The 72,089-nt window shown below is 43.6% G+C and overlaps 2 protein-coding genes across 15 annotated transcripts in view; both read right to left on the reverse strand.

The window, feature by feature from the left end:
- Window positions 1-5,422: 5,422 nt before the first annotated feature.
- dip2ba (DIP2 acetate--CoA ligase B (putative)a) lies at window positions 5,423-60,274 on the reverse strand. Of its 10 annotated transcripts, none has more exons than XM_078798224.1 (40): window positions 60,021-60,271; window positions 30,588-30,659; window positions 29,884-30,042; window positions 29,656-29,781; window positions 28,565-28,783; window positions 28,343-28,471; window positions 27,993-28,004; window positions 27,541-27,660; window positions 27,277-27,474; window positions 27,105-27,196; window positions 26,921-27,031; window positions 26,264-26,387; window positions 25,998-26,107; window positions 25,820-25,922; window positions 25,679-25,743; window positions 25,503-25,596; window positions 25,290-25,409; window positions 25,107-25,221; window positions 23,392-23,531; window positions 23,168-23,304; window positions 22,862-22,942; window positions 22,642-22,769; window positions 21,626-21,740; window positions 21,336-21,537; window positions 21,134-21,246; window positions 20,952-20,975; window positions 16,914-16,994; window positions 16,676-16,799; window positions 16,449-16,570; window positions 15,586-15,697; window positions 15,373-15,482; window positions 13,333-13,463; window positions 13,088-13,256; window positions 12,788-12,958; window positions 12,586-12,647; window positions 12,453-12,510; window positions 12,282-12,356; window positions 12,015-12,189; window positions 10,877-11,000; window positions 5,423-8,790 (listed from the first exon to the last, which is right to left on the reverse strand). In XM_078798224.1, exons 1-40 carry the CDS (start codon window positions 60,103-60,105, stop codon window positions 8,538-8,540), a joined length of 4,761 nt encoding a protein of 1,586 aa, XP_078654350.1. In that variant the 5' UTR covers window positions 60,106-60,271; the 3' UTR covers window positions 5,423-8,537. The 10 variants fall into 10 exon arrangements, with proteins under 10 accessions (XP_078654350.1, XP_078654351.1, XP_078654352.1 ...); XM_078798225.1 differs by having other exon boundaries at window positions 5,424-8,790; window positions 29,884-30,039; XM_078798226.1 differs by lacking the exon at window positions 27,993-28,004 and having other exon boundaries at window positions 5,424-8,790.
- Window positions 60,275-67,926: 7,652 nt separating this feature from the next.
- atf7a (activating transcription factor 7a) overlaps window positions 67,927-72,089 on the reverse strand; it is a 28,233-nt gene continuing 24,070 nt past the window's right edge. For 4 of the 5 annotated variants that reach the window (XM_058085778.2, XM_078798233.1, XM_058085777.2 and 1 more), the window contains 3 exons: window positions 71,609-71,797; window positions 70,620-70,725; window positions 67,927-70,172 (listed from right to left, as the gene is read on the reverse strand). In XM_058085778.2, the coding sequence (XP_057941761.2) occupies window positions 69,937-70,172; window positions 70,620-70,725; window positions 71,609-71,797 (531 nt within the window). In that variant the 3' untranslated portion in view covers window positions 67,927-69,936. The remainder of the gene's footprint in view (window positions 70,173-70,619; window positions 70,726-71,608; window positions 71,798-72,089) is intronic. The other variant, XM_058085776.2, reaches the window with a different exon arrangement.

Here is a 72,089-nt window from a genome sequence, read left to right on the forward strand (position 1 = left end):
ACACGTCCGATTGGGATGATGAATAACGCTGATGCTCGTGTTAAACCCTTCTCTCCCATGAACTGTAAATGCTGTGAAGATGAACCAGTCGGTGCCGATGCCGACAAGGGGTTTTTCCCGCCAGTCTTGGCCAAAGCAGCACTTACACCCCAGCCAATTGACTACATTAAATTTGCTGGAGCGGGACACTGCCGTTCTACCCCACACTGCCACGCCGGCCCGTCTTCCTGTGAGCAGCCCTACCATTGGGAGGCCAACCAGCCAAATATCAGGGGGACTAGAGTTGCTACCCACGTCCCGACCCACTTGTACGCCGGTAGCTGCAAGGACAGTAGCGATGACGAGCTTTATGAGCCGCGAGAGAGAATACCCACTATGCGACCGGGCCACTTCGACGGCGCCGGATCTTGGAGGGACTTCCTGCACAAGTTTGAGAGCTGTGCCCTGGCCAACCACTGGTCCACCAACACCAAAGCGGTTCAGCTGAGATTCAGCCTGACAAGACCAGCTGGTGCTATTGTCCACAAGAATCCCCGGTCGGCCAGGTGGAGCTACAACCAGATTGTTGATGAGGTGGAAGCCGCCTATGGGCCACGATCGCAACACGCAGCTGCTGTGGGCATTGAACTGCGACAGAGGCGCAGAGGGCCCGGCAAAGCGCTTCACAGCCTCCGAGACGACATCTACGAGAAGGTGTCCATCGTGTATGCTGACCGCACAGAGTCGGAACAGGAGGCCATTGGAGTGGAGATCTTCATCAATGCTTTAACAGATGCTGCGCTGGTGCAGCGACTTCTGGAGGAGAGGCCGGGCTCCCTGGCGGGAGCTTTCAAAATAGCCCGTCGCTACGAGTCAACACGAGAGGCCGCCAGAGCCGTAGCCCAGTCGGCACATGCAAGTCCACACGTCCGGCCTGACGGGTTAAACAGAACAGCCATCGTGCGCGAGGACGACAGCCCGACGTCAGGTGAGGCGCCACAACCGCTACATACTGGTAGTACAAGATTATTTCAGTAAGTGGGTGGAGGCCTACCCTCTCCCCGATGAGCAAGCAGTGACTGTCGCCGAGCGTATCACGACGGAATGGGTGTGTAGGTATGGGGCTCCTCACAGCCTGCATAGTGACCAGGGGGCCAACTTCGAGTCAGCGGTATTCCAGAAGATGTGTGAACTGCTGGGGATTGACAAGACGCGCACAACATCGTTTCATCCCCAGGCAGATGATAGAGCGTTTTAATGCTACCCTGCAGAAGACATTGGCCACCACTGCGGAGCGCTCTCATTGGGACTGGGACCTAATGATTCTCTATGCAGTCATGGCATACAGAGCCACCCGCCACAGTTCCACAGGCCTCACCCCAAACATGATGCTCTTTGGGAGAGAAATAACAGAACCAATTGATTTGGTTGTCGGATTACCCCCAGATGGTGAGGATGTTGACACCCCTCCAGAGTATGTGGCGCAACTCAGGGAGCGCTTGGAACTTGCTCACCAGCTGGCTCGGGAAGCGCTTGGGAGATCTGTCGAACGAGCTAAAGTACGACAAGAACGTATGCCAAACCCAGTACAGAATCGCTGATGCAGTTTGGTATCTGGTGAAGGGGACCAAAAGAGTGAGGAACAAAGTGCGCAAGTTCTTACCCTCATATGAGGGCCCATACTTCGTGGTGGGCGTGCTAGACGACATGGTCTACCGGATCAAGAAATGTCCGAGGTCCGCAGCCAAAGTAGTGCATCACGACAAGTTGAAGCCTTATTATTCACGGACACCGCTTGACAACACCTGGGCCCACAAGGACGCCGACAGCTGGTCGCCGGTGGAGGTATCATCCGCCTTGCCGGACTCCAACGCCACGGCTCCTGGCCACGGCCCCCTCGACCTGTGGGACACGCCGTCGGACTGTGGGGAGCCATCAGCAGGAGGAGCTGCCCTGGGCTCCGACCCGGAAACATTGTCACCGGCGGGGGTGGACAGCGGCCGACCCCCAGTCCGTACGGAAGAGACGGAGACTCAGCCTCCCCTTGATCATCAAGCCGGACAGTCTTATACAACCCCCACACCGCCACGAAGGGGCCAACGGGCTCGCAGGTCACCCAGACGGCTTGGGGACTGGGTTCGCCGGTCCACCTGAAGGATGTAGCCTGGGGAGGGGTGTAGGCGGATCGCTGCCCCCCCCCCCCCCCCAGAGCAAAAGAGTTCAAAAGAATGATGTTCACACTTGTGTGAAGAAAAAAAAAAAAAAAAAAAAAAAAAGTGAGGCATTTAAAGTGCATTGGAATTGTTGGTTTCTTCCTTTGTAGATGCTCTACCACACATATGTCAGAGTCAAGGCCCGCGGGCCACATCAGGCCCGCGAGAGGGTTTTACCTGGCCCGCGTGATGATATTAACCTATTATTAGATTCGACCCGCATATAAACTGTACTACATTTCCCACAATGCAACAGGGACGCGCGAGCGGAGCATAGTGGGAGGCGGCTTAATTTATTCAGCAGTCATTCAGCATCAGTCATTAGCATAACAGCAAAAGTTAATTTACAGATACCCATCAACAATGGCAAAACGGAAGGTGGACGGTGAAAACAGGGGCTTTCAAACAAGGTGGGAGTTGGAGTACATGTTCACGGAGGTAGCTGGAAAACCTGTTTGTCTTCTATGTGGAGAAAGTGTGGCGGTGATGAAAGAATATAATATGAGACGGCATCATGAAACAAAACACACAGACAAAAACAAGATTCTGGACATGGAACAAAGGCTACAGAAGGTCGAGGAATTAAAACGAGGCCTCAAATCTCGACAGAGTCTGTTCAGAAAAGCCCGGTCGAAAAAAAACTCATAACATAAATTTTATGTTATGAGTTTTTTATATAAAGGACATTTGTATTTTGTGCCTGCTGAAATTAAAAATGACTGACAGAGTCATAAGAAAATATTGCTTTATTTATCCAATCATATTGTAATATATTTGTTATGTTTTCAGTAGGTTAAATCTTGGTTTTAATGAAGATTGGACAGTCCGGCCCTCGGCTTGTGGCCAAATGTTTTATTTGGCCCTCCGTCCATTTGACTTTGACACCCCTGCTCTACCATGTATGTTAAAGAGATTTGGTTCTTCACTCCCATTATTGATAAGCTATGGTTATTCTAGCTTATGGAGCTTGTCACGTATACATCTGTGGGAAATCGTTAAAGTGTCCTGGAGCGATGTTAAGGGCCTAATCATCATCCAGAGTGGGGGTAGTGTTGCAGGCATGTGTTTGGCCAGCTATGTGGGGCGGGTTGAGCATGACCTGTGAACCAGGAAGGGCGGGGGATCGGGGTGTGCTGTGCTCTGGTGGTGGGAGAGTCGGAAATAAAGTTGACTGGAAGCAGCCGGCAGCCGTGTTGTTTTTCTCTGCCTAAGTCAGGCCGCCCCTTACCACGGTTTGGGGCTGAACACGCTGACAGGTAACAACCGGTTACCGGGACATAATTCACCCCGGAACTATCGATAGGGAAGGTGTTGCCACCCGGAGGGGTAGGCGCGAGGGACGGGTGTTTTCCGCTGTGTGTGCTGCACTCTGGTGGTGGAAGTGTGAAAAATAAAGTTGACTGGAAGCAGCCGTTCGCCGTGTTCTTTTTTGGTATTGAAATCCTTAAGCAAAGATTGATTTAAGCTGCTTTTGTATCGATATAAGCAGACCAAATTGGCTGGCGGGAGATGAAAAGGGCATCCTAGTAACCGGATTATCATAATAACCGTGTATCGTACTAACGGAGCTAATTAGATCATAAAAGACTAGAAATCTGCCGGGAAATGAAAATAGTATCGTAATAAGTAGTAATTAGTTTTAACCGATATCGATATAACGAGACTTTACTGTACTTGTCCAGATCATGAATTTGCCTCACCACCATCACTCTTGCCTCTTCTGGTGACCCATTTTGTTTTATGAAGACCTTGCAATTTCGGACCCATGTTTGCTGGCTTTTCCATTGTTTCTTTAGTTGGTGTGCTTTTCTTGTGATGTCTGCGTTCCGTTTTGTCAAGTGCTCGTTAATGTAGATATCAGTACCTTTAAGTTTGCGTTCTTGTTTTAGCAGTTCTGTTTTTTCCTTTTTGTTGGCGAATCTGATTATTACTGCGAGTGGTCTTCCCTGTGTAGGCAGAGGGTGACAAGCTTCGATATTTTTCATTTCCAGTTCAATTCCCAAGTTGTGTAGCTGGGTCATCACCTGCTGCTCAACTGAGCTCATTTCAGAATCGCTCGGTTCGCCGGTCTCTCTTTCCTCAGGCACAAGAGCCCGAGCATACGAGCACGGACGAATCTTGATACCTGTGATTATGATGTCATTTGATCTTGTATATTGCTCCAGATCGTCCACTCGTTATTCTAGCCCCAAGATCCTTCGCTCCCTTTTGGCGTCTCTATCACTCATTCTTTTCATCTCTTCCTCCATTGCCCCGAACCTCCGTAGTAGCTGCTCCTGTTGTGTTAGCACCATGCTCACATTGGCACTCAGGGAGTCCAGTGTGCTCCTGATCTCTTCCGGAGCAGGTCCCTTTTTCGGTGGCATTTTCTCTCTCTTTTGTTTTTTAATTAGTTGTAGAAAAAGTGTGTTCAGAAGTTAAGTAGTGGGATGGGAAGATGGAGAGAGTACTTCAAAGAGTTGATGACAGAGGGAGCTGCTTTGAGTCTTTGTAGATGTGGAGAAAGCCTATGACGGGTGCCTACAGAGGAACTGTGGTATTGTATGAGGAAGTCTGGAGTGACAGAGAAGTATGTTCAAGTGGTGTAGGATATGTATGAGGAATGTAAGATGTGCTGGAGGTGTGACAGAAGAGTTCAAGGTGGAGGTGGAACATCAGGGATCAGCTCTGAGCCCAGTCTAGTTTGCTATGGCGATGGACAGGCTGACAGATAAGCTTAGAAGAGTGGAGGTTTGCCCTGGAAAGGAGAGGAATGAAGATTAGCCGTATATATGTGTGTGAATGCGAGGGACCCAAGTGGAAGAGTGAGGTTACAGGGAGAAGAGATACAGAAGGTGGAGAATTTGAAGTACTTGGGGTCAACAGTCCAGAACAATGGAGATTGTGAAAAGGAGGTGAAGAAGCGTGTGCAGGCAGGATGGAACGGGTGGAGAAAAGTGTCAGGCGTGATGTTTGATAGAAGAGTTTCAGCTAAAATGAAAGGAAACGTATACAAAACTGTGGTGAGACCAGCCATGTTGTTTGGTCTAGAGACAGTGGCACTGAGGAAAAGACAGGAAGCAGAACTTGAAGTAGCAGAGATGGGGATGCTGAGGTTCTCATTGGGAGTGACCAGGATGGATAGGATCAGGAAGGGGTACATCGGAGGGACATTACATGTTAGAGGCCTTGGAGATGAAGTCAGTTATCAGTCAGACTGAGATGGTTGGGACATGTCCAGAGGAGAGATAGTGAATATATTGGTAGAAGGATGCTGCCAGGTAGGAGGCGTAGAGGAAGACCAACGAGGAGGTTTATGGATGTAGGGAAGGAGGACATGAGACAGATGCGGAAGACAGGGTTGGATGGAAGCGATTGATTATGAATGAGTTCTGTTACAGACAATACGTATTTGCTGGATACGAGAATAAAATGAGTACATTTGGTCATTATCTGTATTCGTGTTTAAGGAAAATGCTCATTATGTATTCACTCTTCATGCTCTGTGATTGGCCAGACTCAAGCGGCGATCACAGAGGAGGTACGCTGCTTACCCAAATAAATCAATACTTAAGATTTACAAACAAATGAAATTAATTATTAATTAATCAATTCTTACACTTGATTGTCTCAGCTTTGCACCGTAATGTTGACTTTTTTAAGGGCTGAACGGAAGCGTAGAAGGAATGTTGGTACATGGTGGGCCACCAATATTCGTTGGACTGCAGACTGCAGACACTGTAGACGATGACATGAATTTCTGACAAAGCATCTGATTTTATTTGACATGAACCACATCCAATGACAGTGTGACAGAATTTGTTTGTCAAGACAAGTTAGGAGAAATCGCACCATTGAAGGGAACTGCTGCAGCTCGGTGATGCATAGTGAAGAGACAAGTCACTGAGGTATATAATATTGTGGGCCCTTGGGTTCGTGTCAACAGGATCCAAACTTACATACAGGTTAACATATTGTGCTTGGAATAACTTTGGAAAGCTCAAGCACTCACATGAGATGTTCTTGCATTGTCCATGTTGGGACGCCTCTGGAGATCTTTTCCCAGCCCACAGGTGAAGACAAACCCATCTAGAACAGGGTGGTGAACAACCTATGAGAATCCACCTTCCCCCATTTGGATAGCACCAATCTCTACTGAAAAAGGTAGGAAGGCCAACAATAAATTATAAAAGTTTATTCAAAACTTGCCATCAAATTGAGTCGGCTGCAACAGAGGAATATCACAAAGTGACTCAAGTGCTTCACTTTTTCAAGGAGTTGATCTTACTTGCCTGCCTACGTGTCGCTTTTTGACACTGCATGGATTCCAAGTAGCAAGCTTTCCCAGGATGTAAAAGCAGCTTGCTTGCAGGAATTGTGGCATTTCAAACAAACATTACACTAAGAAAATAGCAATGGAAACCCTACTAAATATCTCGGGTTCCATATTTGGATGGAACAGGTTAAAGTTACAGTGGGGGTGACTTTAAAAAAAGAAATATTAAAAAAACAACAAACGATTTAATATGCCAATAAAAACCCACCGTTTTACTTAAAAAAGCCAATAATCAAATGATGCACACCCACTTCAGACAGACCCATGGAGGGGCACTCACACTGAACAATATGAAGGAAAGTGCTGGTGTTCCTGCCAGAATCCTCCACATGGTTTTTGTTTTTAACAATGTCAAACCATCATTTAAAACTAATGATAAAAATGCTGTGAATGATGAAACATCAGCCAAGTCTCATGTGCACAATAACTAGTGATGACAGTATTTGAGCTGTAAAATAACCAATAAACACCAACATTACCTTCATTTGCCTCCTACCTTTTACTAAGTAGATTTTTATTTTGAAATATTCTTCTATGACTAGCTGGAAACTGTCACTCTGTTGTTTTCCATCCATCCATCTTTTGTACCGCTTATCCTCACAAGGGTGGGCGTCTGCCGGAGCCTATCCCAGCTGTGAGAGGTGGGGTCCACCCTGGACTTGTGGCCAGCCAATCACAGGGCACATATAGACAAACAACCATTCCCACCCACATTCATACATATGGACAATTTGGAGTGGCCAATGGAATATGGAATGGGGGAGGTAACCGGAGTACCCGGAGAAAACCCACAGGGAGAACCCAGGTCTTCCCGATCTCCTGACTGTGTGGCCAATATGCCAATCACTCGTCCACCGTGCGACTATGGTTGTTTTCAGTGTTAGACATTCATATGGAACGGGAATATGTGATGATGGAAAGAGGAAAAACAAAGTTAGTAAAAAAGGTAGCCACCACCCTTCTATGGAAACGACACAAATGGAAAGGTGGTGTTGTACTTCTTCAATGACAGGAGGAGGAGCTTCAATAAGGCAAAGTTCTGTCCTCATTTGTGATATCTCTATGAAATTCAACAGTCCATATTGTCACAATAGGGCTTGGTTGTGAAAAGGCACGTGACTGCCTTCAGCTGACCCTTCAACACTATTTGACTGTTCTAAGATGTTCTCCACTCCTACGATGGAGAACTTACACACGCTCCCCCAGACGGTGGTAACGTCACAGTTCTACACTATTGGGGGAGAAACAGCAGTGTGCTTCCAAAGAATGGGATGTGGTCCAGAGCCAGCCTGGTCAGCTTGGTAGTCACCAAGAGGTCCACTTTTGGGTCCATGGTCAAGATCACCTCCACAATTAGACAGGCTCTTTTTGTGCAAGACAGTGGATGTAAAATGAAGAAAAACACCCCAAATGAAGCAAAGATGATAAAAGTAGCTCCTGTTTGTTTGGTCTTTGACGAAGCTTGATGGGTCATTTAGGAAGCAGCTTGTGTTGCAAGATGAGCATCTTTTGTCGGGGTCACCAAGCCGTAGACTTTCAGGAAAGGTGCCCCCCGCCTCAGTCAGCACACTGCCATTTTGCACATTTTTCTAGCATGGTAACTTCAGAGCGCCCCCTGCCGGCGACACTTAATACTGATGGTGAGGTTTCCGCTGTCAGGTGGAGGAAGGTCCTTCCTTCCCTTTGAGGCAGGTAGACAGGAAGAGGGCGTTAGAGGTGTGAGGACTTAAAGTGCAAGAGGGAAAGTTTCAGCTCTTCTCCGTGTTCCGGTGTGCCTTCCTGCCACTGAAAAGTGAAGGGCCTTTTTTTGTTGTTTTTCTAATCTGCATGATTGTTCAGACCAAAAGCAATGAATTGTTTCCTGGCGATCATGAAAGATCTCCTATAAAACATCAGCAATGTTAGAGAAGTAGGAAGCACACTTTATACAGTACAGCCGCCGTACTTTCAGGACAAGACTGTGACAAGACTGTGCTGACTTCATGCCCCCCCATGGTCACTATGGCTCCATGGACCCCCTTGCAGCCGGATCACATGTTGTAGGCCACGTAGATGGGGTCCAGTTGATCGGCCAGGAAGGAGTCCCGCAGGTGCATCCGCTGCTTCTCTCCTCTGGAGTTGATGGGGATCACTCCCGGGTCCACGATGACCACAACACCAACGATGAGGTGGTGCTCCTCCAGGATCACGTTGGTAACCAGGGGCACCAGGTCCAGGGCCTCCTGCTCGGAACCACTTAGCTCGGCCACCACCACCAGCAGGTTGGTCCACGTAAACACAGCACTGGAGAACACAAGTGGAGGTCTGGTGTCAGCAACACGTAACGAAATACGGAGGAAGCGCTGCCTTTAGATGTCCCTGTAGACATACTAGCTGGAATCTGACCCTCATCAGGTGGAGGAACTATACCAGCCACACCAGCGTCACACTATGTGCAATGCAAAAAGACAGGAAATACACACAAATACTACTATTAATAATATACACTAACGTTTGAATGAAATCCCAACGTCGCAAGTTAACGTCGACTGCTTCATTGTTTTTGTACATCTACAGTGCACTAATGTACAAGACCATCACCCAGTGTGGACCACCGCCCTAGCGGATAATGCCTGTGCTGGCGCTTCAAAGGAAAACGATATATCATTTTCAAAGAATTTAACTCACCTTCCCTTATTTTATTCTGTTAATTAGTTCTCTTGAACTAAACAAATAGTTATTCAAGTATTTGCTTCCCTTCCCATGTATTCATATTACTAAAAATATGCATTAAATGCAATTCTGGTTTGTGTTAAATCCTTTCACACAATTTTAAAAATCAGTTCATTTTTTATAATGACCTACTTGCCAGTGGCCCTTGGAATTGTCTAACTTCCCACCCCTTTCGGCCCCCCCGGTCGATAGCACTCACCATAAATAGATTGAAAAATGTAAAGTTAATCCATGTGAGCAGTATCAGTACCAGCACCAGCACCAGCACCAGCACCAGCACCAGCACCAGCACCAGCACCAGCACCAGCGGATCTCACTCATGGATGATCAGTAATCAAAAGCGTGATTGGAGCATCCCTAATAGTTAAGACTGTTGTATTGTTATTACATCTTAATTGTGGTTTTCCAACGATTAAAAAGATTAATCAGATGAATCACAGTTGTTTTAATGAATTAATCATCACCATTAGCAACCATGTCTGTTTCATTAATAGGAAGATAACTGACAGGATTTGAGATACATAGATTGTACACAACTCAGAAAACATTTGGGGCAGGTTGTGCAAAAAGTGCATCAGAGATATTTTAGATGCAGACCGTTATATATACTTTTTTTTAATATAAATGTTTTTATTATATAAAATACATATTTTTTCATATTTATATTATATACATATAATATCATCATCTCCAAATGATCAATCAAGCTAAAAGACCATCAAACCTGACTCAACTGGAGATGTTTTGGAAAGAGGAATGGTCCAAATTACCTTCAACCAGAATCCAGACCCTGATTGGAAGCTATAGGAAGCATTTATTTCTGATAAAGGAGGATCTACTAAATATTGATGTTGGGGTGCCCAAATGTATCCACCTGCCTACTTTTGTTGAAATAATGATTGCACACTTTCTGTAAATCCTATAAAGTTCATTTCCCTTCTCATCTATCCCCGTGTTGGTCTGCCATATGATATATTTACCTGGAATGGATGATCCCAACCACAAGTCATTGAGAAAGAAAAGTCGGATGCCCAAACTTGTTCATACTACAGTACATACAGTATATGGTGTTGGAATTATACTGCTGTTAATGTGTTCAGGTCAGAAAGAAGTTAGAAAGGAGCATCAGACTGTGTGGGGATGCTCCATTGTGCTGCTGTCTGCCGTCATAACAGATGCGTGCTTGCTCTGGGGCGCATTGATTAATTACACAAAAAAACGTTTTCATTTATTCCTGTCACTGTAAATGTGAACAAATTGAAGCATATTGTGTTCAACTTGTTTAGTCTGACTGGACTATTAAAGGACTATTAAACCAATGATGCTCTTTCTGCCCTATACATGTAGTTAGAATGTAGTATTCTCGTGTTAAACCAGCTGGAATAGGTGCAGATGTGGAGGATCTATAAAGCTTTCTCTGCGGGTTACCGTGTGTAGCTGCTCTCTGGGAGTCCACAAATCAATACAAAGGGCTGAAAATGAGCATCATAGGTCTCCTTTAGGAAAATTAGTTGGTGGGTGGGTCTGTTACCTCTGGTAGCAAAGGTGGACACGTTTGCCAATAAATGAATCCCTTTCCCTCAAACGTATAGTGGAACTGCAATGTGTCCAATGAAATATGAATATCATTGTGTATCTATGCCCTAGGCTATCTCACCTCTCTGCGATGCTGCGATGAGCTCGAGACACCGATGTCTCAATGTCGATGGGGTGGTAACGCAAGCCCCTCAGCTCCAACGTTTCATCCAGGGAGCCCACTACAAACAAGGCATCATGGCGATCTGCAACAGAAAAGCAAACATTATTAGTTTATTACAGTAAAGTCTCGTTATATCGATATTGTCGGGAGTCGGAAAAAATATCGATATAACCGGACTATGATGATATATCCGATCCTGCGCCGAACTGCATTAAAAGTGGGCAATAATGCACTCGACATTGTTCTATAGTATAGAACAATGTCGAGCAGCTTAAATCAATCTTTGCTTAAGGATTTCAATACCAAAAAAGAACATGGCGAACGGCTGTTACCAGTCAACTTTATATTTCACACTTCCACCACCAGAGCACAGCACACACACCGATTCCCGCACTTCCTGGTTCACAGGTCATGCTCAACCCGCCCCACATAGCTGGCCAAACACATGCCTGCAACAGAAGAACCAACTGCGTTTGTGGTTTCTCTTGTGTGTATAGAATCTATACACACGAGAGAAACCACAAACGCCAGCATGTACATATGAAAAACAGTGATTATTGCAAGCGATAAAAAGATATCTGAATACAACACAATTAAATACATGTATTTGTACGCTTGTGTCTTCGTTGGAATAGGTGTGTATGCTATGTCAGTTGGTTCTTCTGTTGTCTGTTTGGCCAGCTATGTGGGGCGGGTTGAGCATGACCTGTGAACCAGGAAGTGCGGGAATCGGTGTGTGTGCTGTGCTCTGGTGGTGGAAGTGTGAAAAATAAAGTTGACTGGAAGCATTTGGTATTGAAATCCTTAAGCAAAGATTGATTTAAGCTGCTTTTGTATCAATATAAGCAGACCAAAGTGGCTGGCGGGAGATGAAAAGGGCATCGTAGTAACCGGATTATCATAATAACCGGGTATCGTACTAACGGAACTAATTATATCATAAAAGACTAGAAATTTGCCGGGAAATGAAAATAGTATCGTAATAAGCAGTAATTCGTTTTAACCGATATCGATATAGCGAGACTTTACTGTACTTATTAAATGATTAGTTATGAGGGAAAAAGGCCTGTTCTGTTATTGAAAAATCCCATCTGACCTCCACTGGCATCCAGTAACTCAGTCCTCTTGATGAAGCCCAGGTAGCCTGTTCGGGCCCATAGAGTGCTGGGCTCCCCAAAGCTGAGTCGTGTGTTGAAGTGGTCAGCCTGCAGGCTCTCTTCCCCATAGATGGTGTAGTAGCCACTGGCACTGTGAGGACTGTTCACCCAGATCTGCACACAATGTTTAGAGTCACAGAGTCAGTCTCATTTGTGTCAAAAAGATGCAATTCTATGTTCGTCTATGCCATCATCTGTCCACTTACCTCGCCAAGATGAGAGTCTCCAAGTGGACCTCTGGTCTCTGGGTTTACAATAATGACCCTCACGCCTGGTAGGATCTTAAAATACAACACATTGGACATGAAGAGTTGCATTTTCAGGTCTGTCACGGTACATATTAGCATTGTATAAATACATCAATAATCAATACTTACAGTGCCTGATTCCATGAGTGGAAGACTTTGTGGCGCTCCCCGTTCAACGAGCCTCACCCTGAGTGATGCAGATATTGTTTACGCTGTTGTCACCATGAAAAAAAATATGACTATAGGAGTCCAGTCTAGTCACCTGTCATGACGCAGAGACTTCATGTCTACATAGACGGTGGAGGGGTCTGGTCCAGCTGTGCCCTACGACACAGGCAGGGGGGGAAATACTCAATGTGAGAAGATTTGCAAAAACATAATCCTAAATGAACAATAAACAACCTATAAAAGTTCAACAATTAGAGCAATTCAGGAGCACGTGGGTGAGCAGTGGCAATGCTAACCTGCATACAAATAGCCAGGTTGACCCTGGAGCCAAAGGCGGTGCTGACGGCTCGTGACGAGAGGCCAAGATCTCTGAAGAGCTTGGAGAAGGACTGTGTGAGAGAAAGCCGGGGTCGCTCTTCAGCTATGACCACGCAGCTCCGCACGCAAGACAGATTCAGGCCACGTGCCTAAACACACACACATGTGATTGCTATTGTGAAGTTATCTTTGACAAAAACACACGCTCAGTTTTATCAGAAATGACAAGCACGTTTCCTAACTGAGACACAGATGACAACTGCCTGCACACTTTTTACCTTCAGCATCTCCGTCTGGGTCCCGAGGCCCTTTGTGCAAAGCTCCATGACAGAGTAGGAGCAGAATGTGTCTCTGATCTTGTACTGACTGAGTGTGCTCAGCCACAGAGGAAGTGAGCTCTCCAGCTCCAGGGGAGGGATGAGGATGGACTGGTGACCTGAGTAAACACTGAAGCGCTAAAAGGCTCAATATGCTGTAGCAACAATGATGCGGCTTGTTCCTATCAGCCTGTGTTTTTAAATACCTGGAGAGGCACCACAGGACAAAACCCAGGCCACAGTATGGATCCAGGCAGATGGCTATTTGACGTGAGGAGTAGAGTTCACACTGTAGCTTGATGGAGCGACACAGGGTGCTGACTGCACTGTGAGACATCTGACAAAAATACCACAACCTCTTACAAAGATCATCAACACAAACGCACACATTTTGGTGACATATGGTACGTACAGTGCATCCGGAAAGTATTCACAGCGCTTCACTTTTTCCACATTTTGTCATGTTACAACCTCATTCCAAATTGTATTAATTTAATCTCTTACCTCAAAATTCTACACAAAATACTCCATTATGACAATGTGAAAAAGTTTTTTTTTGACTTTTTGAATTTATTAAAAATAGAAAACTAAGAAATCACATTTACATAAGTATTCACAGCCTTTGCCATGAAGCTCAAAATTGAGCTCAGGTGCATCTTTTTTCCACTGATCATCCTTGAGATCTTTCTACAGCTTAATTGGAGTCCACCTGCAGTAAATTCAGTTGATTGGACATGATTTGGAAATATAATAACTGTCTATATAAGGTCCCACAGTTGACTGTGCATGTCAGAGCACAAACACCAAGCATGAAGTCAAAAGAACTGTCTGTAGACCTGCGAGACAGGATTGTCTTAAGGCACAAATCTGGGGAAGGATACAGAAAAATTTCTGCTGCTTTGAAGGTCCCAATGAGCACAGTGGCCTCCATTATTCGTAAATGGAAGACGTTTGGAACCACCAGGACTCTTCCTAGAGCTGGCCGGCCTTCTAAACTGAGCGATCGGGGAAGAAGGGCCTTAGTCAGGGAGGTGACCAAGGCCCCGATGGTCAGTCTGTCAGAGCTCCAGCGTTCCTCTGTGGAGAGAGGAGAGCCTTCCAGAAGGACAACCATCTCTGCAGCAATCCACCAATCAGGCCTGTATGGTAGAGTGGCCAGACGAAAGCCACTCCTTCGTAAAAGGAACATGGCAGCCCGTCTGGAATTTGCCAAAAAGCACCTGAATGACTCTCAGACCATGAGAAACAAAATTCTCTGGTCTGATGAGACAAAGATTGAACTCTTTGGTGTGAATGCCAGGCGCCATGTGTGGAGGAAACCAGGCACTACTCATCACCAGGCCAATACCATCCCTACAGTGAAGCATGGTGGTGGCAGCATCATGCTGTGGGGATGTTTTTCAGCAGCAGGAACTGGCAGACTAGTCAGGATAGAAGGAAAATGAATGCAGCAATATATAGAGATATCCTGGATGAAAACCTGCTCCAGAGCGCTCTTGACCTCAGTAGACTGGTCATGTACCTTGACCATATAGACAGTAGACATTAGCACACAGCCAAGATCTCAAAAGATTGGCTTCAGAACCACTCCGTGAATGTCCTGGAGTGGCCCAGCCAGAGTCCAGACTTGAATCCGATCGAACATCTCTGGAGAGATCTGAAAATGGCTGTGCACAGACGTCTCCCATCCAACCTGATGGAGCTTGAGACTTATTGCAAAGAAGAATGGGCAAAACTGCCTAAAGATAGGTGTGCTAAACTTGTGGGATCATATTCAAAAAGACTTGAGGCTGTAATTGCTGCCAAAGGTGGATCAACAAAGTATTAAGCAAAGGCTGTGAATACTTATGTAAATGTGATTTTTTTGTTTTCTATTTTTAATAAATTCAAAACATGTCAAAAAAAACTTTTTTCACATTGTCATAATGGAGTATTTTGTGTAGAATTTTGAGGTAAGAGATTAATTTAATACAGTTTGGAATGAGGCTGTAACATGACAAAATGTAGTGAAGCGCTGTGAATACTTTCCGGATGCACTGTACAATGAACAATAACCAAGCTCTTCATGTTCTTGTATTAACGTCTCTCTGCTCATGCCAATAGAAACCTTACATTATCATATTTCATCATCATCATATTATATATATTATAGAATCTCATCTGATTGTGCAGTGTGTACCTACCGCTGTTACTAGTGTGGGTCTACTGTATATTTTGACACTGTAACGCATCATTGATTGATTTACCTTAACTCCAGTCAACATGCCTGTGGTGGACACACTGAAGTCCAGGTAAGCCAACATCTCAGCTGTCGGGGGTTTGTAGATCTGTGGAGGACGCTTTCTGGGGAGATCATCTGAGAGAGAAAAAGGGGAAAAATCATAATCTACTTCTAAAATGACACCTTAATGGTGCAGTGTTTTCCTGGCAGTGAAGAAACATAACCCAAAGCCGAGCACCTGTATCAATGATGGTGGGCCATGTTTTGATATTGACGCTGGTTGCAGCTTCCCTGGACTTGAGGATCCTCATGAGAAGCTGAGTGGTGAGGATGCAGGCGGCTTTGCTCACCTGGAACATAACATTCCCAGACGTGGATCAGTGTTCAAGCAGCATGCTTTCATGAATTGTAATAGAAAGACTTGGTTCTGATTGACTAGTGACATGTTCAAACGTGAACCTGGAATTTAAAAAAAATTACAATATCTCATAATATAACGGCTTACAGTATATGGCAGTGGTTCCCAAAGTGGGGTACGTTTATTGCCATGGGCCATGGGCGTACGTGAATAAAAATGAAAAACAATTTGCGCCTACCACACAAAATTTTGAGTTCACCTGAACGCCTCACAGTGCCAGCGCATCATATCAAATAAGTAAGCCTGAATGATGACTTTGTGCATTAAGAGTGTTTTATCTTGAAGATGTCATTTATACTGGCGTTCCCATTCATCCCCACACGGGACGGCCGTGACAACCTGGCACTGGGATGGAGATTCACCCCACAATGAGGCTTTATCGTTTGGATTTCAGATACTATTAAGAAGGGGGCCGTGGTTCATTTAGAGTTGGGACACCATGGGAAGATTCCAGTCAGATCATGGGCACTTCATACCCAACAAGCAGGATCAAAACTAGCAACATACTGTCAGTGCTACAGTTGTAAATCAGAGCAAACACACCCAAAGTAGTTTTTATTTTATATGTTATAAGTACTATAGAAGTAGTTTATTTCTATATGATGATATTTACAAAAGCAAGTGCTGGTTTAGACAACAATACAAAATATTCTACTCCATCTTTTATGTCTGTGCATACTCACGTCAATTATCATGCGGACAGTGGGGAGCGTGGCAGCCAGGTTCTGTGGGTGGGGGGGCCGCACAGTCACAGGGATGACACCAGCATAAAGACAGCCATAGAAGGCAGCTATGAGATCAATCCCTGCAGAGGAAGGAGATACAAGACAAAGCTTGCTGACTAAAACTATTCTTCATGTGTATGGGAGAAGTGATGATGAAAAGGCAGAGGGGGTGTCTGTGTGTCTACCTGGGGGATAAAGCAGCACCACGTTGTCTCCTGTGTTGAGGCCTCCTCGCTCCATGAGGGTGGCTGTTATTTTCTCTGCTCTTTTGTGTAGCTGAGCACATGTAGCTGTGCACACTGGCACCCCCTGCAGCAAGAACACAGGAAGTACAGTTCATTTCCATCTGCCAAAATGGACCAGTATGTATGTATGCATTCATCCATGCCGAGTTTCTTGGATGGACAGGATGGCTTACTCCACCTTTGCATTCAACAGCACATAAAGAACATGGTCCGGGTCTGTCTGGGCTCTCCACTGAAGTGCTTCAGATAAGAATTGGTGCTGCAAAAACGACAAATAACTCTTACAGAGCTGCATTGTTGTTAAGTCAAAGCCATTTCAAAGACACAACACATCAAATGTTGCCTGAAATCAAATACACAATGTACAACAGCCAACAATGGACGACATCTTAGTGGTAACAAATACATTTGGAGTAATGTAAAGTAATGTAAAGAGCTCCGACTGATCGTTATCGGCCGATATCAGTGAAAAAGCACGGCATGGACATGTATGGGCCGATACTTGCTTTAAAACGTGCTATCTGCATGCTATCTGCAACCACTTTTGCTGTTCAGGTTGGCTGGAGGGGCCCAGCGGAGGGGGATAAACCTGCTTTTCATTCCAGTGAATGAGAAGACTAGAAATAAATCCATTGTGGAATAGAAAAGGTGAGTTGCGGATACCAGCATGTTGTTCATGTTCTGCTAAAACCAGCATATTGGCTTAGTTAGGCTTGGAATAAGCTATGGAAATAAATGATAAAGATGAGTAGCTCATTTTCATTGTGTAGAAAATCCTTGGTGAGCCCCAATAAAGCCAATAGTACATTTAAACATTTACACTGCATCTATGGGATCGGTATCGGACGGTTTCACTCATGGATTATCAGGATCGGTATTGGTAACATAAAACCATGATTGGGACATGAACTAATGTTTTGTCATTTTAAACCGACTTGATGTTAAATGGACATTATTCATGTTAAATATCTACCAGAGATATTCTGTTTGTGACCTATCGCTCAGACACACGCGAGCACATGACGGGAATGTGGCCGTGTCCACAGAGGGATGTTATGCCAGGTCATGCTGGGACCATCTGTACCTGCTAGGAAGCCAAATACAGGAGGTAAAGGGGGGGTAAAGTTCACTTTAGAGCAGGGGTGGGCAAATATTTTGACTTGTGGGCCGCATTGAGTTAACAAATTGTCCCCTGGGGCCAGAACATACGTATATTTAACACACACTGACACTATTTTATGCTTATAATTTTCCTTGAATTATAATTTTATCTGTAAAAGTGTTATACTGTCAGCTGGATGTTCTCATGTCCCTTTTTTCAGGAGCACTTTAAACATCAGACCACATCAAACTATGTAATTTAATTTTACAGTTTTGTTTGTTTTGTTTTTTTTTAATAAATAAGACATCCGACTCACAAGTCATGTTGCCAGTTTGTATGTTAAAAGTTGCAATATTTAGAAAGCAACTGGCGGGCCAGATTCAAACGCTTAGTGGGCCGCATGTGGCCCCCGGGCCGTAGTTTGCCCACCCCTGCTTTAGAGGGATGCTGAAGCGAGAACAGCAACATACGTGAATACTAACGCACTGACTGAACACTACACAGTTGGCTCAAACCAAACAAGAATAGATTCAACACTCACAGCTTAGTACCAGCCACCCTCCATCAGACACATCATCAGAACGTGGGGGGGAGGGGGCAAGCCATGCTATATACACACACACACACACGTGCGCACATAGGAGCGGATACAACAATCAGAGGTTCACACCAAAACAATCCTTTGTAGTGACTTTATTCTACAATACAGTAAACCTCGGATATATCGGATTCAATTGTTCCCACTGTTTTTTTCCGATATAAGCAAAATCCGTTATATGCGTATACCGGAAAATGTCCGTTTTACGCATATATCGGATTTATATCCGGTATATGCGTAAATCGGATTTTATCCGTTATAAAAAGGCATTTCCTTGACTATGTTTCCAATGTACCTGGACTGGGCAATGAAAAGAGACGTAAGGTAATGAGAATTTAACTTTATTGGACTCTGAGCATAACAAATTGTTAATTAAGCTAGGCCCTGTTACGCCCGTCAGGCCTACGTTATTTCCAATAGTGAGGTTAAGATCTCATTCACTGCTGTGCTAGTATTATTGACATCACTCACTTTTATATTTGTCCTAAATCTGGAGCCAGGAGAAAGACAATAGCCAGTGACATCAACAAGATTAGCATAACGTAGGCCTACATGATCTTAACCTCACTACTGTTTTGGGATTTGGCCTCATGTAGACCTAGGGCCTACCCTTCCTGCCACATTCATTACACGGACGCGCAATGCCATGGGGGAACTTTCTTTAATCCATGTTCACAGCCAAAGCTGAAGATTATAACATCTTTGTATGAATTACAGACATGTACATGAGCATGTACAACAAAATAAAAAAAACATTTCTCAAATCTGTAGAAATGCCTTCTTGTTGCTATTAGGGAGGTTTAGAAACCAAACAATAAACGTAAACGCAAACGAACGCAGGCTATTGACAAGTCAGCAAGTTCCCATACATTTCAATAGCATGTGATGTCATTATCGTTTGCACTAAGGTTTACCGTTTGGTTTCTAAACCTCGCTAATAGCAACAAGAAGGCATTTCTACAGATTTGAGATTTTTTTTTTTTTCGTTGTACATGCTCATGTACATGTCTGTAATTCATACAAAGATGTTATAATCTTCTGCTTTGGCTGTGAACATGGATCAAAGATGGATCAAAGGCCACGATGCGGCCATCCGATATATGCGAGGGAAATTGGAACGGGACTGGAGACTTTGTCCGAAATAGGCGAAATCCGATATATGCAATGAATTTTTATTGGAAATGCATTACAGAAAAATTGGTTCTTTTTTATCTGTCCGTTGTGAGCGAATTTCCGATATATCCGAGTCCGATATATCCGAGGTTTACTGTATATATATTTATAGTTACTATATAGTTGTCGTTTAGTTATTTAAACCCAAATAAACTACAAAGTACAGTACATTGCATTTGGTAAATGTGAAGAACATCTCTTTGAGTTAGGCCTGCCATGATAATTGATAAATCACAAGGATTAAAAAAAGGAATTGAGGAGCATATATGCCTGTTATACGCTATATACCACACAGGCTGCCATGTGTCTGTCTACAGTGGCCCCCAGTATGTCGGGGCAGGGCCACTACCGAGAGTACACAGACGGAGTCCTGGTGGTTCCAAACGTCTTCCATTTACGAATAATGGAGGCCACTGTGCTCATTGGGACCTTCAAAGCAGCAGAAATTTTTCTGTATCCTTCCCCAGATTTGTGCCCCAAGACAATCCTGTCTCGCAGGTCTACAGACAGTTCTTTTGACTTCATGCTTGGTGTTTGTGCTCTGACATGCACAGTCAACTGTGGGACCTTATATAGACAGGTGTGTGCCTTTCCAAATCATGTCCAATCAACTGAATTTACTGCAGGTGGACTCCAATTAAGCTGTAGAAAGATCTCAAGGATGATCAGTGGAAAAAAGATGCACCTGAGCTCAATTTTGAGCTTCATGGCAAAAGCTGTGAATACTTATGTAAATGTGATTTTTTTGTTTTCTATTTTTAATAAATTCAAAACATGTAAAAAAAACATTTTTTCACATTGTCATAATGGAGTATTTTGTGTAGAATTTTGAGGTAAGAGATTAATTTAATACAGTTTGGAATGAGGCTGTAACATGACAAAATGTAGAAAAAGTGAAGCGCTGTGAATACTTTCCGGATGCACTGTATATATATATATTGAATTTTTTAAATGGTCTCAAAAAATGTTGTGTGATATTATTGTAAATATAACATAATATCAATTATAGACAATAGTTTGTAGGAAAATTATTGTCCAGCAAAATGTGTTATCGTGACAGGCCAACTTGGAGGAGTGGAAGAATAAGACTGTGTGTGTGTGTGTGTGTGTGTGTGTGTGTGTGTGTGTGTGTGTGTTGAATTGGGAAAGCTATTGGGCTGCTGGCCAGTTACTTTGAGAACACCATGTCATTTTAGTCCAAGCCTATAATTGTCCATTACGTTATCTGTGTGTGGACCCCTGCCATCTCTGAGCTCCAGGCCAAGCTGCTCATAGCTGAAAATGCACATCTGACTGACAGAAGAAGCAGCAGAAGCGAAGGAGGGGCCAGTCTAGAACCTTACCATCACTGTAGGCCACATACAGAGCTATATGTAAACCCAAATGGAACAAAAGGCAGTAAGACAAGCATGAAATGTCCTCAACATGCTGCATGACAGTGCAACATTTGTTAGTCGTGTTGCATTTTAATACACCGTAAATCTTACAATGAGTGGCGAGCTTGCCGTAGAATGGGCTGCAGTACCTTTCTAATCAGATCCTGGTCCTCCACTACACCCAGTTCTCTACCTGTGGCCTGGGCGATTCGTTTCCCTGCCACGAGGTTGCCCACCAGCATAGAAGCTGGACCAACGTCCACTAAACAGATGATACACATACAGTCATTTCCATGAAAAGCACAAAACAATCAAAGACTTGCAGGTTTCATTTCATTTAAAAGAACTCACCAGGCTGCTTCTGCCGTGGTTTGGGCATGTTGGTAACACAGGTGTGTGGGCACATGAGGATATTGCAGGGGTGCAGGTTTCCCTCTAGAAAGTTCTGCTTGGTTTCACAGATGTGGATGCCTCCGAAGGGTGTCTTTGGGAGGGTGTTGGCTGGAACCAGGGCAAGGCAGTACAACCCGGCCTGGTGGATAGTGTCGATGGCCTGCAAGGAAGATATGCATCATCTCATGCAGGAAGGCTACATGAAAATACATACAAACAGTACTTGAATCAAGTCAACAAAGGGATACCTGCAGAACTCGACTCATCCACTGAAAGCTGTCCTCTTCGCTGGCGTCAGGCCGCTGCTCTGCCACAATCACGATCCTCTCGTCATAAAACACAGTCACTGAGAACACGGCAATCCTTAACAGACAAACAAAGGGATGGAAAAAAGACATTCCAGATAAACACAGTCCAAACACACACCAATAAATAATACACATTATACACACACAGTGGTGTGAAAAGGTTTGGGCGCCCCTGACTGGTTGTTGGGAGCAGCCATTTCAGTTAAATATCATATACGAATAGATTTTTTATCATATATATATAATATATATATAGCAGACCAACACAGTGATAGATGAGAAGGGAAATTAATTTACAGAATGTGTGCAATAATTATTTAAACAAATATAGGCAGGAGCATACATTTATGCATCAGCATTCATTCATTCATTTTCTACCGCTTATCCTCACGAGGGTCGCGGGGGTGCTGGAGTCTATCCCAGCTGTCTTTGGGCGAGAGGTGGTGTACACCCTGGACTGGTGGCCTGCCACTCACAGGGCACATATAGACAAACAACCATTCCCACCCACATTCATAACTATGGACAATTTGGAGTGGCCAATTAACCTAGCATGTTTTTGGAATGTGGGAGGAAACCGGAGTACCCAGAGAAAACCCACGCATGCACGGGGAGAACATGCAAACTCCACACAGAGATGGCCGAGGGTGGGATTGAACTCGGGTCTCCTAGCTGTGAGGTCTGTGCGCTAACCACTTGTCCGCTATGCAGCCCATGCATCAGCATATAATCATCAAAGAAATGCTTCCTATAGCTACCAATGAGGGTCTGGATTCTGGTTGAAGGTAGTTTGGACCATTCTTCTTTCCAAAACATCTCCAGTTGAGTCAGGTTTGATGGTTATGATATATCTACCTCAATGGCTCATTTATGAAGGAACATCTTGAAATGTATCAGCCCAAACTTTCCCGCACCACCGTAGGTCAGAGTAGTGGATAGAGAAGGCAGTGGTTCACCTTCCCCTGTAAACTGTTTTGACAGGCTCCACTGCGAGGGCAGTCGCCACCAGGTCGTCGGCGTTATGGCGTCGCCTGCTCACCATCAGGAGCCCCTCGATCTTCCCCACAACAAATACCAGGCTGCCCTGTGAAAGACACACAGGCACATCTCAGCACCCTATTTTAATTGCTGACCGTAAACATACCAGTGCTTTATTTCTGTGTACGTGTTCCTTACTGGGCCAACGAATCCTAGCAGACCAGTACGGGTAAATGGAACTTCTCCTAACGGTGCACCAGACTGGTTGACAGGAATCACCTAAAGAAGAAAAAACGTAAAGAAAGTCCACTGGTGGAAAGTGGAAACAATGATCGATTGAAAAAAGAGCTCAAGATGTTCCAGATGCCTTTGTAAGTCACCCCATAAATGGTCATACCACTGTAAATAGTGTGGTGACGCGGAAGAAACATCTACATCTACTCTTAACCAGGAGTAGAAGTATTGAGCTATCCAGTCACTTGAAGTTGAGGAGTTTGGACGGACCTCAAATGTGTTTTTGGTGACACCAGGAAGGCCGTAGTACATGGTGCCTCCTGCTCGAGAACTGATCACAATCTCTCCTATCTCATCAGTTTTGCACAGCTGAGGAGATCCGTCTGGTTTCACGATGCACATGAGAGCTGAAATACACATTTAGGTCAGAATGTTGACATATTTTATGATGATGCTGGAAGGAGTTGGAATGTGTGGCATCATGTACGGCAAACCTCCAGGCATGATATGGCCCACATCTTGAACAGTTAGAGCTGAATTCTTGTCCTCGGTGTTAACTCGAATTACACCGTGGCTCAGCCCGCCCATGGACAGGATGGCCCTGGCTGGCAGAGGAGCTCCTCGTGCACCAGGCCTGCAGCGAGCAAAGGAGGAAGTGATAGCATGAGCTGTACTAGACAGAAAGGCAGCAGAAAGGTCACATTATTTTATTATTTTATGTATTTATTGTTTTAAATACTTAAATAAATAATGATTAGTTTTATTATAATTATATATATATATATATATATATGTGTGTGTGGGTGTGTGTGTGTGTATATGGCCATATGGATATACGGGGGGGGGGCTCTGCGGGGGTCTGGCGCAGGGCGTTCCAACTATACCGCCCGGTCCTCCATGGGGCAGTGTGCCCGGGCCTCTCCTGTCCTGGCCGGGGCGGTCCTATGTCGGTGGTCAGGCCTGGGGTTACCTGGGGCGGGCCGGGTTCTGCTTCCTGGGGGTGTGTGGGGGGCGGGGGGCGGTGCCTCCGGCCGTGGACGGGCTCCCTTCCGGCTGGCGGGGGCGCCCCTGTGCCCACGGGTGTGTGGCCTTCGATGCCCTTCTGCCCTAGTGGGGTATGGTCTCCCGCGGGTCTCGGGGGTGCGGCTCTCCTCCGGCCTGCTGGCGCCCTGTTGCCGGTTGGGATTGCTCCTCCATGGCCTCTTGCTGGTCTCTTCGGGGAGTTGCTTCGGGGGCGGGTCTTGGGGAGTCGGCCCTGGCTTTGCCCACACCCACGGGGCCGGAGGATCTCTGGCGGTGGGGGCTTGAACTGGCTGCGCGGGGCGGGGTTTGCTGGGTGGTAGAAGGCAGTCTCTCTCCTTTTGTCATTGTCAGTGACAATTACACATTCACACACTCGCATTCACATACACAACACACCTCCATATGGACACTCACAGCACATGGGTGCTTCTCTATACAATCTACCATTTTATCCCTGATGTTTATATGCTATTGGTATGCTATTATTACAGTAATAATGATGTCAAGCAGTGAGATTTTAATTACTGTAACCGTATGGTTGTAATTGTGTTTACTATCACGGTTCATATCTTTATTGTTACTATTGCTACTGGTAAGTTGGACTGTTTCATTTCACTGATATCATCTCCATTATGACCCTTAGCCATCATTGACATTTAACTGTTCTGTTTGTCTCTGTTGTTGTTATGGGAATTCTTGCTGCTGCTGTTTTTGTCTCTCCCTCTACTTCCCCCCCCCCAACCCCACCTTTCTCTTCTTCTTTTCTGTTCTTCTTCTTGCTCCGGTCCAGTCGCTCCAAATGGCATAACAAAAACATCAAATAACGGCAAATAAAATTTCATGGTACAGGGAAGTTGTAGCCAACACCTTTCCTGACACAGAGCAAATCTGTCTAGCATGTAAGGGCATTTAGATCAACAATACTATCTGCCCCAATGGCTGGACGGGACAAAAAAAAAAAAAAGAAAGGTCACGTTATGCTGTGGTGAAGTCACAACATTTAGTTAGTTATTTGTGGAAACGTATCTGTTCCTTTGTCTACTTCCTCCTACTGTGTTCATATATAAACTGAGGCGGTGAACGAAAAAAGCAGCCCCTTCTGTGACTTACTAAATGTCTCAGACTGAGTATGCCATGGGCATGTTCAGCTGGAAATGGCCCCCGGGTTGGACTGCACCTATTGTACCTGCGTATGGCCACCGTCAAGGCCTCGGGAGAAGTGGCACAAGGACAGATAACCTCAGGCTTTAGACCATGAGACTGGAACACATTCAGGAAGGCATCACATGATGACACAGACCCTAAGAGGACACAAAGAGGGTGAATCATGAACAACAAAATCAAACATGTACAGAAGGATGCCACTCACATGGGTTTGCCCCGTCAGCTACTATTAGCATCCGTATGGAGGACAGGTTGGTGTCTCTCTGCTCTTTGTGGGCCATCATTGCCCAGTGAAGGTCACGGCACTTCACCAAGGCCACACGAGCTGGAGAATGACAAGAGGACAGGACAGGTACTATGTTACAGTTATAGCCAATATAAGGCAATATAAGGCAATAAAGGCAATGATGAAAACAACCTTTGTGGATGTGGACTCTCTGCACCCAGGATATCGGACAGGCTTTCATAACGGCATATGGCACAGCGATGGTGTGAATTCTATTCATGACACTCTGAGGGAAAAAAATAGCTGTTGTCACCACAGTTGGCTGTTAAGTAGTCTCTTAACCACGGAGTTGGTGGCAATTATCTCACCGTTAAGACACCATGCCACAAGCCCATATCCTTCTTACAATCCAGCACATTAACCAACGTCTCCCCTGGCACGAGAAGCAGGAACACATTAGCCAATGAGGGAGTGATGCACAAGGATAACGAGTGATGTGACGCACTGACCTTCACAATAGTTACAGGCCTGAGTCAGGGCCTGACAGTGAGTCAGCATGGAAATCTTAGACACGGCGACTCCCATCACCGTTCCTTCCTTACTGGCTTTGTACTTCAGTGGACAACGGGCAAATGAAGAGGTCGATCAGGATATGTCACACTAAACTAAAGAATATACGGGAAGTACCTCGATGTAGACAGTGTCGGTGTTGGCGGTGGGAATATGAGGCTGCCAGTCTTTGGATGGTTTGGTCAGGTACTTGGTGTCTGTCACCACCCATTTCATTCTTGGCCATCCTGGTTATGATGAGAGTATGTTAGCTAATATCATGAAAGAGATCTCTCTATTCTCTTCCATCCAGCAGATGGAGCTTTTTTTTTTTGTCAGGCTGCGGCTGCTTTGGCTCCCGGTAACACAGACACTTTATCTATCTAGCATAGGGGCTGGCTGACCTTTGAACTGGATGATCTCTCCATTTGGTGTCTTGGGCAGACCTTTGAGACAGACCTCACTGGTCAGTGCCAGACTGACGCCACAGCTGCCTAGCAGAAAGCCGATCTGCTGACTGCCTGCATCCTTTGAGAGATAAGAAGAAACGTATGACATGCTGGGATTGACTGGCATCCAGTAAATGACCATAGATGGTTGTTACTGGGAGCACATCTTATTCCGGATTAGAAAATGCTACTTTATTTGACACTTTGAACACTGCAGCTTAAACAATGATGCAGCTAAATTATGGCTAAATCAATTAGAGTTCCTGTGATGCTTGCAGTGCAGATTCAGGAAGTAGTGAAATGGAGTAGTAAAGTGGACCGCTGGCAGCGGTCTGACATGTTAAGCAAGTTTGATCGAGTGTAGAATTACTACAGCTTCTGTTGGACCACGGCAAATGTTGAACTGAAATTAAAACATGTCACACGTCTCAGTCAGTCATCGCAGCTAACAAGTGAAGCTGGCAACACGGAGCGTAAGTCGGATTTGCAAGGTTTGTAGTGTGTCTTTCAGTGTAAGTACCCCATGTTACCACAAGGACATCTACAGCTTACAGACAAGTGCAACCTATAAAATATACTCCCCCCTTTACTGTCCATGAGTAACATCCTCACCTGTCTCGACAGCGGCACCTCAATCGGCACTGGGATGACCTCAGCCAACAAACATCCATAGAATGCTACCCAGAACATTCCCGGGTCACTGTTTGGATAGACCAATGCCACCTAACATACAAAAGATCATTCATTTCAACATTGTGTGCACGGCATGTGCACCCTGTGGCTGGCGTGCACTTACTCGATCTCCAGGTTGTAGCACAGGTTCCGTCTTTGTGCCAAGTTTATTAAGCAGCGTGTAGGCCAGCTTTAAACTGCGACTCCACAGTTTGCCTGTGGGAAGGAAAGTTCAATGGATTGTTTCTTATGTTGGATGCTTTAGACGCTTTGGATGCTTTAAAAGTACTGCTCACCATAAGTGAGAGTGTAGAGAGGTTTGCCTGTGATATCCAGAGCTGTGAGGGCAGGACTCTTGGCTTGAGTTGCACCCCAGCGGGCCAGGGCTGCCTGCAAGGCAGGCGGCCAGTTACTAACGACACCAAGGGGCTCCCCCTTCACCGGGATGATTTGACGCCCCTCGGGCTTGGGGGTGTTGGGGTCTGGCTGGGGAACTGGAGGGCACCAAGATTTGGATTAAAGGGTATAGATGTCATCTGTCAGAATGGATGTATCTTCACCTTCTACTATTTCTTCAGAGTCGTCAAGGAAGAATTCACTGAGTGGTGGTCTTTTAGGCCGCTTGAGTGTGTTTAGCAGCTGCTGGATTTTAGTGGACACTCTGCTGCTGACGGGCACACCTGGGCAAATACCAAAGACAGCAACCAACGTCACAAGCAAACAAATGGAGCCCTTGTGTACATGCAAATCTAAGACAAATCTCAGTGGTAGCACACACGCACAGAGAAAGGTTCTGAAGCACAGGCTCACAGTCAGATCATCATCAGGAGCAGGGAAGATTTGAAAGGAGAATTTGCTACTTCGACAGACACAGGTTGGAAGCATTGAAGGGAAATTGAACACAGGAGGTTCTCTAAGTCTAAACCTACACCAATGAAACACACAGGCTGGAAAGCAAGCCAACACGGGCCTCTTAAGCATCCCTCCTGATGCAAGGTTTGATTTATATTACCTTTTCTCTTTCCTTTTTTAAGGAAAGGCAAGACATGGAGGTATTAATGGACCCAAAAGAAAGAACAGAAAATATCTGTGATTAGCGGCATTCAAATCATAGCAACATGAGGACGCTTTAATGATGGAACACACAATAAGAATGTTGAATGCTGAATATTGTGGAAAGGAGCTTTAATGCAGTCCCTCAACTGCAGTGGTTGCCACATCAATGACCAATAACCAAGTTTTACATATCTATCATATCTATTTGGAATGAGAGCTGATTTGGCTTTTCTATAGAGACACACTGATCTTAGATCCCCAACATATGACATGTGTGTGTTTGTGTACGTGTGTGTGTGTGTGTACCGTCAGCAGTGTCCAGCATGCTAGAGCGGCTCTGCCCACGGCTCATGCCTCTAACAGCAGGAGGAAGGTCCACCCTGGAACCTCTGTCTTGAGGAGTAGAGGATGTAACATCTGGAGGGACACTGTTTTCTAATGGGGAGACATTGGAAGAAGGTTTGAAGTGGCCAGGAATAAAGCAGAACGTGATCTAATGTGTTGATTTGTGCCGTCTCCTAAATGTACCTATGCGGGTCTGAGCCAGTACATCAGTCAAGACAGAAGCAGCGAGCTGGGGCTGAGGCTGGCTCTTGGGCTCTCCATGGGAGAGGGTTGAGGATGCTGATGACGATGTGGAGGAGCTTTGGACAGAACGATTGATCCAGTAATCGGGGCTCTGCAAGCCCTGAGCTAGGGCAGCCTTTCTGCGGAGAGAGCCCTCATCCTCTGATGCAGAAGAAGTGTCTGGCGGGAAGACAAAATGGAATTTGAAGTCTGTCTCCATTATCAATAGTAAACTGTAGACTGATGTCTATTTCATCTAATGGATGAAAATATGAGCTGGAAACCCCATATTACAAATATACAACATAAGGTGGCCAGAAATATTTCAGTATTGAACAAAGCAAAATTTGTTCTCAATCAGAAATCACTCCACACTCTTTATTGCTCTCTGGTTCTACCATATCTTACTTATTGTGTGGAAATATGGAGTAATAACTATAAAAGCAATCTTCACTCGCTAAATGTATTGCAAAAAAGGTCAGTAAGGATAATTCATAATGCCGCCTACAGAGAACATACTAACTCCTTATTTCTAAAATCACAAATACTTCAACTTGCTGATATAGTTAATCTTCAAACTGCTAAAATAATGCATAAGGCTAAAAACAACCAATTAGCTAAAAATGCAAGATATAAGAGAGGAGAAATATGATCTCAGGGAGGAAGTACATTTGAAACACTTCTATGCTTGGACTACGTTAAAAAGCCATAGCATTTCAGTATGTGGAATCAAACTATGGATATTATGTCATTGGATGGTCATATCATCTCGTACTTCGGTACGGGGTACATTATTAAACAAATTAAAAAAAAACTTTAAACTGTATCATGGAAAGCAGGAAGTGAACAAACAGTTAGTGATTGTAAAAGTACCAGATGGAGGGGTAGGATTTAATAAGCTTTGCTTCTTCCTACTCCTTTTGGACATGTGGAACTGGGAACTGATTATGTGATGCACTCAATTGGAATCTGATGCATGTTCAATAAAACCATTACCATTACCATTAAAAGAGATACGAAGACATTCCACCTTCTGAAGGAATGATTTTTACCTGGAGGTGTGCAAGCATCACCGGGGGACTGGACAAAGGCTGAGCGTCTCTTGGTTGGCATGGGCAGTGCCATCTTTTCCTCTTTGTGTTTGGCCAGTGCTGCCTGCACAGCTTCTGTGTGAATGTCTACACAAGTAAATACAGACCATGAGACAATTGGGGAAATAACACACTACTGGGGATGTGATGTGTTACTTGTTGGTTTCTCCAAGCAAACAGCGTAGGCACCTGATCTGTAACGCTCATCTCTGGCCCCTCCACTGCGGTGTGCACGGTGGTGTCTGGAGGCCGAAGATGTGGAGGGGCCAGGGGCCTCAGGACTTGGGGTGGGGTCGCCACTGTGGCTCGGGGAAAGCTGCACGTCTGGCAAAGTCATATCCACATCTACTAGAAGGAACATTCTGACTTAGCAAATGAATGAAATAAACATGATAAAAAACATGTATGCTTTAGTAGCACAACCTCTGAAAATGGCATTCCAATATATACTGTACTTGTGTTAGCAGACAACATGGAACTAGAGTAGTTTTCCTTTGGGAGAGCCTTGGAAGCCAAGCACATGGGGAGACAATAAGGATGAATGCAAAGGAGTACAGAGTAGCAGGTGATGGTCCTACACGTGGGATGTGGTGTTTGTTGCCTACACAGGAAAGGGCTTCTTTGTGGTATTTCATATTTGATTCATCAGATTACCTGTACTGTTTGTAAAGCGAGGCCAATACTCAATATTTTAGATGTGCAATTTTACTAGTGACCACTAGAGTGCCCCAGATTGTCAGAAATTGTGAAAATGTTGCCCAAAGATAGCAGCAAATGGCTTTACTTAATCAGAAGTAGATAACATGAGTTATTGATGACCTGGCATTCTTTAGTGCACAGCAGAGAACATGAGGTGCGATTACAAGCGAATGCAACATTAAAACTGATCTTACTGGGCAAAAGAGGGATGTAGGATGCCAGCAGTTTGGCTCTTTTCTTCTCAAAGCCTTTCTGTGTGATGTCACCTAGTAGAGAAGACAGCAACACCACACTGTTAGATGGATAACAAGAAAGCTCAACCAAGCTCGCCCACACATGTGAAGACAATGTAAAGCCACTCTGACCTGGACACACTGCTGCTATAGCTCATATATTTAGCCGGGTTGAGTCAGTCATGATAATAATAATCCTCTTTACACAAAATCTACTGAACACCACATGCTGGGGGGCGCTCATAACATGTATGGTTGATGTTTGGTGCCACGAGGCGTGCAACAAAAGCTCCTTCAGAATATGAAACCTAAATTCGACAATTGCAGATAACTGTCGCTAGCAAAGAACAATGACCAAAGCAAAGACTATAAGGACAGTTGTGATGGAGAGCAGAGCCAATCCACTTGGAACCCTTTATTACGCTGGGGGACACACCCCTACCCTGTTAACCTTCCATACATATGACGGTCCTCTTGGACACATAAACAATACCCGGCTGCAATCACCCCCCCGTCAGCTATTATTCCCCTTCCTCAGTGTCCACTGATAACGCCATGTCAGGTGCAATTACCAGACGACTGCTTATTCTCAATCCCTGACACTTCTTTGACACTGACTGGTGACAAGTGGGCCACGGCCCCAACTACTATGTGGGGGAGTAGGAAAAGGCAGATAAACTGCCTTTAATAAGATAAGGTAGGGGCAACAGAAGATATGGTGATTTTGGGAGGGGGGGGGGGGGGTTGTCAAACCCATGGCTGCATGAACTGAAAGAAATTTCCTGTTTGTGTTTGCGACAAAACAATGGACAGGGGAGGAAAGATGGAAACACAGTAAAGCCTCCGAGTTAAAAATATATGGATATACGTATATTATTGTATTTACTTTGATCGTATTTTTTTTATTGCACTGGGAATTTTGCTCATCATTGACAATCCTTAAATGATGCACTTAAACACACTTTTTTTTTATCCTGTTCTGTGGGTTCCACCGACACAAAATGAGTTTGTTTGAGCTAGCTAACAATGGACATCATGGGCGGTACATTTTTTGACACTAAAATCCAACCCAAATGATCTAAAAAACACCAACAGTGTTCCATTTCCATAACTGACTTGTATGTAAGCTACAGCAATATTGTTATTGTTTCAGCTAACATGAAAAAATATATATATCTTGCAGACTAACACCATGCCTTGCTAGCCGCAAATCTTGTGCTGGAAGACACAGCCATCCCATTAAGAGCAGATATAGTAATTGCCATCAACGTTTCCATGCTACTGTTGTTGATGTAGCATTACCACCTGGGCTAAATCAATGTGCCTAGGAAAGAAGTTTCTGCAATGTTTTAATCATCAAAATACAGCAAGATACAGTACTGCAAGTATTACATGTTATCATCAATGTACTAATGCGTATATATCAAACAATAATACGTTGTTAGAGGCTTTTGCAGAGGGCTTCGTAGTCTTTCCTGTCACGTTCGAGCATGGTTGTGTAGGAAGCAGAGATGTGGACCCAATTGCAGGTAAAAATGTATTTAATGCAGATGCTATGCAGCAGAACAACTCATGTCCAACATGGCATGTACATTGTTAGCTAGCTCATATTAAATTGTTTTCTCTCCGTAGAATGGGGATTGTGGATGATGGGTAAAATTCCAAAATAAGTGCAGTTTTACTTTAATATATACTTTTTATTTATTATATTATTTTTGTAGTCGCACAAGTTTATGGTTCCTTCTTTATCATTCATTAGAGTGCTTCCGAATATTTATTAGAACATACTAACTCCTTATTTCTAAAATCACTAATACTAAAACTTGCTGATATAGTTCATTTTCAAACAGCTAAAATAATGCATCGAGCTAACAATAACCTATTAGCTAAAATGTCATCCAAAATGTGAGCTCACAAAACCAACTGATTTAGACTTGCTCAAAGAAAAAGTGTTCCGATCATTCCTGGTCTCTCTGAGGTATTCACACCGGGACCGAAGTGTGAATTTTAACACTTGCCAATCACTTTTCCACTTCTCCACTTCCACTTGTGTTGAAAGCTGTGGTTGCTGTCCGTTGACATCACCATGCATCTAATGATCAGATTGGGGGATGCCCTGACTGGCATGCTGTGGAAGATCACCTTCCTGGCCTCACATGCTGGCTCGATGGTTTTGGTAATGTTGAGGGATCTTTGTGTAAAAATGTCTACTCATACTGTGTGGAGCAACTTTAAATGCAACTTTTCATGTTCATTGTAACACCTGGAACAACTAAAGGTACAGTTGTTTGGACAAATATAACCATGACAACAACAACAAAAAACCAGTACATTTTTTTGGAAATACAATGTTATACAGTAAAGTCTCGTTATATCGATATTGTCGGGAGTCGGAAAAAATATCGATATAACCGGACTGTCGATATATCCGATCCTGCGCCGAACTGCATTAAAAGTGGGCAATAATGCACTCGACATTGTTCTATAGTATAGAACAATGTCAATCTGCAATCAATCTTTGCTTAAGGATTTCAATAACAAAAAAGAACACGGCAAACGGCTGCTTCCAGTCAACTTTATTTTTCACACTTCCACCACCAGAGCACAGCACACACACCGATTCCCGCACTTCCTGGTTCACAGGTCATGCTCAACCCGCCCCACATAGATGGCCAAACACATGCCTGCAACAGACGAACCAACTGCGTTTGTGGTTTCTCTTGTGTGTATAGATTCTATACACAGGGGGGGAGAGGGGGGAGGGGGGGCAGAAACAACGGTGCTAGCAAAAAGACCAAAAGGCGCTGCAAGACGTAGACTCATAGGGAAAATAAAAATCAGACTGGATGTCCAGCAAGAAAACTACCAGCTGGACTGAATGGCATATAGGACAGCCAAAAGCTAAACAACATCAACAGGAAAGGGCACGTGGCTTGGCGTCTCTAGCAAGGACAATACCCGAGTGCCACCCAGTCGCAACAGGTGCGCTGAAGCTCCGCCTAAGACGAGAGTGGCCGAATCTAAATAAAAAAACAAAATCAGTAAGCAGTCACACAAATAAACAAAGACAGCAAAATAGCAGGAACACCAAACCCGTGTTACAGTCGGGCGTGACACCATAAATGTAGGTAGAATGTTGTATGCTGGTGTTAAACCATGCCAAAGTTTCACATCATGAGGTTTGGGGATTTGGGAGTGATGGCTCAAAACTCTTTGTTTCAGAGGGCATTGCAAAACTGTTCCTTTGTGATGTCACAGAGGAACGGGGTTCCTTGTGGGTGTGGCTGTTGGCACGATACACTCTCTGCCCTCCCCCAAGCTCTGCTTCTCTGTTTATGAGGCAAGCTCTGGCAGAAGTTATTGGAGCAAAGGACGGGATCCACCAAATATCCACCGTTGGTGCTGTGTAGCTCAGAAGCCGGACAAAGTGTGTCCGACAATGAGTGCTCCTCCTCGGGCAGGCGAGGTTGGAGGCAAGCCCACACATCCGGCTTCTCCTGAGCTCCACCGCACCAGAGGTGCCTACGTTACCACTCTGAGTTACACGGTTCATCATGAGCAGCCAGTAGTAGCCCTCCAAGACTTTATTTATTCATCAACTCCTAAACCCACTATATTGGAAAGTGGGGTTTGTTCATAGTTAGGAAGCACTTTGGGCATGTGACCAATCACAGCGGATTGGGCCTGCCCAGGGACGGGCCGTGGGTGGAAGAAATTTAAAAAGACCTTTTGGACAGGAAGCACAATCCAAGGAAATACAGCTGGAATACAGTTAGGTCCATAAATATTTGGATGGACACAAAGTTTTTCTAATTTTGGTACTGTACACTACCACAATGTATTTGAAATAACACAGTTCAGATGTAGTTCAAATGCAGACTTTCAGCTTTAATTTAGTGGGTTGAACAAAAAGATTGCATACAAATGCCAGGAATTAAAGCAGTTTTTATGCACAATCCCTTCATTTCAGGGGCTCAAAAGTAATTGGACAAATTAAATAACTGAAAACTATATGTTCATTTCTAATACTTGGTTGAAAACCCTTTGCTGGCAATGACTTCTTGAAGTCTTGTAGTCATGGACATCACCAGACGCTGGGTTTCCTCCATTCCAATGCTCTGCCAGGCCCTTACTGCAGCGGCTTTCATTTGCTCTTTGTTTGTGGGCCTTTCTGTCCTACATTTAGTTTTTAACAAGTGAAATGCATGCTCAATTGGGTTGAGATCAGGCGACTGACTTGGCCATTCAAGAATATTCCACTTCTTTGCTTTAATAAACTCCTGGGTTGCTCTTGCTGTATGTTTTGGGTCATTGTCCATCTGTATTATGAACCCCACCCAATCAACATGTCTGAATTTGACTGGATCTGAGCAGATAGAATGTCTCTGAATACCGCAGACCGCAGGCTGCTTCTGTCCTGTGTCACATTATCAATAAACACTAGTGACCCAGTGCCCGTGGCATCCATGCAGGCCCAAGCCATCACACTGCCTCCCCTGTGTTTTACCCAGGATGTAGTGTGCTTTGGATCATGAGCTGTTCCAAGCTTTCGCCATACTTTTTTCTTGCCATCATTCTGGTAGAGGTTGATCTTGGTTTCATCTGTCCAAAGAATGTTCTTTCAGAAACATTCTGTTTTTTTAGAACTTTCTCAGCAAAGTCCAAGCTACCCTTTCTATTCGTCAGACTTATGAGTGGCCTGTACCTTGCAGTGATCCTTCTGTATTTACTTTAGTGCAGTTTTCTCTTTATGGTAGACTTGGGTGGTGATATTCCTACCTCCTGGTGAGTGGTGTTCACATCACTGGCTGTTGTGAAGGGGTTTCTCTTCACCATGGAAATGATTCTGCCATCATCGACCACCATTGTCTTCTGTGGACGTCCAGGTCTTTTTGCGTTGCTGAGTTGACCAGTGCCTGCTTTCTTTCTCAGGATAGACCAAACTAGATTTTGCCACTCCTAATATTGTAGCCATTTCTCTGATGTTTTTTTTTCTCTTCTCACAGCCAAAGGATGGCTTGGTTCATCTGCATGGAGAACTCTTTTGATCGCATGTTGTCTTCACAGCGAAATCTTCCGAATGCAAACACCACGGCTCAGACCAATTCCAGGTCTTATGTCAGCTTGATTTACGTATATTCATATAATGAATGAATTGCCCAAACCTGCCCATGAAATAGCCTTTTAGTCAATTGTCCAATTACTTTTGGTCCCTTTAAAAAGAGGGTGGCCAATGTTAAAGAGCTCAAACTCCTAAACCCTTCATCCAATTAGAATGTGGATCCCCTCATATGAAAGCTGGGAGTCCATGTCCATTATATCGCCATCTTTGGAGTATGTTTCAGCAAAAGGGTAAAAAAACAAAAAACTTGTGTCAGTGTCCAAATATATATGGACCTAACTATAGGTGAAGATTCTGAACAATTTAGAAAGTTTTCTGTGTGGGTTATTGAGTGTACCTGCTCTACTATGTAGTATATACTCAATACAAAGGGTCTAAAAATGAGCATAATAGGTCACCTTTAACATTTCTGACTGCCCCCCCCCACACACACACACAAACAAACATATTTGCAAGTCTAGTCATTACGTACTAAGGTGTAGTTTTTGCATGGGAAAAAAAACTAAAGCATTGTGGTGGTTTCTGCCAAATACACTTAATTCTGTGTCTGTAAAATTGATGGTGTCAGTCTCTAGAGAAAGTCAGATACAGTTTTATAAAGGGAGTTTTGGATGGGGAATTTTGTGTATTATTTGGAGGAGCATATAAAGTGCTCAGCCTTATCACAATACTCTATTGCTTTTGTATTCATTTGATTCTCCTTCTCTTAGACCTGCCTACCACTTTTAATGCTGATGAGCCATTCAGGTGGAAACACATACACACACAGCAATCTGAAATGTTACTGTAGTAGATCGGCACGTCATTCTAGTCTGGAGAGGTGGAGTCCCAGTCCCACTCTGACCCTGACCCAGACCCTGTAATGGACAGGAGGCCAAACAACAGGGACACTGGCAAAGAGGCATTGAGTCTGTGGGGTCAGCGGTGTGCACAGACACAGTAAAGTGCTCCGGGTTCAAACAGTGCCTTAGACAGCTGCTTCCAAAGGAGAGGAAAGGCTGAACGTTTGGAGTGAAAGTATGCAGAGCTTTGAGGGTGAGCATAGTACAACAGTACAGCAATTGTGTGCATGACAGGATATGAGTGTGACCCCACCCTGTGTGTGAGTGAGGCCAAAACCATCTCTTCACGAAAGAGGGATGTGTTGATTGGAGAACACGATACCAAACAGACAGACAACTATCCAAACACTCCAAAGAGGTGCTTTCGGTCTCCTTGTGTACGTACAGTAGATGGTGCAGGTGAAGGCCTTTCCTGTCACGTCATTCTTGCATTTGGTGCGTTTTTTGTTGGGGCAGTACATGATGAGGCTGCAAATCATAGTCAAAGAGGGCTTTTCTAAGGGTGGACTCACACGTGACACATTTCACACCAAAGTCTAGCATGTTTGGCTAGTCGGGGTGCTCTGATCCACTCAAGTTTGGGACACTCCCTCCTCCCTCGTCTCATGACTGGAGGAGGTGCGCCATGAGTCATAAACTGACTGTAATGCCATCATTTAGCGCTAGTTCTTAAAAAGACCCCCATGTTTCATAATACAAATATGGTAATGCTTTCATTGTATTTGAAAATGCATCTGGTTACAATGGAATACATCACATTAATCAATTCCGTTCCATGACACATGTCCAAAAGGAGTAGGAAGAAGTAAAGCTTATTAAATTAGCTCTTGTAGAGAAGTATTGGATGACATGTTTAGCTAATAGTTTATTGTAAGCTTGATGCATTAATTTAGCTGTTTGAAAATGAACTATGGCAGCAAGTTTTATGATTAGTGATTTTAAAAATAGGGAGTTTGTATGTTTCATATAGGCGGCATTATGGATTATCCTTACTCCTTACTTAGTATAGTATATTTAGCCAGTGATTATCCCGTATTTCCACATAATAAGTTAGATATGGTAGAACCAGAGAACGATAACAAATTTTGCATTTTTCAATATTGAAATATTTCTGGCCACCTTATGTTGTATATTTGTAATATATGAGGTTTCCAGCTGTTTTTCAGGGTTAACCCTAACCTTAACCCCGACCCCTAGACCATGATGTTAAACAATCCTTGCTTTCAGGTCATTTGACAGTTATTTTAAGGAGGCTTTCACAGGCTACATAAAGTGACGTGGCGGTCCACATTTGGCCCCTGGGCCTTCAGTTAGACACTAGACCAGGGGTCAGGAACCTTTTTGGCTACGAGAGCCATGAAGGCCAGATATTTTAAAATGTGTATCTGTGAGAGCCATATACATTTTTTTAAACATTGAATGCAATAAAATGTGTGCATTTTTATGTAAGACCAACAGTTTTAGATAATGGGCTCTAATTACGTAGACCAGGCACACTACTCCACACCAATGGGGTGTGGCCAGCACACTTTCGTGAGCAGTGCAGTGTCTAATAATAAATCAAATACTTGTTGCCATTAATACAACTTCTGCTGCTGCATAGTTTTGCACCATACTCAGTATATTTCATTCTTTTGGCCATCTTTGCCAGAAGGCTTGGTTCTGCAGCTTTAGCTAGGTGACTATTTGACTAAAGGAGAAAAGTTTATATTTACATGTTGACATCTCAATGACCGAGGTAGACTACCGCATTACCCAGTAATAATCGACTTTTGGTGTTTGACCTGGAAAATATCAGGAAAGATGGATATGGTCGGCCGTATTGCAGTAGAAAATAGATCGACGAATTAAAATGCATTAAAAAGTTGTTGATTTTTAATATTATTTTTAACAGTCATTTGTGTGATGTTTACTTTAAAATGTGAGCAAAAATACATTTTTATTGTGGTAAGAAATGCTTGAGAGCCAGATACAGTCATCAAAAGAGCCCTACCTGGCTCCCGAGCCATAGGTTCCCTACCTCTGCACTAGACAGTGCTTTACGCCAAAGAAAAAAAACGCTTTATGGCACATGTCACACTGTTGTGCCACAACATGTCACACCGTTGTGCCACCACAACCCAACAGCATCAAACATTTTCATTGGTTCTTGAGCTCTGTTTTGTTCACTTCTTTATTCCTTGTTCTACAATAGCTTCCTTCATTTCTTCTTTGTTTTACGGGATGGAACTTTACAGTGGCAAAATCGGCCACATGGACACCATCTTCCTTTTAGGTTGAGGTTTTTTTTTTTAACTCAATGTTTCTCATCTTTTTAATCAAATGACTGCCACTCCCAAATTTCTTTGGTCCCATGGCAGATTGTATGCTTTGTTTGTGTAACAATCTCATTTGATTTTGCCAAATGGATGTGCCTTCAAAGATGCCAAAACGGTACTATATTGTGTCTTCTAAATATGGCAAGATTTGGTTTTGACTGTGTGATCCAAGATGGCTGAATAAGAAAGCAATGTATAGGTACATACCAAAGGGTATCACAATGTATGAAAACCATGGTAACATTTTAGCAAAAACTGTCATCATAAACCAAGTTACAAAAACATGGAGATTTGAAAACCAAGGTTACACTGTAATGGTGAGCGCAGTACTGCCTTGCTAACACCGACACGAGCAAGTGAAAAACACTCTTCTGGAAATGCTGACTGTTTCAATAAATTGTACAATTTGGCCTCTCTGCACTGCTTCTTGTGGACTGAGCATGGCTGCCCTTAGAGGGGACAGAAGTGTCCTGACTCCTGGAACTCATCACCTTTAGCTAACACGTATGACCACAAGCCATCAGATTAAGTCAGTAAAGTATGTGAGAATGCAAAGGTCGAATATTGTGTGTTGTAGAGCTACCGTAAACAGTGGTGGTTGTGAATAGATTTTGGGCTCAACTGCTTCACCTCTAAGCACCCATCAGCTTTCACCTTTGAGGTCAACAATGGAGTAGACTTTAATACAATAAGTTGTTTTTATACTACTTTTATACAGTGTAGAGACGTGCTGTCCTTTTATGTGGGACCAAGTAGCACGGTCAGCCACAATGTCCTCGTGCCTCACAGTATCGATTCTTCTGCCCTTGCACACACAAACCCTCCTGTAGTAAGAGGGTGCTTGGACACCAACTCAGTGAGGTTGACAACCCAGATTACACAGACAGTGGTAAATATTTGGACTTTAATCCACTGTTTTTGGCTCGAATGTAATCTGTAATCTCAGATTAACTAGAAACCATCAGATTACATTCTTGCATCTGTTTAGATTTGTTAAAAAGATAAATGCCTGAACTGAAACTTTAGCCAAGCCGTGAGACATCTAAAACTGAAGACTGTGACAACTCTAAGGAGAACGAGGCCCTATCCTCAAGGGCCTTTGGGTGGACATGATAGGGACCGACCAGGGGCATCACTAGGTTCTGAGGACAGGGGGGGCTTAGCCCCCTGGAGATGCACAGGATATGAATGAATGTAGTAGACATTAGGAAATCCAATAAACAAATAAGAAACAAGAAGCAGGATATAACTTTCCCACTTTGACAGATTTAGTAGAGATACTCAATTGTTTTAGGCCACCATTCAATTGACACAAGTACACACAATCTACACAATCTACACTGCAAAACCGCTGCTCAAGCTCTGCAACCATTCTGTCCAGTGGACAGTCATCAATTATATACTAATCATTATCATATTATTAATTAGTCTATCGTTATTACTATCATCATTATTCTTCTTCTGATTATTACTACTCCTACAACTACTAATAGTAGTAGTAATAATCAGAAGTAGTAGTAGTAGTGGGCTAGTATTAGCCTGCTTATTATTACTATTATTATCCTTATTATTAAATCTACTCGATAAGGATAATGATAAATGAATCATAGCGGAATGAGCCCAACTCAGTAACCCACAGTGTGCATCCATAATGTGAAAGAAACACAACTGATGCTGTGCCCCCCAAGGTTGAGGAGAGCACAGGGCACACTTGGCACTCCAACCAGGACCATGATATTAGCTACTGGCTAGCTAATTAGCATATGCTAATTAGTTCCTTTATGGCTGCAATCTAGCTCTTGGCCTACCTCTTGGCAACAACAGAGGTAAAAGACGTGAGCCCAGATCGCTTGTATGTCTTTTTTTTAATTTCATTTATTGATATTTTTCATTTTTTGTAAAATGGGAAATGCTTGGTTCATGGTTCAAACTGCTGTTAGCTGTGGGCTGGAGCTAACTAATTGCTAGCAGCAGTGATGAATACTTACTCTTTTGAAAAACTTTCCTATATTCATTCTTCTCCTACTGCTGCTCTAGTCAATAGTTCTGTGTGCTGTGTAGCTCTGTGTGCTGCAAAGTAGGTAAACACGCTGCAACGCATTGCAGGGAAAGCATGGACTGGATTCTCAGTGGTGTGGGCGTACTCTTCATGGACTGGATAATGGCGCAGTGAAGGGGCTCTCTACCTTACTCCATGAAATTAAGGGAAATGGACAGATTTATGATTATAAATTAATGACAGGTAATGTGAATATTTATTTAAACTCCTATTCTTGCCTATTATATACAATTTGTCAGAGATTTGTTCTGTAAAAAAAAATAACATCAATAAAAAATAAGCAATAAAAAATATCAAATTATTTAAGGGGCATTATTAAGAACATTTTGGGCTGAAGCCCCCCTAATAGATATGCCTAATGACGCCACTGGGACCGATGGTTGCCACGTTTACGGAATTGTAGCATTGGCTAATAAAAAGGAATCAACTATACAATGGGGAATCTCACGGAAATTAGTATGATGGGAATGAAATTGTGTCGTACAGCGGATGGCTCCATGGCGGAATCTCATCACGCACACTATCCCGCCCCTTCCAAACTAAACATGTTGAAAGGGCAATTTGAAACCCATCAAAGGTTTCCCCCCCAAAATATGAAACTCCTTTCTTACCGACTGTAAATGGATGCTAGAGGGGTTTTATTAGTTTAGCAGAGCATGCTGTCATGGCTGTGTGTATGTGTGATTCAGGCTGTATGATTTAGAGTAGGGATCGACCGATATGGTTTTTTTTTTTGGGCCGATGCCGATATGATTTTTTGTCATTACTCTTAGCCGATGGACGATTTTGCTTGGGCCAATATTTGTGGCCGGTACTGCTTTTGCAATGATAAATATTACAGGTCTCAAGTTTAAACAAATATTTACTGAAATGTAAACACAAAAGGATTCAGCTTTCTTAAACACACATTTAAACGGCATTATCAACTATAAAAAGGAATAAATATTCAACCATGTGCAAATCATTTCTGTCGTAGTTTAAGTTCTATCTAGCATCGATGTGATGACTGCTCCTCCGCAGTGAGACGCACCCCCCCCCCGCCTCCACCACGCAAACACCTCACACTGACAGAATTTAGTAAGTTATATAAAACATTTCTCTCATCATTAAAGTCCGTGTTGTGCATGCTAAAGTCCTCTGATAAGCAGACACGGCTGCTCCAATCCGTTCTGTGTGTGTGTGTGTGTGTGTGTGTGTGTGTGTGTGTGTGTGTGTGAGTGCGCGCACGTGCGTGCGTGCGTGCGTGCGTGGAGACACCGCACACACATAACACTACACGTATTTAACCTCAGCCCGGCATTGGCAGAATGAAACTCCTCCAAACACCATGGGACTGAATTGCCAAGGTTGCCATTAAAGCGGTGTTGGTAACAGCTATACATATTAGCCTCCAACTACATCAACAGCTCCCTAATTCCAACAGTAGGCACCTTGTTGCGATTCGCCACTCTTGCAGTGTGGTAGGGTTACCGTGACTGCATGTGTTGCAGGGCCCACCGGCAACATAAAGCTGCCCAGCGGATGCCTGTCTGTAAACATGCGCCGGAAAAATACATCGGTGAACCAACCGCATATCGTCCGATACTGATATGAAGAACGCAAATATCGGCCGGTCGATGTATCGGTCGATCCTTAATTTAGGGTGTGTGTTTTATCACTTGTTCATACAAACAAGAGTTTTCTGATGTCTGCTGACATTGTGCGAGTGAAATAAGAACAAGTGGCACGTTTACTTTTCTTCATTCCCGTCAGCAGACATTCTCAACGCACAACACATTTGCGGCCTTCAAAGTAAGTGCGTCACCACATAATTGCGCAGACAAAATAAAGATACTGGAATTCAATTGGTAATTACGTTTACCTTAACCACAAGCTGCAGGCATAACGGGCATTACTGTTTCTTGAGAGTGTTGTGTGTGCAGAAAAGTCTGAAATACTGGACAAAACTGGCCAATGATGCATGCATCAATAAATGGAAGGCGTTTTGCACTGAATTCACTACCACAAAAGTACACATTGTTTGCTGGAAAATACTGTAAGTGTAGAAATGAAATTTAAAATATTTAAACAAAGAAATATTTGGAAAAAAAAGATCGAAGGGATCCCAAAGGGCCCTAAAATGACAGCAAGTAGTAAACACCCTGCACGTAGAGATACATTTCAATAGCAGGGCTTCCCAAGGATTTTCGGAAGCCGTGGACGTGGGCTGTATCATCCCACTGCTGCTTGTTTTCAAGTTCTTTGATTTTCTTTCCGATATCAAGTTGTAATTTTGTGTCTTTTAATTTGTTTTTGTATGAGTATGAAATGATTTTGCCTCTTCAAACACTTTCCTGGTTTGCCAGAGTAAAGTTGGAGAAATAGTGGGAGAGTCATTTCTGGTTTTATGGAAAGTCTGGTCACTTTCCATAAAGGATGTCCACTCCCTCTTAAAATAACGGTGGAATTGTTGTTCCTCCAGAAGTGATGTGGTGACCTTCAGAGTAATCTTTGTGTGTAGTTTAACAGAGACTAATTGTCTATGCGTGGATCTGTCTTTCTTTTTTTTTTTTTTTTTTTTTGATCTGTCTTTCAAGTATACCAGAATGTAAGAAATTGCTGGTGAGGGAAAAGTCAATTCCAGAGTATGTGTGGTGTACTTTGGAAAAATGGCTGTATTCTCCGTCTTTAGGGTGGTTTAGCCTCCAGCTACCACCAAGGCCACATCCTCCATACATTGTTGAAGATTATAGTAGATTTGAATGTTCTGATATTTCCTGTTGTGATTGACTATTTATTATTGTTGTATTGAAGTCGCCTATGATTAAGTTTCAGCTGGGTAGATTTTTGAGGATATAGAAAAAAATGTGAAAAAAGTTCATTATTAGGGCCATAAAGACTATTGCGATAAACGTAAGTGCAAACGATAATGACATCACATGCTATTGAAATGTATGGGAACTTGCCGACTTGTCAATAGCCTGTGACGTCATTATCGTTTGCGTTTGGTTTCTAAACCTCCCTAATAGCAACAAGAAGGCATTTCTACAGATTTGAGAATTTTTTTTTTTTTTCGTTGTACATGCTCATGTACATGTCTGTAATTCATACATAGATGTTATAATCTTCAGCTTTGGCTGTGAACATGGATCAAAGAAAGTTCCCCCATGGCATTGCGCGTCCGTATAATGAATGTGGCAGGAAGGGTAGGCCCTAGGTCTACATGAGGCCAAATCCCAAAACAGTAGTGAGGTTAAGATCACGTAGGCCTACGTTATGCTAATCTTGTTGATGTCACTGGCTATTGTCTTTCTCCTGGCTCCAGATTTAGGACAAATATAAAAGTGAGTGATGTCAATAATACTAGCACAGCAGTGAATGAGATCTTAACCTCACTATTGGAAATAACGTAGGCCTGACGGGCGTAACAGGGCCTAGCATAATTAACAATTTGTTATGCTCAGAGTCCAATAAAGTTAAATTCTCATTACCTTACATCTCTTTTCATTGCCCAGTCCAGGTACATTGGAAACATAGTCAAGGAAGTGCCTTTTTATAACGGATAAAATCCGATTTACGCATATACCGGATATAAATCCGATATATGCGTAAAACGGACATTTTCCGGTATACGCATATAACGGATTTCGCTTATATCGGACAAAACCAGTGGGAACAATTGAATCCGATATATCCGAGGTTTACAGGTTATTTTCTAGCTTACAAATGTAATTATGGACATAATTCCTCTCCGTTCGTAACATTCTAATATTCCGTCTTTCAGAGGCATTTTCATTTTAAAAGTGGAAAGCATGAAATTCAAAATCTTTTATAATAAGGGTGCCAGTTTCAGACCAAAAGTCAAGTAATTTAACTGTACAAGCCTAAAAATGGCAGCAATTTAACTATTACACCCTGTCCATCCATCCATCTTCTATACAACTGGTGGCCAGCCAATCACAGGGCACATATAGACAAACAACCATTCACACCCACATTCATACCTATGGACAATTTGGAGTGGCCAATTAACCTAGCATGTTTTTGGAATGTGGGAGGAAACCGGAGTACCCGGAGAAAACCCACGCATGCACGGGGAGAACATGCAAACTCCACACAGAGATGGCCGAGGGTGGCGATTCCAACCCAGGTCTTCCCGTCTCCTGACTGTGTGGCCTACATGCTAACCACCACCACCACCACCACGTGGCCACAAAATTACACATTAAAAGAGGTACGAGACAGTCAAAAGTAATCATTTTAACTACAGCAAAGCATGCTGGGAAAGTCGTACCTTGCCCATTTCACAGCTCTAACTCTTCCGGGTTGCACGTCTCACAGATTGTGATGTCTAGCAGTTGCCAGACATGAGAGAATGACAAAAAGGTGGTCCATCAAACATCCCTATCAAAAAGAACAAACACTCCAAATGTCCGATTGGGCCCTGTTACCTTGAGTAGGCTTTGAGGTTTGGACCACAGTGCCTTCAGTTCGACGCCCCTGCTTTAAAAGGGGTTCACTGTCTTACCTATGTGCAAAAAGACTTCTCACTCAAACTATTTCTTTATGGCTCAGATACGTACTAATTCAAAGTAGAGCACACGAGGCTGCAGCAACAATATTTTCCACTCCATAAGTAGGCCTGCAAATCCGGTGAGAGCCTGCTGGTCCTTCTGGGAGTTTTTTGAGGCAAACAGGGAGGATGAAGCCATCTCTGGAGAATCTGCTGGCCAGCTGAGCAAATGGCTGAGTGTAAATCCTGAGTGCTCCACACTTCAACTTTCATTCTCCACAAAGATCGTTGGCTTTGCTAGAAGAGCGTAACCATTTACTAGCATGATTATTTTAGGTTTCAAGAATAGCCGGCTGGAGTGTTTATGGACATGTAACATTTCATCAATGCAAATACAGCAGATCTCCGCTTTTCAAGGGGTTTGTTACGTTCCATGTCTGCAGTCAATCTGTGAGTACCATCATTGCCAGTGTAAGTCGCTACATTTTTCTTAAACTTTGAACTACGGTTGGGCGATCATTTTTATTCACCGGTATAAATTCTTCTAATGATGAACATTAATTATACACGTATAAATGGAAAATTACAATGAAAAAAGGCAGAGTTGATGACCTACTGATGTGTTGAAATGGCGATGACCACTGTTCATCATAAACATTAAACTGCCCCCTCCTGAACTAAACAAGTTGAAATGGCAATAAACATCCTCTTCTTACAGAGCATGAATGGAAGCTAGCAGGGTTAGCTTGGTTTAGCATGCTAATGCGGTTGGGCAGGATAAGTATATTTTCGCCACAGTGCTTTAATGTAATGAGCGTTTTAAAATGCCCCGTGACGACGTGCAGGTTCTGAGAACAAAGACTAATGGTTTATTCTTGCACGCAGCCCATCTTAGACACAGAGAAACACGTTCAAAATGAACTAAGTAAGCAAAATATCTTACTCATATACAGTGCATGCGGAAAGTATTCACAGCGCTTCACTTTTTCCACATTTTGTCATGTTACAGCCTCATTCCAAACTGAATTAAATTAATCTCTTACCTCAAAATTCTACACAAAATACTCCATTATGACAATGTGAAAAAAGGTTTTTTTGACATGTTTTGAATTTATTAAAAATGGAAAACAAAAAAATCACATTTACATAAGTATTCACAGCCTTTGCCATGAAGCTCAAAATTGAGCTCAGGTGCATCTTTTTTCCACTGATCATCCTTGAGATCTTTCTACAGCTTAATTGGAGTCCACCTGCAGTAAAATCAGTTGATTGGACATGATTTGGAAAGGCACACACCTGTCTATATAAGGTCCCACAGTTGACTGTGCATGTCAGAGCACAAACACCAAGCATGAAGTCAAAAGAACTGTCTGTAGACCTGCGAGACAGGATTGTCTTGAGGCACAAATCTGGGGAAGGATACAGAAAAAATTCTGCTGCTTTGAAGGTCCCAATGAGCACAGTGGCCTCCATTATTCGTAAATGGAAGACGTTTGGAACAACCAGGACTCTTCCTAGAGCTGGCCGGCCTTCTAAACTGAGCGATCGGGGAAGAAGGGCAGGGCTCTACATTAAAAACCAAAATAACTTGCCCATAGGGAATCCTTAAGGTGAGAACTTCTTGCCCGAACTTGCCCCATGTAAAATGAAAAGACTGCCATAATGATATCATGTAATTTTTTGTGGCATTACATGAGAATTTCATATAAATAAAATAAATAATACCTTACACATCGTAGTCGTAGTAAGCAGTGATATTTATAAGTTGTGCACCACAATGAAACATTATTGAATAGACACATTTGTGTACTAGTAAAGTGTTTTTAATCCAGAAAAAAAAGCTCAATGGTCAAACAATAATTTGTGAAGCAAAGGTGAGAAAAATACACCAAGAAATGGAAACGCTAGATTTTGTAGCTTGTGCAAAATCAGCACTTGTTATTGGTTCTAATCGGTGGTGTTTCATTGTGACCACTTCAAATTGTCACAGCAATGTGATTCACTCACCTGTGCCATCATTTGATTTGCCGCTAATAAAATACTTGTTTAGGAGGCACTGGTTCATCACTTTTTGCTGTTTCCTTCAGAATTAGACGATGTTGGCCGCAACGCCATGATGGATGTTTTCGTAGTCAAACGATCGCTGATTGGTTGATCGCGAACAACGGGTGTGGGTAAAACGCGGACTGTGGATTACAGACCGCGGTCTAAATAAACGATTCTGATTGGTCCTTTTCAAGATTTGCAAGGGTTGCTTTGCAAATTACCACCGGAGTTACGCAGTCCGTGTTTTACCAACACCCAACAAGAACCGCTTTAAAAAAACTCTTGGCAGTATGGCATACCAAAGTGCACTTGCCCGACGGGAATATCACTGATTAGATTTACTTACCCGAATTTTGTTTTAACTTGCCCCGGGCCATCGGTACATCGTTATTGTCGAGCCCTGAAGGGCCTTAGTCAGGGAGGTGACCAAGGCCCCGATGGTCACTCTGTCAGAGCTCCAGCGTTCCTCTGTGGAGAGAGGAGAGCCTTCCAGAAGGACAACCATCTCTGCAGCAATCCACCAATCAGGCCTGTATGGTAGAGTGGCCAGACGAAAGCCACTCCTTAGTAAAAGGAACATGGCAGCCCGTCTGGAATTTGCCAAAAAGCACCTGAATGACTCTCAGACCATGAGAAACAAAATTCTCTGGTCTGATGAGACAAAGATTGAACTCTTTGGTGTGAATGCCAGGCGCCATGTTTGGAGGAAACCAGGCACTGCTCATCACCAGGCCAATACCATCCCTACAGTGAAGCATGGTGGTGGCAGCATCATGCTGTGGGGATGTTTTTCAGCAGCAGGAACTGGCAGACTAGTCAGGATAGAAGGAAAATGAATGCAGCAATATATAGAGATATCCTGGATGAAAACCTGCTCCAGAGTGCTCTATAGACAGTAGACATTAGCACACAGCCAAGATCTCAAAAGATTGGCTTCAGAACCACTCCGTGAATGTCCTGGAGTGGCCCAGCCAGAGTCCAGACTTGAATCCGATCGAACATCTCTGGAGAGATCTGAAAATGGCTGTGCACAGACGTCTCCCATCCAACCTGATGGAGCTTGAGACTTATTGCAAAGAAGAATGGGCAAAACTGCCTAAAGATAGGTGTGCTAAACTTGTGGGATCATATTCAAAAAGACTTGAGGCTGTAATTGCTGCCAAAGGTGGATCAACAAAGTATTAAGCAAAGGCTGTGAATACTTATGTAAATGGGATTTTTTCTATTTTTAATAAATTCAAAATATGTCAAAAAAACCTTTTTTCACATTGTCATAATGGAGTATTTTGTGTAGAATTTTGAGGTAAGAGATTAATTTAATTCAGTTTGGAATGAGGCTGTAACATGACAAAATGTAGAAAAAGTGAAGCGCTGTGAATACTTTCCGGATGCACTGTATATTGACAAGCACATCCCTCAGCATTGGCACATTTGCATGGTTGATATAGCCAAATGATAGATTGAAGAGGCTCTACCTTGGCTCCCATGTAAAAAAACAAACAGCCACCCATGAGTTCATTTGGCCTTAAACATATAAAATCACAAGTTAGGCAATGTCTGATGCGTCATAGTCTGGCTACCTGACTAAATGTCTACTTACCACAAAAGAGCTGAGTGGGTAGGTTGCATTAGAATTGAACATTAGGAAGATAATTCGCTATATACATGTAAAGGCGGAAAGGGTCACATACTATCAAATCCCCCTCATCATTGTTCCCTTATGTTGAGTCATGGCCTGCATCACACCTCTCACCTTGATAAACAACCTAGTCAGAGAGGAGCCCAAAACAGGTTCTCTCTCCACATGGACGTGCCCTGGAGTAGAAGACACACCTAAAAGCGGTGAGTCATGGGTGCAACAACATACAAGCATGAATAGGCTGTAAATAGGACTTCTAAACTCCGTTAGCAGGACTTCTCACACATTCAATTATAAATAGGGGCGCACCAATCAATCATAGTATCGATATTGACTGATACTTGCTTTACACTGATCCCATCTGCCGATAAGCCCCGCCTCCACGGCAGCATCCAAAACAACTATATCTCCCGTGTGTGGGATCCCTGTCTTTGTGAGTGATAAAGGTTTTGCCCTGTGCAAAACATGCCCCTGAAATATCTCACCATGGTGGAGCTTTAAAAAGCTTTAGATTGGTGCAGCATTTAAAGGGCCAGAACTTGGTGTGGAGTGTGGTGAGTTCTCCATGTGATGCTCCGTCGGGCAGGGACTACAGCCCCTGTCCTAACCCGCTGTGCTTGCAAGATTTGGGGAGTACCACCACCTCAGTACGGATGTGGGAGCATGAAGACACTATGCAGCACTTTTAGGGCAGGAGGAGCTTTTGTTGTGTGCGGGGATGCGTCAGGCAACAGATGACGTGACACGTGTGCACGCACAGTCTTGGCACTTCTCTGGTTCGGCTGTCCAATGAGCATGGACGGCTCGTGTGGACACTGACGAGCGAGCATGTGCGCTTCAGCAGTGATGCCAAGCTGACGGACGAGTGCCATCATTTTGTCTCCTCACCAGGATGCCGAGGGCACAGAAGCGGGGGTCAGCTGCATCTGTGCTTCAGAAGGCAGCAGGCATCATTTATATTAAGGATCGACCAATATCGGCCGGCCGACATTTGCGTTCTTTACTTGAGTTGGTATCGGCCGATTCACACGTGGGTTCGCCAATATATTTTTCCGCTTCATGATTTACAGACAGGCATCCGCCGGGCAGCTTTGTGCTGCCGGAGGACCCTGCAACACATGCTGTCGCGGTACCCCGCATACATCATAACAAGGTTATGTTTTCAAGTTTGAATTAGCCTCACAACGCAAACTTTAATGAAGAGAGAAATGTTTTATATATCTTACTAAATTGTGTCAGTGTGATGTGTTTGTGTGTGGAGGCGGGGGTGGGGGGCGTCTCACTGCGGAGGAGAAGTCATCACATCAATGCTAGATAAAACTTAAACTACGACAGAAATGTTTTGCACATGGTTAAATATTTATTCCTTTTAAAATTGATAATGCTGTTCAAATGTGTGTTTAAGAAAGCTGAATCCTACTGTGTTTACATTTCATTAAATATTTGTTTAAACTTGAGACCTGTAATATTTGTTATCATTGTAATTTTTTCATATAAATTGAGGGAGCAAAAGCAGTATCGGCCACAAATATCAGCCCAAGCAAAATCGGCTATCGGCTAAGTTATCGGCCAGAAAAAAACCATATCGGTCGATCCCTAATTTATATGTATCCATATGCATTACAAATTGTTTCCTGCATGCAAAACTATAATTATAAAATATAACAATGTGTTTTGTGTTAACCTTTTGGGCTTTCTGGAACAGATTAATTGGATTTACATAATTTTTTTGAAAAATTGATTTGGTTAATGTCCATTTCAGATAGAGACGGACCTTCTAGGACAACTTAATGATGCTAACCAAGATTCCACTGTAGTCAAGAATTCTTCCCTTAAGAACAGCACATTGCCATGCCATGTGTACACCAACCTTCTGGTATTTCATTAGGGCATGTGAATTATTGAACCTACAGTAGGTCTGGAGGACTTTCAGCCATTTCCAAACATTTGCATGTGCTGTCATACTGTTCACACAACATTGCCAAAGCCATCCAACCATCTGCCTGCACCTCAGGCCTTGGGCCGCAAACTATTACCAGTAAGAAGATTGCTCAACAGAACAAAATGGATTTAAAATGTTCTCTAGTGGAACATCATTGAGAAGCATTATATTATCTGATTGTGCAACCTCATGGATGGTGGCTTTCAAAAGCATATCAGGTAGGGCTGGGGACGACTCAGGTCGATGTGTTGTCACTCGGCATCTCTCGGCCGCGGCATCAAGTAGCAACGAGTCGGGGAGCAGAAAAGATCTCGCAATAGAATGTCAAAAGTATTGGAGTACTGTACATTTAAAAGGTAACGATTTGTGGTCTGTGACCTGTGCAAAATGGAGCTGTCACTGCTGCTGTTATTCTTTATTTTATGTTGATAAGATGTTCTTTCAGATTGTTTTTTGCAGTTTTATTTATTGAAAGAAAGTTTGATTTATCATTTGATTCCATTGTGCACTTTATTGTTGTATTGTTCAAAACAATTCATTTTTGAACTCATTAATACAAATATATTGAAGAGAAGACATGTGTGTTTCATTCATGGAGATAAATTAGCATTAATTGCTATATAGGTCAAAATATGGGGAGACAATCGGTAATCAAATCAAATCAGATTTAAAAATGGGTTAATTAGGTTAATCGATGCATCAAAAAACTAGCGATTACAAAAATAATTCAAGCGAATTGCTAATTTAGCAGAGCTACAAACACAGTCAGTGTGACCCATTTAATGGCCATATTTTTAAAACGATCCCATCATAGAAGTATTTTATCATTTTACAGCCGAACATGCTGGTTAAAAACAGAGTTAAGATAACCTTGTGTTTGTTACTTTTTCCTATACTATTGTACTTTTATGTTGTCCACCCAAGTGGCAATGTTGTTTTAACTGGGTTTGTAATCCCAATGAAAAAAATACGAGAAGCACATTTATTTTGAACGCAGCTTGTCTTAGATGTAAACGGAACACACTTCTGTGACCGTCCTTCAAATTAAGAGCGTCGTCTACCCAATATCTCCAAAACAAGAGTGTCATAAATATCTTCCATATGCAGTTGGAATGGCATGGGTGACTCCATCTTCCTTCATGACAAGCACAGCCATTACAGTTGGTTCGAGATTTAGTAGCAATGTGTGGAGAGGGTGACATCCATTAGAACAGTTAGCCAGATTGTTACCAATAAATACGTGTGCTTTACCATTTGAGACAAGTCTATTTCATTATATGACTTCATTTTTGTAGCTTTTTATACAAGACTCTTTGGAATTTCCATTTTATATCGGCATATCGTGATACATGTTATGGTCCATAACATGTAGTATATACACACATATATAAACACATTTTAAAAATATTTGTATTGGGGAACAATGAAAATGATCAGAAAGCAGCGTTTCTTGGCGAGACCGCAGTGCATGCCCTGATCAGCCAATGTAATGAGTGTTGGTTTCAGATGCTGTTTTCAACCATCAGTAATAGCGGACTTTGACCGGGAGATGATTCTGTTGTGCTGCATTTAGCTGCTATTTACTTCTAATTCAAAAATAATTTTGTCTTTGGTTTTGCCTAAAAAAAATATATTTTCCTAGGACAGGGGTTGTCTTAAATTTGAGGTGATCTCATATTCTGGTCAATACAGTAATTTCAAGCCGACCTCAACCTTGCCTGGCTCTATTAGGAAGAACAGCAACATATTGTAAAGCTGTTGACCAAGCTCGATGTGAAATACTTTCACTTTTGCAATCAGTGTGTCATCCTTTCCAGAGTCAAGCATCACCCTCATCTTCCTCTGGTAGTCACGAAAACCACAGCCTTGCAACAGAAAAAAAGGGCGTGACTCTATCTTCTTGTACAACTTGCTAGCCAACATCTTACGAGTTGTGCCAACACAGAGGGGAACCAGGCATGACATTTACTTCTGGTTCAGGGTAAGTAGAGTGTACCACTGCATTGGTACCACAACACAACACCTGATCTTCTCCAGTATGGCCACTTACCAACCCCACCTTTCTCCTCCAAGTTGCACAAAAAGTTGAGTTGAGCTGAACGGACTAAATAGCAGCACAGCTCCTGGCCATGGCAGCTCAAACCAGCTGAATGGTCCTCATTGTGTCCCCATGGTCACAGGGGGCTCGCAGAACTGGGTTTTTTCCTGAGAGGCCATTTGGCAGTGCTGTGTTCTTATCCAAGCAACACAGGAACAGGCATTTCCCACTTCTTTCAGAGGACGTCAATTTATTAAAGGGGGCCTATTATGCTCATTTGTCATCCCTTTGTATCGAGTTGCGGTTCCTATAGTATGGCATTCAACCATGGCTCCTAAATCGTTGATAGGTGGCAGTTATTAAATTACAGTGAATTCATGTGATGTATTGGCATTTTTTACAGTATCATTGAAAGTGGTTTGGTACCTCTGGACTTTATCTTAGGACCTCAATATTACAAACCAAGCATTCACAGATACTAGAAGACTACGTAGACTTTTCACACAAAGTATGAAAACACGGAATGTGGGAATATTTACAAAAGTCAGTTTGATGGTTGTAATTAAAGTTAATGTAACAAATTAATGTTATCAAGAAATCCGGTGTCTCGTCAGTTAAGCCATGGTCCCAACCAGTTGATAGGTGACTTCTCATATCTAACTCTATACAACATGATGAATGCAGAGGTGGGAATTGAACCATGTACCTTTGGGTTGGGAAGCACGTACTTAATCAACCAAGCCACGCCATGAGTAGCCACATATACGTACATGGACCCAAATATTCCAATTGCATTTGGTTTATTTGCTCAAACGGAAAGAATGTAACCTTTGTATACACCTCATTCTGAAAGAAAAGTGCCAATTCGAATGAATATATGATGGGATTCACAGGGGTGGAATAGTCCTTTCCCGAATCCAATTGAGGAATCTTGTACACACTCAAATGGAAAGTTGTCAAAGTTGTGCTTCATCATGTTCTTCTTCTTCTTCTGTTGTTGTTTATTGGCGGTTGGCAAGCAGCTTTCGTGTGCATTATCACCATCTGTGGAACAGAATCTAAGCCCTTCTATACGCCACTTACAAGTCCAGTTTCATTAAAAAAGAAAATATATATCTATATAAAACATGTCCCGAGTTTAATGATAAAATATTAGCAAGATTGAATTTGATCTTTTCCTGTTCCTGTTTCCATGCTCAGATACGACGTAACACGCAGCTCCAGACGTTCTTCAGTTTTAAAAATGGAGGCCAGCAATCGGCACTGGACTGCTGCGGAAGCATTGTTTTTTATCCAAACTAAATTTCAAGACTGGACGAAGGAAAAACTGGCAATACAGAGTTATTCCAACAAGTGAAAGAAAAACTTGGGGAAGTCGGTATCACATGATGTTGATGTTTACGTTTTACTGGTCATGCCCCATTGACTATTCTGTTTGATTATAGCGGAAAAGTCATTCGGAAAGAGGAAAAACTCCTCATGTAAACGTGGCTACTGTCGAAGCCACAAAGTTCAGTGAACTTTTCACCAACAGAGGGAGTCATTTAAATTGCCCATTAATTTTCAATGGGAACATTTTCACTGAAAGTATGAAATTACACTAAATGTATGGATATTTACTTTAGTTCAATTTTTAAATAAGTTTGAATTGATAGCACACTTGTCCCAAGTGAGTCGACCATTTTAATGTTTGTTTGTTTTGTTTTTTTCTGAACACGGAGTCACCACACCAGATCTTTTGATTCGCATACTAATGTTGAACTTTTCTAAAAATAAAAAAAAATACACACACATAATGTGCCGATAAAAAAGGTGGTCCACAAATGGCCCCCTGGCCACACTTTGGACATCTCTGGTTTACAAATTTCATAGAGAGGAGGGTCGTGTTAACAAATGAGTGTCCATGCTGTGTTTTTGTGGCACAATCAGGCAGGCTTCCACAGCAGATTGTGTAGATACGCTCCATTGGCAAGCGTCTTGTGACCGCTTGATGAGTAAATGCATGATGAAAGAAACACTTCCCTGCTTATTTTTAAAGCGCACCGCACAGGAATTTAGGGCAGAGTTGCAATGCATACAAAAGAAAAAAAAAGGATTTTAGGGCATGAATGGGTCAGCATTTACGTCACAATGAATATTCATCTTCCCTGCAATGCTGCAGTATCCATAAGATAGCTCGTTAGCTCTCGCGAGCTAGGCAAGCAAGCTTGTAGGGTTCAGGCATCACCGAGCGTGAATTAGTCGCACTCTACTACCCTGCTATAGGGTGATATTTCTTGTCAGCTACTTCACAAAAATGTAGTTAACTCAGTTGGGCCTGGAACCAATTAAGCATTCTAAACAAGGGATTACTGTATCAGACAAAAACAGAATCGGTCAGTCGTGTTAATCAAAGTATTCCGATATTTTGTCGGCTTGTCACTTGAGGTCATGTGACGGGGCGGTGACATTCTTTTCAGGAAGTACATGGAAACGACAAGCTAGCGTTTTCTCATTTTCCCACTCTGGAAGCCGTTTAAAAAAACAATATCATAATATCAGGGCGCCTGCCGTTTCTGTGTTGATGAAAGGCTGAGCAGCTTGACCATAAGGTACGGACAAAGACTCCATCAAGCAAATGCATCTTGTGGGAGATGCTACAGGAAGCATAGGGTGAAATCTCATCAGATTACCTTGAAAAATTGCCAGCTAGAATGCCTAAGGTCTGCCAGGCTGGAATTGCTGCAAAAGGTGGCTTTTTTGATGAAAGCAAAGTCTGAAGTACACATTCATCATTTCCATTTAAATTATTATTTCTAACTCTGACAATTTCACCATGCCCTGTTCATTTGCTATATTTCCTATTCAAACTAATCTCATGTATGTTTCCATAGAAAACAAAAACATTTCTACTTTTCAACTTTTGAGCGGAAGTGTATATATTACATATATTGATATCGTCACTTCCTGATGACAAGGACGGACATGCACGGCATGAACTCTGACATTGCTACCGGAGTTCTTACATTTTTGTTGGGAAAATTCCTGACCATTACTCGTGTCAGCACGTCAAATTACTCCGCTGAGAACCCTGCAACTTAATTTAGGACAAGCGAGGTCTGAACTCACCACTAGCGTGGCTGGTGGCTGCTTTTAGCCTCCATAACATCTCGGAACCTTTGTGGGGACATCCCGGGCTGTAACATCGAATGGTGAGAGACAATATTCGCTAGAACAACAAATATTAAAAAACAAAAGACAGTTGTAAAGGCAAGCTAACAGGCTAACGGACGGACGGTGTTGACACAACCGCAACAATGCCTAGATCCCAGGGTAAGGGTTCACCCTGCGGACAAATTAGTGAACTTCCCAGCCCAAGTACCGCAGATGGAGGTGTACCTGTGAGTTCATGTGGCTCGAGCCGAAGCGCTCCAGACACAATTATAGACACGGACGAATCCTTAAAAGATCCGCCGCCGATTCCCACTGAAAGTGATCGCAACCACCTGATGATGCAACCGCTAACTGAGAGTAGCACACAAGAGTTGCTGTCAAAGCTGCTATGTAAGGTGGATTACATAACCCGGAGGACGGATCACATTGACAATTGACAATGACATTGGCACGGAAAAAGGGAGATGAAGTGGAAAAGGTGGTTTTGACGTTGGGTAAAAAACGGGGTAGGAAGTGGAAACGGTGGTTCTGTCGTTGGATAAAACAGGGCAGAAGATGGAACAGAAGATGACAGATTTGAAAGTGGCATATAAAAGAATTACAGGAGAGTCATATCACCATCAAAAAAGATTATAGGGAGAAAGACAAAATAATTCAGGAGCTGAAAAATACATTGGATGACATGGATTAGAACTAGGGATCGACATATGTTTTTTTCGAGCCGATGCCGATATTTTTTCCATCGGCCTTAGCCAATGGCTGATTTAGCTTGGGCCGATATTTGTGGTCGATACTGCTTTTGCGCCCTCAATTTACATGAAAAAATGACAATGATAAATATTACAGGTCTCAAGTTTAAACATATATTTATTGAAATGTAAACACAGTAGGATTCAGCTTTCTTAAACACACATTTAAACAGCATTATCAACTTTAAAAGGAATAAATATTCAAACATGTGCAAAATATTTCTGTCGTAGTTTAAGTTTTATCTAGCATTGATGTGATGACTGCTCCTCCACCGCGCCCCCCCCCCGCCTCCACCACGCAAACACATCACACTGACACAATTTAGTACGACATATACGTATATACATACATATTTCTCTCATCATTAAAGTTCGCCTTGTGCACGCTAAAGACCTCTGATAGCATACACAGCTGCTCCAATTGGTTCTGTGAGTGTGTGTGTGTGTGCGTGCGTGTGCTCGGAGAGAGCGCACACACATAACACGACACATATTTAACCTCAGCCTGGCGTTGGCTGAATGAAACTCCTCCAAACATCATGGGACTGAATTGCCAAGGTTGCCATTAAAGCGGTGTTGGTAACAGCTGTACATATTAGCCTCCAATCAACAGCTCCCTAATTCCAACGGTAGGCACTTTTAAAGATGAAGCATTCAGCAGCATTCCTGGTTTTCACACCCACAAACTAAACTATATTTTCAAGCACGTATATTGCATGCACTTGGAGGTCATGTTTCCTATTTCAATATTTCAACTAAGTTTAACTGTTAGAGGCTAATTAAAAGTTGAAAACGTACCCTAGCTGAAAGGTACAAACATCTACATGAATGACCACCTGACCAAATGCAAAGCTGAAATGGCGAAGAAAGCATGTGACCTGAAGAAGCAGGGAAATATTCAAGCTACTTGGAATGCCAACGGCAACATTTTCATCTAGTTAATTGGAGGACCGGAAGCCAGCGTGCTCGTTGTCAAAAATATGGCGGATCTGGAACAATACTAAGATTACTCTAACTTGAAAATTGAAAACGGCTTAAACATCACCAGTATGACACAAAAAATCTGCGAAATCTGTAAAGAACAAAGCAAAAACGTGTTCATAAGTTGTTTATACAGAACGCCACACTCAAGGATAAAAAAGTTTGAAGATTGGATCAAAACAACCTTTTCAACAATCAAAAAACTATTTTCATATTTGGAGATTTCAATATCGATCTGCTGAATCCACACAAAAACAAGGTAATTGAGGATTTTATAGATACAATGTACAGCAATGTATATGACGGGGGACCGCCGTAAGTGGCTGCAGGTAGCCGGGCTGGCCGCTGCTCATATCGGCTATTTTCCCTTCGTGGCACTGGCCTTGTGTTTATGTATGTGAACAATGTCTTTTACTTGTATGCCGAGGTTTTTTTTTTTTTTTACAGTCCCACACTGTACTCCTTCATTTAAGAGTCTAAGTTGGAGTTGGGTTTTTTTCCCCTCCCCTCTCCCCTCCTCGTGTTGTCCCCCCTTTGTCCCCCCCTACATCGCCCAATCATCCCGTCCTGTCACCCCTTGTCTCACTGCATAGTATGTTGTATATGTATGGACGGATGATTGCACAATTTCGCTTGTACTCCTGTATAAGTGACAAGAATAAAGGGCTTACTACTACTACTACTACTGGAGAGAAAAGTCAAAGAAGCAAAAGAAAAACAACCATCCTTGGATGACAAAAGGCTTTACTAATGCTAGCAAGAAGAAGAACACACTATACAGGAAATTCATCATTCAACAGATGTTTGCTAAATACAAGGATGAAGAGTCTTGAACCAGTCATGATGTGCTATATATATCACTATATTGACGGTTACTATGGTACCCATTATGTCATTGGATGGTCAAATCACCTTGTACTTCGTGTGTGGCAAAAAATAAATACATACATACATACATACATACATACATACATACAAAATAAAAATAACAAAAAATTATATCAGAAAGGCAGGGAGTGAACAAATGCAACAGTTACTGATTGTAAAAGTACCAGCACTTCTACTTCTTCTATTCTCTTCCTAGACTTTACAAGACCTTCTTCTAAACCTATGTTTTGCAGCTCCAGGCTATTTCTCTTCAGTGGCCAAGTTTTCATAGTAAAGGTTGCCGACCCCTGACATACATTAACAAGCAGCCTCTTTTTATGCGTTTTTACATCTTTAAAACACACAAAATAGAAAGAGTGAGTATTGATGTCCCATAAGGATTATGGATGATGGGCAAGATTCCATACAAAGTGCAATCATAGATTGTTCTTCCCGAGTGATGACGCTGTGTTTGTGATTGGTCGTCTGCTCATAATCTCGTCCCCTTAATGTGCTTGGAACAAGAGAATCCTAACAGCATTCATCAGGTTTGTACCCGGCTTCGTAGTACCACTCATCCCTCACTTTCAATGTTTGGCTTGGTTAAGCTGGAAAATAACTCCAACTTCATTGTAGTATTGGTACAGGCCCCAGGTATGACCCCCCCCCCCTCCCCACAATGAATACGCACCACCTCCTATTGGCTAGCTGCTATTCCCACCATCTGAATGAAGACCAGCAAGATGACAGGAGTCATGTCCTGACAAGAGGGCCTTGCCTCTGGCCATTGCTGTCACGCACACGCACAGCCTTGCCAGCAAGATACAGCACATACGTGGTAAATAGCTGAAACTTAATTTCTGGTACAAAGCTAAAGGTTTTAGGGGAGAAGGCAAAAGGAGCCCACTTGTGTCAAAGCTGCCTGTCATGCACTGCTAGCTTGTTCGGCTTCTACATCCTGTTATCCTGTTCTAGCTGACAATAAGCTAGGTGCCGCCTCGTGCTACCATTCACTTCACTGTACACTGTGGACACTAAAGCAGACAACAAGGAGGGAGTCATCTTGACACGAAGACATAAATACATATATATATATATATATATATATATATATATAACAACGAGCCCACAATTCACAACATTTACCTTCAGACAGCTCCAGGTCCAACTCAGCCAATTGGTCTCGAACCTCCTTGGGTAGGACTGACAAATCCACACCGCGGTCTTCCATGACTTGGCCCAAAAAATACGAGCAGGCTTGTAAAGAAGGGTTCAACGTGGGAAAAGCTACGGCAGAGGGGAGAGGAAGGGCCCTTCCTCAAGACACAAAACAAGCATCCAAGTGAGAGAGACAGTCCATCCGCACGACTGGCCGCTCCGCCATAATGGAAGAAACGAAGGGCGGTCACGTGACTGCACTTACCTCGCCTGTGCCTTGCATCCAAGCCCAAAGAAGGAGCAAGAAACTGTGGCGCCCCTGGTGGCGCAGATGCGAATAGCGATTCAATAACAGCCGCACACAGCATATTATGGACATATGACATGTGCACTACCTGGTCATGGTTTATTTGTTTTGGACATGCTTGACAAGTTGCATTGAGGAACATCACAAATTCAACAAGTGCAAAAAGGAGAAGGAAGAAGCAAATGTTATTTAATACCAACCCCTGTAGAGAAAAGAATAGGGATTGTACAGCAATACATACATTGATGAAGGGAAGAAAAAACGTTGAAAAAAATAAGATCGAATTGGGTGTAAATGTAAAATAATAAATGTAAATTCAACAAAAACACTTTGAATATTATTAATATAACATGGTATATAAAAAGTAGAGAGATGAATATTATTAATATAACATGGTATATAAAAAGTAGAGAGATGAAAGAGAATTGATAAATAAGTTAATACCGGTGTAAAACTCATGTCCATCCTTTTTCTACAACACCTGTCCATGCTGGATTGTACATGAATAAAAGGCCTTATTTTTAATAGAAACACTATACATGAATAAAAGGCCTTATTTTAAATAGAAACACTATACATGAATAAAAGGCCTTATTTTTAATAGAAACACTATACATGAATAAAAGGCCTTATTTTAAATAGAAACGCTATACATGAATAAAAGGCCTTATTTTTAATAGAAACACTTTACATGAATAAAAGGCCTTATTTTAAATAGAAACGCTATACATGAATAAAAGGCCTTATTTTTAATAAAAACACTATACATGAATAAAAGGCCTTATTTTTAATAAACACTATACATGAAGAAAAGGCCTTATTTTTAATAAACACTATACATGAAGAAAAGGCCTTATTTTAAATAGAAACACTATACATGAATAAAAGGCCTTATTTTAAATAGAAACACTGTACATCAGGGGTGGGCAAGTATTTTGACTAAGTCGCACTTTTTTTCATAGGTTGTCTATCTTGCTGCGACTTATACTCCAGAGCGACTTATGAATGAAAAAAGTGTTAATGTTACATAAACACTGGACACCTTTCCTGTTCATGTTTATTTTTGGTGTAGCTGAATAAGCCTTGTGTTAGCATATCTTACACCTATTCAGCTTGTTCTCTATTCTTTATTGTTAGAACTTGCCTTCCAAGAGGACGTAATGTCTGTTTTGGTCAAGTAGTTAGTAAAATAAATTACCCGCAAAAAATGCGACTTATACTCCAGTGCAACTTATTCATGTTTTTTCTACCTAATTATGCATTATACATGCAACACACACAATATTTTATGCCTATACTTTTCCTTGAATGATTTGTCTAATTTTATGTGTAAAAGTGTTATGCTATCAGCTGTATGTTCTCATGTCCCTTTTTTTCAGGAGCCCTCCAAGCATCAGACCACATCAAACTATGTTGTTTAATTTGACAGTTTTGTTGTTTTTTTTCTAAATAAGACATCCGACTTGCAAGTCATGTTGCCAGTTTGTATGTTAAAAGTTGAATTACTTAAAAGCAACTGGCGGGCCGGATTCAAACGCTTGGTGGGCCGCATGTGGCACCCGGGCTGTAGATTGCCCACCTCTGCTATACAGAAATAAAAGGCCTAGTTTTAAATGGAAACAGTACGCATGAATAAAAGCCGCTGTACTTGCTTCCTTCTTCTCTGTCTTCCATATTTTGGTGTGACTGTCACGCCCTGTGTGGGTTCCCGTGTGACAGTTTGTTTGAGTTACCTTCTTGGGCTTTGGTTTCCGTTCTGGACACTCTTATTTTGTATTTGACTTCCTGTTTTGCTGTATCTGCCTTGGTTGTCCTTATCACCCACACCTGTCCCTAATATGTCCTGTGTATTTTGTTCAGGTGTGTGCTTCTCCCCGCGTGGGATCATTATAGTTTGTCCGTCTGCTTCCTGAGTTGCCTTTTTTCCTGCTGCTGCAATTTTTCCCTAAAATAAATATTTGTCATGACAGTGACTCTGACAAGTTTTACCATGGGGGGGGGGGGGGGGTGATGTGACCTCTTTGCCTTTGTCTTTTTATTTATTGAATCATTCACTTTTTAAAGGAATCGGCTTCATTTGACGTGCCTGTATTAATGTGATACTTTTGATACTTTCTGTGATTTACTTGGCACTGTTACAGTGTGTACTAAGTGTTGATGCCACACTAGTTCATTGCTATTGTGTTGGAGCACAAGTTAGCACTAGTTAGCACTAGTTAGCATTAGTTAGCAAGACTGGCAGATTCCACTCTATTGATTTTGGGTTTGGGTCAACCATCTATGGAAAAATCAAAAACTCTGGATTCATCCTTCTATTGCTGCACCTCCACGGTGGTGAATACTACATTCAGTTAGTCGTGGCTGACAGGTTTATATTTTTATCTTTCTGTGAGCCACTGATGTTTTCCCCCCTAAGACCCCCTAAGACTCGTACTCGTTGTGCCACAGGGTCGATGCTCACAATGCTACTTTTCCAGTGGGATGCCTTGGGTGGGTTTGTTGTGGTCTTTCCAGTTTGGGGGTGACACCCAACTCTGGGACGGCAGAACGCAAGGTGTACCTGCCAAGGCATGGGAAATGCCCCATCTGCTAGGAACTCATGGCAGGAGGAGGTCCACACTAGTATGCGGGTCGGATACGTTGGACTGGCTGATCAAGCCGCTTCCATCTTTGACCATTTAGAGGGCGAAGCTGGTGATGAAGTCAGATTCAGGCCTTGTGCTGACCGGGTTTGGTATTTTAAAAGAAATTATGGGTGCCAGGAGCCGTATGTCTCTTCAAGAACTGTTCTTTTGTGGCTGTCAGCAGGAGGGTGGAAGTCCACAAGAATTTTCACATGCACAGTTGTGTTTCATGGATAAGGTTGCTGTATTGGTACGTGACCGGTTCGTTGAAAATTTTTCTTAACACGGACTTGTGAAGGGAGTTCAAGCGTTTGGTTCATGCTAAACCTACCTCTACGATGCTGCATGTTAGGGCTGAGGCCTTCAGGTGGGAATATGAGGGTGGAGTAGGCTCTGGCAGGATGAACTTTCCTTCTGTACCCACATTATGTGCTACACAGACTGTTGGTATGCAGCCCCCTCTGGTAGAAGCCGCCACCAGTTCCCAGCTGACGGAAACTGGGAGGGAATGGCTTAGGCTCACGGGCTTCCCAGGTAGAGGAAGTACAGGAGGGGTTGGTTGCCCTTTGTCCCCATATGTCCCCAGGTTACAGATGAGTTGACAGGAGTACCTGTTCAGTGTATTCTTGATGCTGGTCCGTGGTTGAGCCTGATGTTGAGGTGTGTGATATTGTTTAGATCCTTCATTGGCTTTGTCAGCTACTATCGGACGTTTGTGGATGGCTTCTCCCGTCTGGCTAGTTGCAGAGCTGGCCGGGTCCAACCGGCGCAGAGGAAGAACGTCGGCGCCGGGAGACTCCTGGTTTGCATAGTGGGAAGCTAGCTTCAACAAGTTAAAGTCCCGTTTGGTGAGTGCACCAACACATTTGCTGATTTTTCTCTGCCATTTATCCTGGAGGTCGATGCCAGTCATTTTGGCCTTGGAGCGGTGCTATCGCAGGAGCAGGGGGGACGGCCGATGCCTGTTGGGTATGCCAGTCGGAGACTGCAGGCAGCGGAGAAGAACTATAGCTCAATGAAACTGGAGATGTTAGCTATGAAGTGGGCCGTGGCTGAAGAGTGGAAAGACTACTTATGGGGGCATCGCTGTGTGGTGAGGGCGGATAACAACCCCTTAGTCATCCAACTAGGAGCAACCAAGCAGAGATGGGTGGCTGAACGCTCTGCATTTGACTAGTGTGTTCAGTACCGTCCGGGTCGTGGAAGTAAAAATGCCGATGCTCTGGGAACATGAGAGTGTCATATTAAAATAAAATCACTGACTTTTTCTTGGAAAATAAAAAAACAGTGCTTTGTATTTGTCAACGTTTCCCCCTTTGCCCCCCTGGTGTTTTGTATTCATTTGCCAGATTGACCTGTTAGCTTTGTAATAGGACACCCTCTGTGGCACTCAGTGGGCCTTACGCCCCACCCTCACCCTCGCTGGCCACCCAGTCACCAGTGAATTAAAAGTGAGGTTACCTGACTTTAGTCAGTAAACAAAACAAAAAACTAACTAACATTGTTATTGGCCTCTCCGTGAATCACCACCTCACCGTGGTGGAGGGGTTTGAGTGCCCGAGTGATCCGAGGAGCTATGTTGTCTGGGGCTATATGCCCCTGGTAGGGTCTCCCAAGGCAAACAGGTCCGAGGTGACGGGACAGACCAAGAGTGATTCAGAAGACCCATATGAATTATAACAGTGCGGTGCCAGTCGCGGCGGCAGGCCCCGAACCCGATGGTGGACACCAGAGGTCAGGGCTGCCGTCAAGCTGAAGAAGGAGTCCTATCGAGCTTTGATGGCTTGTGGGACTCCGGAAGCAGCTGACAGGTACCGTCAGGCCAAACGGTTCGCGGCTTCGGCGGTTGTCGAGGCAAAAACTCAGGTGTGGGAGGAATTCGGTGAGGCCATAGAGCACGACTTTCGGTCGGCCTCGAAGAGGTTCTGGCAAACCATCCGGCGCCTCAGAAAAGGGAAGCAGTGCCCAGTCCACACTGTTTACAGTGGAGACGGGGGCCTGCTGACCTCGACTGGGGATGTAGTCGGACGGTGGAAGGAATACTGTGAGGCCCTTCTCAATCCCACTGACATACCTTCCATAGAGGAAGCAGAGTCTGAGGACACATACGTGGACAGTGCCATCACCGTGGCTGAGGTATCTGGGGTGGTTAAGACGCTCCCCAGTGGCAAAGCTCCGGGGGTGGATGAGTTCCGCCCAGAATTCCTCAAGGCTCTGGATGTTGAGGGACTGTCTTGGCTGACATGTCCCTTCAACATTGCGTGGAAGTCGGGAACAGTACCTTTGGATTGGCAGACCGGGGCGGTGGTCCCCCTTTTCAAGAAGGGTGACCGGAGGGTGTGTTCCAACTACAGGGGAATCACACTCCTCAGCCTCCTTGGGAAAGTCTATTCCAGGGTGCTGGAGAGAAGGGTACGACCGTTGGTAGAACCTCTGATACAAGAGGTCCAATGCGGTTTCCGTCCTGGTCGTGGAACACTGGACCAGCTCTACACCCTCACGAGGGTGCTTGAGGGTGCATGGGAGTTTGCCCAACCAGTCTACATGTGCTTTGTGGATCTGGAAAAGGCATTCGACCGTGTCCCTCGTGGCGTCCTTTGGGGGGTGCTCCGGGAGTACGGGATTGGTGGCGCGCTACTATGTGCTATCCGGTCCTTGTACAAACGGGGCAGGAGTCTGGTTCGCATTGCCAGTAGTAAGTCGAGCCTGTTTCCGGTAAATGTTGGCCTCCGCCAAGGCTGCCCTTTGTCACCGATTCTGTTCACAATTTTCATGGACAGAATTTCTTGGCGCAGCCAAGGTGTTGAGGGAGTCCTTAGAATCTCATCTCTGCTATTTGCAGATGATGTGGTTCTTATGGCTTCTTCGGGCTGCGACCTTCAGCGTTTACTGGGACGGTTTGCATCTGAGTGTGAAGCGGCTGGGATGAGACTCAGTACCTCCAAATCAGAGGCCATGGTTCTCAGTCGGAAAAGGGTGGAGTGCTCCCTCCGGGTTGGGAATGAGGTCCTGCCCCAGGTGGAGGAGTTTAAGTATCTCGGGGTCTTGTTCACGAGTGAGGGAAAGTGGGAGCGTGAGGTCGACAGACGGATCGGTGCAGCCTCGGCAGTAATGCGGTCACTGTACCGGACCGTTGTGGTGAAAAGAGAGCTGAGCCGGAGGGCAAAACTCTCAATTTACCGGTCGATCTATGTTCCCACCCTCACCTATGGTCACGAGCTTTGGGTCATGACCGAAAGAGTGAGATCGCGGAGACAGGCGGCTGAAATGAGTTTCCTCCGTAGGGTAGCTGGACTCACCCTAAGAGATAGGGTGAGGAGCTCAGCCATCCGGGAGGGGCTCAGAGTAGAGCCGCTTCTCCTTCACATCGAGAGGAGTCAGTTGAGGTGGCTCGGGCATCTAGTCCGGATGCCTCCCGGACGCCTCCCTGGTGAGGTGTTCCGGGCATGCCCAGCCGGGAAAAGGCCCCGGGGCAGACCTAGGACACGCTGGAGGGACTATGTCTCACAGCTGGCCTGGGAACGCCTTGGTGTCCTCCCGGTGGAGCTGGAGGAGGTGGCCGGGGATCGGGAAGTCTGGGCTTCCCTACTAAGACTGCTGCCCCTGCGACCCGGACCCGGATAAGCGGAAGAAAATGGATGGATGGATGGATGGATGGCATTGTTATTGGTGAGGACTGATGTTTAATGTGCTTCTGAAAAAAGGGACTCCATACATACAGCAGATCGTGTCACCCTTTGGCAGATAACTAAAAATTCCAGGTAGACTGTTTAGTAAGCGTAAAATAGTGTGCTTGTAGCAAATGTACAGTCTGACACCTCCGCCCAATTTTGTTAACTCAATGATCTGGTGTCTTTGGTCAGTAATTAGCAAAGTGCTCCAGCACACAATGCAGACATTTTACTTGTCTGAGGAAGATATCGATATAATATATCATCAGTCTTCTGTCGTTAGCATTGTGCCTTTAGTTTGCCCCAATGCTTCATTTGACCATACTTTAAAGGGATTATTATGCTTTTTCCACTTTTCTGACCTACAAATGTTGTCAGATTGTTGCCGCTCTTTCTGGTGCTGTGCTTTGTTGAGCGAAGACTGAATGAAAGTGTATTAGCCTCCTTCTCTTAGCATGCTCGCTCAATCTATCAAGGATGGTGTCACGTGTCACTAGCGTCTGTAAATTGAAATCATCATTTTGTAAACCTTACCTGTGTTAAACAAGCTATTGCTATGTTGCTATTGCTATCTGGTATTGCTATGTTGCTATTGCTATCTGCTATGTTACTATTGCTATCTGGTATTGCTATTGCTATCTGGTATTGCTATGTTACTATTGCTATCTGCTATCGCTATGTTGAAGCACTTGCTATAAAGCCAAGGGAGCCATTTGGGTTCATTCTGTATGTTCACTTGTGTATCGCTGTTAAAGGTACCAAGCAGATATGTTGCCATTGGCGTTTAATTTGTGTTTAACTACAAAATATGTGTATATGTTGGCAGGTCTGTAGTATGTTGAGTGGACTAAATGTGTACATGTTGGCAGGTCTGTACTATGTTGAGTAGACTAAATGTGTACATGTTGGCACGTCTGTACTATGTTGAGTACACCAAATGTGTACATGTTGGCAGCTCTGTACTATGTTGAGTACACTAAATGTGTACATGTTGGCAGGTCTGTACTATGTTGAGTACACCAAATGTGTACATGTTGGCAGGTCTGTACTATGGTGAGTACACCAAATGTGTACATGTTGGCAGGTCTGTACTATGGTGAGTACACCAAATGTGTACATGTTGGCAGGTCTGTACTATGGTGAGTACACCAAATGTGTACATGTTGGCAGGTCGTACTCCCCTACTTTAAGCAACATTCCAAAACCTGTTATTTCTTCATAGGAGATTTTATTTGATCTGTGTTGTCATTTGAGAACTTTTCATAGTTGACCAAGAGAGTACATCCAGTATGTTCATCAAAAAGTAAAACACTCATGAAGACAGTTTAATTGAAACCGCAGCACTTATTATTCCACTTGGACATGCATGAAAAAGTAAATATTTAGATATAAAGATATACAGATATTTACAATACAAAGATGTTTTCTGAAACCAGTCCACAACAGGAGTGTTAAAAAAATACATGTGCAACTGTAACATTGCAGTCTTCGATAAATTGATCTGGTCACTACAGCTACATGTCAAATTAGGACGCTATTGGGAATAAGTTAGACTAAAAGACCAAATTAAAGTCCAATGATAAAAGGAGATCAAATCTCTTTACAAGTGTTATGTGTAGAAGGTTAGTGATGAAAATAGCACACACACACACACGCATACACGCGCACACACACGCACACACTAGAAATGAAGATGTGAACAAAATTGATACAAGCAAATGTAGCATCAGCCAAGAAGGAAAAGCTAAAAGCTGGACCAGCTATGGGACTGAAGTTCGAGATGTTCAGCCCACGATGAGAGTGGTTGAGTGTAACGCAACTTTTACAGAAAACAGCAATAATTAGTTATCTGACAAACACAGAACGAAAGGTATACTGAACACAAATACAACAGAACCATCAGCTTAGACGATTTTAGTGCATGAAACATGCCCTTAAATCCCTGGACAGCCAGACATCCCTGGTGGTATCCTGGTAGACCTTTCATGGCAAGGCATGGGCTCACTTCCAGGGTTGCGTCAAGAAGGGGAACCGGTGTAAAAACTAAGCTACAATCAGTCGTGACATTGTCTGGCTGTGGTCAAACCCTGGACAACTGAACATGAGCAAAAAGCAGCCAAAAGGAAAAACCACACAAGGAGAAGGACTAGCATTGATTTCTAGAAAAACATCCGATGGTGATGTTGCCCTGTTTCCATTCTAGAAAAACATCCGATGGGTTCTGTTCTAGAAAAACATCCGATGGCTTCCGTTCTAGAAAAACATCTGATGGTTTCCGTTCTGGAAAAACATCCGATGGTGATGTTGCCTTGTTTCCATACCAACACAGACACTTTGGTGCTTGTATAAACTGTGTGGATGCCCTTTCATTGTATTCATCTAAATGTCTAGAAGAAGGCAATGTGTTTTCCTTCGGAGGAAATGGAGGTCTGATGCCTGTTTGTGTGAGGAAATAGGAGGCACTAATGTGGTTGGAAGGCAAAGCTATCAGAACCGCTGGTATGTGTCCTGTAGTGTAGATTGTTCACCACTAACGTTCTCCTCAGAAGGAAGGGGAGAAATGTGTTACATGGCTATGGTTTGGTTTGTTAGGACATTTCCAAGCAGCAAAGAATGTGCAACCATCCTGAGAAGTAAGAAATTGCAGTTCCATCCCTAGTAAAACCGTTGTTGAAGGTGTGGAAGCATCGCTTACTGCTTGTGTCGTCCTGGACAGAGCATCGTTTTGTTGCTTGGCTGTATTGATCTTGGCCAATGTGCCAACTGGACGTAAAGTACCAAGGACAGATGAAAAGACGCTAACCTATCAGGGGAAAACAAAGAGCTGTCAACAGCCGTTCGTTGACACACAGTTTATATGTTGTCTTGGGGGGGTCGGGCGTACGTGAGGTAAGATTTTCAAGTTGCGATCACCGTCTTTTGAAAGCACGACAAAAATATTTGGCTACGTGTTCCTGCATCTTTGGAGCCAAGAGGCTGCATGGCTGAAACCAAGGAGCTATCGCTGGTTGAAAACATTAGACAAGGTTTGATATCCGTTGTGACAGAGATGGAGGAGTGGTACGTGTCCATAAAGGACAATCCTTGGGACACTCAACTTGCAGTGCAGCAGTCAAGCCAAGAGTCTGGTTGCTGGCAGGCAAATGGGGGCAAGGAGGAGTAAAGGGATGGAGTCCACCCCCCGTAGTCTATGGCAACGTGAAGAGGAAGCTCTTTCTTAAGTCTCAGTCCATTCCCAGAAGGCTGCTACTGAGCTCCAGCCCACACCATGATGGCTCCGTAGGTGGTTGGGTGGGTGCTCATCATCTGGCGGCTGAATGCGAATGTGCAGCCATGATAATATGAGAGGGTCCGCTCTCGACCCTTTGCTGCTGACCCAATCCCGCCAGCACCGACATCGCCATGGCTTCAGCCGCCACTCTGGAGCTCAGGCCATTGTGGCTCGCCGAGGGGCTTGGCACCAAAGAGCTATGCTGAATGACCGGTGCGGGAGACCCTGTTGGCTCTGAGGTATCTTTCATGCTCTCTTCAACAGCTACTGGGAGGAAAAGATGCAGAAATCTATTTCAAACGTCCATCATAACCCAAGACTCAGAAGCTATTCACCTTTAATAGAACTCATGGAAAAATGTTAGACTGCTTTGTTCCTTCACTTTCCAGTTTGTTGGAATGCCTGGTACGGATAAAGGTACGGTTGTTTGGACAAATATGACCATGGCACCCATGTAAGTTCAGCTAAACTTTGATGAGCTGTTTATGTTACCACCATTACATCATCACCTTTGGTTGCATAGGTAAAATAAAATGAAGAAAGGAAGGTGGTCTAATCATTCTTCCATGTGTAGATGACTATGCATGTCCCTGTTGGCCCATGCCAGAACCCTTCACAGTCTGGTGGAAAAGGTCCGAGTGATGTGGAGTTGTGCTTAACAAATCCATCCATACAAATAGAACTTACTCCCTCAGTAATGAAGCCAAGTCTCACCTAAATAGGCCGTCTTCTTCTGCAGGGTGGTGACAGGACAGTCCTTGTGAGCCAGCAGCAACTGCTTCAGATGAGCCACCTCGTTCCTCAACAGCGACACCTCGTTCTGGACAATCACAACATCAGGTAGTGTTACTGAGCCAGTTGCTGTTACTGTTGCTAAAAACAAACTACCATTAGTAGTTTGGAAGTAATTCTTCCTATTCGAATCAGACCCCTATGCAATATCTTTTACAGTGGTTAGACCGGTGGTCGGCAACTCTGGAGCCGAATGTGGCCCCTCAGCCACCGCGTTGCGGCCCCCACGCTGAGCCATCTGATTTCTTTTGTTTTAACAGCAAAGTGGAGGAACTGTGACATAACCAACTGACCACAAGTCCGTGAATGCATCTACACTGCATTCTGACTGCTGATTGGACGGGGGAGGGGGCCATACAAAAAGATATGCGGGCCCTGTGCTAAGCTAACATTTCCTGAATGAAGAAATGATTGAAATGAAAGAAAGGAGTCAAGGACAGGGCCCCCAGAACGCAGACAAACAAAGTTGGCCTCTTAATGACATCCATCAGTATCGAACTTCCTGTGAGGAGTCGAGGGACGTAGAGGATCTTGAGCAGACAGCTCTGATATGTTGGGATGGCCTTTTTATGCTCCTGTAACAAGTCACATTGAAAAAGATGGCAACTTGTGAAAGACGATCAGCTGTGCCATGTTTTGGGGCTCCATTATTCTTTAGTGGAAACGGAGGAAAAACGGTTGCCGACCCTGCCTAGACTGGCCATTGTAACGCAAACTGGGGGCACAAAGTGTCAATGGAAATGGAAGCTCCTGTGATTTGTTCAATGATTCATACCTAATTCGCGACAGAATACTGTTGAAAAGATGCTTCCCTATCGTCTTGTCAGCTGACCAGTAAGTATGATGATGATGCAGCCACCACACAGGGATGGTCTGCACTCTGCCCACCCAACCTAAGGCCACTTACGTACCGACAGTGAGACATTCATGGTACTGAGCTCCTCCGCTTTCTTCTCTAAGGAGCTGACCCACAGTTTGCGTTTCTGTCTGCAACGTGATGCAGCGGCCCGGTTTCTCTCCAGGAAACGCTGCCTTCGTTCATCTGGGTCGTCGTCTGCCGTCCGTCGCCGACGCCCACCCGTGGGCTGTGCTGGAGATACCTGGAAGGACCCAGATGAGAGGAACATAGAGGGGGAGGGCAGCGAGAGGATAGGGAAGCTTGAGTCATAGTTTGGTCCTCTCAGCAGATTTTGAAAAACCCGACCCGACCCTGACGTCGTCTGACTAAAAGAGGACGTAAACGGTGCTTCCTATTTACAACACTGCAGAAATTTGGTTGGGGGGGGTCACATCTCACCAGCCATCATCAACTAATGGGTTAACCTCACAATCCACGCTTCACAGTGGCACAAGACAAGGATCTTCTTAGAACCACTTGTAGCTACCATACAG

Source organism: Doryrhamphus excisus, linkage group LG17 (genome assembly GCF_037039965.1).
Source record: "Doryrhamphus excisus strain RoL-2023G ecotype Guam linkage group LG17, RoL_Dexc_Guam_v1.1, whole genome shotgun sequence".
NCBI classification, from domain to species: domain Eukaryota; kingdom Metazoa; phylum Chordata; class Actinopteri; order Syngnathiformes; family Syngnathidae; genus Doryrhamphus; species Doryrhamphus excisus.

Bases quoted from the DNA above. Each gene is read 5' to 3' on its own strand.
- dip2ba (XM_078798224.1), bottom strand. From the start codon at position 60,105: ATGGAAGACCGCGGTGTGGATTTGTCAGTCCTACCCAAGGAGGTTCGA. The intron at 28,784-29,655 runs GTAAAAATCATT...TCTTCCCGCCAG, and splicing joins TGATGCTTGCACACCTCCAG to ACACTTCTTCTGCATCAGAG. The intron at 16,995-20,951 runs GTAAGGTTCTAG...TCGTTTTTGCAG, and splicing joins GTATGTGGCCTACAGTGATG to CACCAATTCTTATCTGAAGC.